Genomic DNA, 72,089 nt, shown 5'->3' on the forward strand with positions numbered 1-72,089 from the left:
AAGACAGGCTCCACTGCTGGGGACACTGATGTAAGAAGGGGCTCCACTGCTGGGGACACTGATGTAAGGAGGAGCTTCGCTAATGGGGAGACTGGTGTAAGGAGCTCCACTGATGGGGACACTGATGTAAGGAGGGGCTCCACTGATGGGGACACTGATGTAAGGAGGGGCTCCACTGCTGGGAACAATGATGTAAGGAGTGGCTCCGCTGCTGGGGACACTGATGTAAGGAGGAGCTACACTGATGGGGACACAGATGTAAGGAGTGGCTCCGCTGATGGGGATACTGATGTAAGGAGGGGCTCCACTGCTAGGGACACTGATGTAAGAAGGAGCTTCGCTGATGGGGACACTGATGTAAGGTGCTCCGCTGATGGGGACACTGATGTAAGAAGCGACTCTGCTGATGTTGACACTGATGTAAAGAGGGGCTCCTCTGATATGGACACTGATGTAAGGAGGAGCTCCGCTGATGGGGACACTGATGTAAGGAGGTGCTTCTCTGATGGGAACACCAGATGTAGGGAGGGGGTCCACTGATGGGGACACCAGATGTAAGGAGGGGCTCCGTTGATGCGGACACTAGATGTAAGGAGTGGCTCCACTGATGGGGACACTGATGTAAGGAGGGGCTTCGCTGATGTAGACACTGTTGTAAGGAGGGGCTTCGCTGATGTAGACGCTGATGTAAGGAGGGGCTTCGCTGATGGGGACATTGATGTAAGGAGGGGCTCTGCTGATGGGGACACTTATGTAAGGAGGGGCTTCGCTGATGGGGACACTGATGTAAGGAGGGGCTCCACTGATGGGGACACTGATGTAAGGACAGGCTCCACTGCTGGGGACACTGATGTAAGAAGGGGCTCCACTGCTGGGGACACTGATGTCAGGAGGAGCTTCGCTAATGGAGAGACTGGTGTAAGGAGCTCCACTGATGGGGACACTGATGTAAGGAGGGGCTCCACTGATGGGGACACTGATGTAAGGAGGGGCTCCACTGCTGGGAACACTGATGTAACGAGGAGCTACGCTGATGGGGACACTGATGTAAAGAGTGGCTCCGCTGATGGGGATACTGATGTAAAGAGGAGCTCCACTGCTAGGGACACTGATGTAAGAAGGATCTTCGCTGATGGGGACACTGATGTAAGGAGCTCCGTTGATGGGGACACTGATGTAAGAAGCGGCTCTGCTGATGGGGACACTGATGTAAAGAGGGGCTTTGCTGATGGGGACACTGATGTAAGGAGGGGCTCCACTGATGGGGACACTGAGGTAAGGAGTGGCTCCACTGATGGGGACACTGATGTAAGAAGGAGCTACACTGATGGGGACACAGATGTAAGGAGTGGCTCCGCTGATGGGGACACTGATGTAAGGAGGGGCTCCACTGCTAGGGACACTGATGTAAGAAGGAGCTTTGCTGATGGGGACACTGATGTAAGGTGCTCCGCTGATGGGGACACTGATGTAAGAAGCGACTCTGCTGATGGGGACACTGATGTAAAGAGGGGCTCCTCTGATATGGACACTGATGTAAGGAGGAGCTCCACTGATGGGGACACTGATGTAAGGAGGTGCTTCTCTGATGGGAACACCAGATGTAGGAAGGGGGTCCACTGATGGGGACACCAGATGTAAGGAGGGGCTCCGTTGATGCGGACACTAGATGTAAGGAGTGGCTCCACTGATGGGGACACTGATGTAAGGAGGGGCTTCGCTGATGTAGACACTGATGTAAGGAGGGGCTTCGCTGATGTAGACGCTGATGTAAGGAGGGGCTTTGCTGATGGGGACATTGATGTAAGGAGGGGCTCTGCTGATGGAGACACTGATGTAAGGAGGGGCTTTGCTGATGGGGACACTGATGTAAGGAGGGGCTCCACTGATGGGGACACTGATGTAAGGACAGGCTCCACTGCTGGGGACACTGATGTAAGAAGGGGCTCCACTGCTGGGGACACTGATGTAAGGAGGAGCTTCGCTAATGAGGAGACTGGTGTAAGGAGCTCCACTGATGGGGACACTGATGTAAGGAGGGGCTCCACTGATGGGGACACTGATGTAAGGAGGGGCTCCACTGCTGGGAACACTGATGTAAGGAGTGGCTCCACTGCTGGGGACACTGATGTAAGGAGGAGCTACGCTGATGGGGACACTGATGTAAAGAGTGGCTCCGCTGATGGGGATACTGATGTAAAGAGGAGCTCCACTGCTAGGGACACTGATGTAAGAAGGATCTTCGCTGATGGGGACACTGATGTAAGGAGCTCCGTTGATGGGGACACTGATGTAAGAAGCGGCTCTGCTGATGGGGACACTGATGTAAAGAGGGGCTCCTCTGATGGGCACACTGATGTATGGAGGAGCTCCGCTGATGGGGACACTGATGTAAGGACGTGCTCCTCTGATGGGAAAACCACATGTAAGGAGGGGGTCCACTGACGAGGACACCAGATGTAAGGAAGGTCTCCATTGATGTGGACACTAGATGTAAGGAGTGGTTTTGCTGATGTAGACACAGATGTAAGGAGGGGCTCCGCTGATGGGGACATTGATGTAAGGAGGGGCTCTGCTGATGGGGACACTGATGAAAGGAGGGGCTTCGCTGATGGGGACACTGATGTAAGGAGGGGCTCCACTGATGGGGACACTGAGGTAAGGAGTGGCTCCGCTGATGGGGACACTGATGTAAGAAGCGACTCTGCTGATGGGGACACTGATGTAAAGAGGGGCTCCTCTGATGGGGACACTGATGTAAGGAGGAGCTCCACTGATGGGGACACTGATGTAAGGAGGTGCTCCTCTGATGGGAACACCAGATGTAAGGAAGGGGTCCACTGATGGGGACAACAGATGTAAGGAGGGGCTCCATTGATGCGGACACTAGATGTAAGGAGTGGCTCCACTGATGGGGACACTGATGTAAGGAGGGGCTTCGCTGATGTAGACACTGATGTAAGGAGGGGCTTCGCTGATGTAGACGCTGATGTAAGGAGGGGCTTCGCTGATGGGGACATTGATGTAAGGAGGGGCTCTGCTGATGGGGACACTGATGTAAGGAGGGGCTTCGCTGATGGGGACACTGATGTAAGGAGGGGCTCCACTGATGGGGACACTGATGTAAGGACAGGCTCCACTGCTGGGGACACTGATGTAAGAAGGGACTCCACTGCTGGGGACACTGATGTAAGGAGGAGCTTCGCTGATGGGGAGACTGGTGTAAGGAGCTCCACTGATGGGGACACTGATGTAAGAAGGGGCTCCACTGATGGGGACACTGATGTAAGGAGGGGCTCCACTGCTGGGAACACTGATGTAAGGAGTGGCTCCACTGCTGGGGACACTGATGTAAGGAGGAGCTACGCTGATGGGGACACTGATGTAAAGAGTGGCTCCGCTGATGGGGATACTGATGTAAAGAGTGGCTCCGCTGATGGGGATACTGATGTAAAGAGGAGCTCCACTGCTAGGGACACTGATGTAAGAAGGATCTTCGCTGATGGGGACACTGATGTAAGGAGCTCCGTTGATAGGGACACTGATGTAAGAAGCGGCTCTGCTGATGGGGACACTGATGTAAAGAGGGGCTCCTCTGATGGGCACACTGATGTATGGAGGAGCTCCGCTGATGGGGACACTGATGTAAGGACGTGCTCCTCTGATGGGAAAACCACATGTAAGGAGGGGGTCCACTGATGGGGACACCAGATGTAAGGAAGGGCTCCATTGATGCGGACACTAGATGTAAGGAGTAGTTTTGCTGATGTAGACACAGATGTAAGGAGGGGCTCCGCTGATGGGGACATTGATGTAAGGAGGGGCTCTGCTGATGGGGACACTGATGAAAGGAGGGGCTTCGCTGATGGGGACACCGATGTAAGGAGGGGCTCCACTGATGGGGACACTGAGGTAAGGAGTGGCTCCGCTGATGGGGACACTAATGTAAGAAGCGACTCTGCTGATGGGGACACTGATGTAAAGAGGGGCTCCTCTGATGGGGACACTGATGTAAGGAGGTGCTCCTCTGATGGGAACACCAGATTTAAGGAGGGGGTCCACTGATGAGGACACCAGATGTAAGGAGGGGCTCGGTTGATGCAGACACTAGATGTAAGGAGTGGCTCCACTGATAGGGACACTGATGTAAGGAGGGGCTTCGCTGATGTAAGGAGGGGCTTCGCTGATTGAGACATTGATGTAAGGAGCGGCTCTGCTGATGGGGACACTGATGTAAGGAGGGGCTTTGCTGATGGGGACACTGATGTAAGGAGGGGCTCCACTGATGGGGACACTGAGGTAAGGAGTGGCTCCACTGATGGGGACACTGATGTAAGGAGGAGCTACACTGATGGGGACACAGATGTAAGGAGTGGCTCCGCTGATGGGGATACTGATGTAAGGAGGGGCTCCACTGCTAGGGACACTGATGTAAGAAGGAGCTTTGCTGATGGGGACACTGATGTAAGGTGCTCCGCTGATGGGGACACTGATGTAAGAAGCGACTCTGCTGATGGGGACACTGATGTAAAGAGGGGCTCCTCTGATATGGACACTGATGTAAGGAGGAGCTCCGCTGATGGGGACACTGATGTAAGGAGGTGCTTCTCTGATGGGAACACCAGATGTAGGTAGGGGGTCCACTGATGGGGACACCAGATGTAAGGAGGGGCTCTGTTGATGCGGACACTAGATGTAAGGAGTGGCTCCACTGATGGGGACACTGATGTAAGGAGGGGCTTCGCTGATGTAGACACTGATGTAAGGAGGGGCTTCGCTGATGTAGACGCTGATGTAAGGAGGGGCTTCGCTGATGGGGACATTGATGTAAGAATGGGCTCTGCTGATGGGGACACTGATGTAAGGAGGAGCTACGCTGATGGGGACACTGATGTAAAGAGTGGCTCCGCTGATGGGGATACTGATGTAAAGAGGAGCTCCACTGCTAGGGACACTGATGTAAGAAGGATCTTCGCTGATGGGGACACTGATGTAAGGAGCTCCGTTGATGGGGACACTGATGTAAGAAGCGGCTCCGTTGATGCGGACACTAGATGTAAGGAGTGGCTCCACTGATGGGGACACTGATGTAAGGAGGGGCTTCGCTGATGTAGACACTGATGTAAGGAGGGGCTTCGCTGATGTAGACGCTGATGTAAGGAGGGGCTTCGCTGATGGGGACATTGATGTAAGGAGGGGCTCTGCTGATGGGGACACTGATGTAAGGAGGGGCTTCGCTGATGGGGACACTGATGTAAGGAGGGGCTCCACTGATGGGGACACTGATGTAAGGACAGGCTCCACTGCTGGGGACACTGATGTAAGAAGGGGCTCCACTGCTGGGGACACTGATGTAAGGAGGAGCTTCGCTGATGGGGAGACTGGTGTAAGGAGCTCCACTGATGGGGACACTGATGTAAGGAGGGGCTCCACTGATGGGGACACTGATGTAAGGAGGGGCTCCACTGCTGGGAACACTGATGTAAGGAGTGGCTCCGCTGCTGGGGACACTGATGTAAGGAGGAGCTACGCTGATGGGGACACTGATGTAAAGAGTGGCTCCGCTGATGGGGATACTGATGTAAAGAGGAGCTCCACTGCTAGGGACACTGATGTAAGAAGGATCTTCGCTGATGGGGACACTGATGTAAGGAGCTCCGTTGATGGGGACACTGATGTAAGAAGCGGCTCTGCTGATGGGGACACTGATGTAAAGAGGGGCTCCTCTGATGGGCACACTGATGTATGGAGGAGCTCCGCTGATGGGGACACTGATGTAAGGACGTGCTCCTCTGATGGGAAAACCACATGTAAGGAGGGGGTCCACTGATGGGGACACCAGATGTAAGGAAGGGCTCCATTGATGCGGACACTAGATGTAAGGAGTGGTTTTGCTGATGTAGACACAGATGTAAGGAGGGGCTCCGCTGATGGGGACATTGATGTAAGGAGGGGCTCTGCTGAAAGGAGGGGCTTCGCTGATGGGGACACCGATGTAAGGAGGGGCTCCACTGATGGGGACACTGAGGTAAGGAGTGGCTCCGCTGATGGGGACACTGATGTAAGAAGCGACTCTGCTGATGGGGACACTGATGTAAAGAGGGGCTCCTCTGATGGGGACACTGATGTAAGGAGGTGCTCCTCTGATGGGAACACCAGATTTAAGGAGGGGGTCCACTGATGGGGACACCAGATGTAAGGAGGGGCTCGGTTGATGCAGACACTAGATGTAAGGAGTGGCTCCACTGATAGGGACACTGATGTAAGGATGGGCTTCGCTGATGTAAGGAGGGGCTTCGCTGATTGGGACATTGATGTAAGGAGGGGCTCTGCTGATGGGGACACTGATGTAAGGAGGGGCTTTGCTGATGGGGACACTGATGTAAGGAGGGGCTCCACTGATGGGGACACTGAGGTAAGGAGTGGCTCCACTGATGGGGACACTGATGTAAGGAGGAGCTACACTGATGTGGACACAGATGTAAGGAGTGGCTCCGCTGATGGGGATACTGATGTAAGGAGGGGCTCCACTGCTAGGGACACTGATGTAAGAAGGAGCTTTGCTGATGGGGACACTGATGTAAGGTGCTCCGCTGATGGGGACACTGATGTAAGAAGCGACTCTGCTGATGGGGACACTGATGTAAAGAGGGGCTCCTCTGATATGGACACTGATGTAAGGAGGAGCTCCGCTGATGGGGACACTGATGTAAGGAGGTGCTTCTCTGATGGGAACACCAGATGTAGGTAGGGGGTCCACTGATGGGGACACCAGATGTAAGGAGGGGCTCTGTTGATGCGGACACTAGATGTAAGGAGTGGCTCCACTGATGGGGACACTGATGTAAGGAGGGGCTTCGCTGATGTAGACACTGATGTAAGGAGGGGCTTCGCTGATGTAGACGCTGATGTAAGGAGGGGCTTCGCTGATGGGGACATTGATGTAAGAATGGGCTCTGCTGATGGGGACACTGATGTAAGGAGGGGCTTTGCTGATGGGGACACTGATGTAAGGAGGGGCTCCACTGATGGGGACACTGATGTAAGGACAGGCTCCACTGCTGGGGACACTGATGTAAGAAGGGGCTCCACTGCTGGCGACACTGATGTAAGGAGGAGCTTCGCTAATGGAGAGACTGGTGTAAGGAGCTCCACTGATGGGGACACTGATGTAAGGAGGGGCTCCACTGATGGGGACACTGATGTAAGGAGGGGCTCCACTGCTGGGAACACTGATGTAACGAGGAGCTACGCTGATGGGGACACTGATGTAAAGATTGGCTCCGCTGATGGGGATACTGATGTAAAGAGGAGCTCCACTGCTAGGGACACTGATGTAAGAAGGATCTTCGCTGATGGGGACACTGATGTAAGGAGCTCCGTTGATGGGGACACTGATGTAAGAAGCGGCTCTGCTGATGGGGACACTGATGTAAAGAAGGGCTTTGCTGATGGGGACACTGATGTAAGGAGGGGCTCCACTGATGGGGACACTGAGGTAAGGAGTGGCTCCACTGATGGGGACACTGATGTAAGGAGGAGCTACACTGATGGGGACACAGATGTAAGGAGTGGCTCCGCTGATGGGGACACTGATGTAAGGAGGGGCTCCACTGCTAGGGACACTGATGTAAGAAGGAGCTTTGCTGATGGGGACACTGATGTAAGGTTCTCCGCTGATGGGGACACTGATGTAAGAAGCGACTCTGCTGATGGGGACACTGATGTAAAGAAGGGCTCCTCTGATATGGACACTGATGTAAGGAGGAGCTCCGCTGATGGGGACACTGATGTAAGGAGGTGCATCTCTGATGGGAACACCAGATGTAGGGAGGGGGTCCACTGATGGGGACACCAGATGTAAGGAGGGGCTCCGTTGATGCGGACACTAGATGTAAGGAGTGGCTCCACTGATGGGGACACTGATGTAAGGAGGGGCTTCGCTGATGTAGACACTGATGTAAGGAGTGGCTTCGCTGATGTAGACGCTGATGTAAGGAGGGGCTTCGCTGATGGGGACATTGATGTAAGGAGGGGCTCTGCTGATGGGGACACTGATGTAAGGAGGGGCTTTGCTGATGGGGACACTGATGTAAGGAGGGGCTCCACTGATGGGGACACTGATGTAAGGACAGGCTCCACTGCTGGGGACACTGATGTAAGAAGGGGCTCCACTGCTGGGGACACTGATGTAAGGAGGAGCTTCGCTAATGGGGAGAATGGTGTAAGGAGCTCCACTGATGGGGACACTGATGTAAGGAGGGGCTCCGCTGATGGGGACACTGATGTAAGGAGGGGCTCCACTGCTGGGAACACTGATGTAAGGAGTGGCTCTGCTGCTGGGGACACTGATGTAAGGAGGAGCTACGCTGATGGGGACACTGATGTAAAGAGTGGCTCCGCTGATGGGGATACTGATGTAAAGAGGAGCTCCACTGCTAGGGACACTGATGTAAGAAGGATCTTCGCTGATGGGGACACTGATGTAAGGAGCTCCGTTGATGGGGACACTGATGTAAGAAGCGGCTCTGCTGATGGGGACACTGATGTAAAGAGGGGCTCCTCTGATTGGCACACTGATGTATGGAGGAGCTCCGCTGATGGGGACACTGATGTAAGGACGTGCTCCTCTGATGGGAAAACCACATGTAAGGAGGGGGTCCACTGATGGGGACACCAGATGTAAGGAAGGGCTCCATTGATGCGGACACTAGATGTAAGGAGTGGTTTTGCTGATGTAGACACAGATGTAAGGAGGGGCTCCGCTGATGGGGACATTGATGTAAGGAGGGGCTCTGCTGATGGGGACACTGATGAAAGGAGGGGCTTCGCTGATGGGGACACTGATGTAAGGAGGGGCTCCACTGATGGGGACACTGAGGTAAGGAGTGGCTCCGCTGATGGGGACACTGATGTAAGAAGCGACTCTGCTGATGGGGACACTGATGTAAAGAGAGGCTCCTCTGATGGTTACACTCATGTAAGGAGGAGCTCCGCTGATGGGGACACTGATGTAAGGAGGTGCTCCTCTGATGGGAACACCAGATGTAAGGAGGGGGTCCACGGATGGGGACACCAGATGTAAGGAGGGGCTCCGTTGATGCGGACACTGATGTAAGGAGAGGCTTCGCTGATGTAAGGAGGGGCTTTGCTGATTGGGACATTGATGTAAGGAGGGGCTCTGCTGATGGGGACACTGATGTAAGGAGGGGCTTCGCTGATGGGGACACTGATGTAAGGAGGGGCTCCACTGATGGGGACACTGAGGTAAGGAGTGGCTCCGCTGATGGGGACACTGATGTAAGGAGGAGCTACACTGATGGGGACACAGATGTAAGGAGTGGCTCCGCTGATGGGGACACTGATGTAAGGAGGGGCTCCACTGCTAGGGACACTGAAGTAAGAAGGAGCTTTGCTGATGGGGACACTGTTGTAAGGTGCTCCGCTGATGGGGACACTGATGTAAGAAGCGACTCTGCTGATGGGGACACTGATGTAAAGAGGGGCTCCTCTGATGGGGACACTGATGTAAGGAGGAGCTCCACTGATGGGGACACTGATGTAAGGAGGTGCTCCTCTGATGGGAACACCAGATGTAAAGAGGGGGTCCACTGATGGGGACACCAGATGTAAGGAGGGGCTCCGTTGATGCGGACACTAGATGTAAGGAGTGGCTACACTGATGGGGACACTGATGTAAGGAGGGGCTTCGCTGATGTAGACACTGATGTAAGGAGGGGTTTGGCTGATGTAGACGCTGATGTAAGGAGGGGCTTCGCTGATGGGGACATTGATGTAAGGAGGGGCTCTGCTGATGGGTACACTGATGTAAGGAGGGGCTTCGCTGATGGGGACACTGATGTAAGGAGGGTCTCCACTGATGGGGACACTGATGTAAGGTGCTCTGCTGATGGGGACACTGATGTAAGAAGCGACTCTGCTGATAGGGACACTGATGTAAAGAGGGGCTCCTCTGATGGGGACACTGATGTAAGGAGGAGCTCCACTGATGGGGACACTGATGTAAGGAGGTGCTCCTCTGATGGGAACACCAGATGTAAGGAAGGGGTCCACTGATGGGGACAACAGATGTAAGGAGGGGCTCCGTTGATGCGGACACTAGATGTAAGGAGTGGCTCCACTGATGGAGACACTGATGTAAGGAGGGGCTTCGCTGATGTAGACACTGATGTAAGGAGGGGCTTCGCTGATGTAGACGCTGATGTAAGGAGGGGCTTCGCTGATGTAGACGCTGATGTAAGGAGGGGCTTCGCTGATGGGGACATTGATGTAAGGAGGGGCTCTGCTGATGGGGACACTGATGTAAGGAGGGGCTTCGCTGATGGGGACACTGATGTAAGGAGGGGCTCCACTGATGGGGACACTGATGTAAGGACAGGCTCCACTGCTGGGGACACTGATGTAAGAAGGGGCTCCACTGCTGGGGACACTGATGTAAGGAGGAGCTTCGCTGATGGGGAGACTGGTGTAAGGAGCTCCACTGATGGGGACACTGATGTAAGGAGGGGCTCCACTGATAGGGACACTGATGTAAGGAGGGGCTCCACTGCTGGGAACACTGATGTAAGGAGTGGCTCCGCTGCTGGGGACACTGATGTAAGGAGGAGCTACGCTGATGGGGACACTGATGTAAAGAGTGGCTCCGCTGATGGGGATACTGATGTAAAGAGGAGCTCCACTGCTAGGGACACTGATGTAAGAAGGATCTTCGCTGATAGGGACACTGATGTAAGGCGCTCCGTTGATGGGGACACTGATGTAAGAAGCGGCTCTGCTGATGGGGACACTGATGTAAAGAGGGGCTCCTCTGATGGGCACACTGATGTATGGAGGAGCTCCGCTGATGGGGACACTGATGTAAGGACGTGCTCCTCTGATGGGAAAACCACATGTAAGGAGGGGGTCCACTGATGGGGACACCAGATGTAAGGAAGGGCTCCATTGATGCGGACACTAGATGTAAGGAATGGTTTTGCTGATGTAGACACAGATGTAAGGAGGGGCTCCGCTGATGGGGACATTGATGTAAGGAGGGGCTCTGCTGATGGGGACACTGATGAAAGGAGGGGCTTCGCTGATGGGGACACCGATGTAAGGCGGGGCTCCACTGATGGGGACACTGAGGTAAGGAGTGGCTCCGCTGATGGGGACACTGATGTAAGAAGCGACTCTGCTGATGGGGACACTGATGTAAAGAGGGGCTCCTCTGATGGTTACACTCATGTAAGGAGGAGCTCCACTGATGGGGACACTGATGTAAGGAGGTGCTCCTCTGATGGGAACACCAGATGTAAGGAGGGGGTCCACTGATGGGGACACCAGATGTAAGGAGGGGCTTTGCTGATGTAGACACTGATGTAAGGAGGGGCTTCGCTGATGGGGACATTGATGTAAGGAGGGGCTCTACTGATGGGGACACTGATGTAAGGAGGGGCTTCGCTGATGTGGACACTGATGTAAGGAGGGGCTTCGCTGATGTGGACACTGATGTAAGGAGGGGCTCCACTGATGGGGACACTGAGGTAAGGAGTGGCTCCGCTGATGGAGACACTGATGTAAGGGGGAGCTACACTGATGGGGTCACAGATGTAAGGAGTGGCTCCGCTGATGGGGACACCGATGTAAGGAGGGGCTCCACTGCTAGGGACACTGAATTAAGAAGGAGCTTTGCTGATGGGGACACTGATGTAAGGTGCTCCGCTGATGGGGACACTGATGTAAGAAGCGACTCTGCTGATGGGGACACTGATGTAAAGAGGGGCTCCTCTGATGGGGACACTCATGTAAGGAGGAGCTCCACTGATGGGGACACTGATGTAAGGAGGTGCTCCTCTGATGGGAACACCAGATGTAAGGAGGGGGTCCACTGATGGGGACACCAGATGTAAGGAGGGGCTCCGTTGATGCGGACACTAGATGTAAGGAGTGGCTACACTGATGGGGACACTGATGTAAGGAGGGGCTTCGCTGATGTAGACACTGATGTAAGGAGGGGTTTCGCTTATGTAGATGCTGATGTAAGGAGGGGCTACGCTGATGGGGACATTGATGTAAGGAGGGGCTCTGCTAATGGGGACACTGATGTAAGGAGCGGCTTCGCTGATGGGGACACTGATGTAAGGAGGGGCTCCACTGATGGGGACACTGATGTAAGAAGGGGCTCCACTGCTGGGGACACTGATGTAAGGAGGAGCTTCGCTGATGGGGAGACTGGTGTAAGGAGCTCCACTGATGGGGACACTGATGTAAGGAGGGGCTCCACTGATGGGGACACTGATGTAAGGAGGGGCTCCACTGCTGGGAACACTGATGTAAGGAGTGGCTCCGCTGCTGGGGACACTGATGTAAGGAGGAGCTACGCTGATGGGGACACTGATGTAAAGAGTGGCTCCGCTGATGGGGATACTGATGTAAAGAGGAGCTCCACTGCTAGGGACACTGATGTAAGAAGGATCTTTGCTGATGGGGACACTGATGTAAGGAGCTCCGTTGTAGATAGAAAGACTCTAGGAATGGGACTTTGAGGGCACAATAGTATTATACTACAAAAAATAAGTTTGATAAGGGTGTTTTATTAGAAAATTATAAAAGACAATGGACACACATGGATTATTTAAAAACAATTCAGGCTAGATGTAAACCCTTGTAATAATACACCGTATGGATCCTATCCTGCAAGTTTGTGTAGCATAAGGAAAGTTATAAATATACACATATATCACTTAGTCCATATATAGGAGAAATACTTCCCCTGAGCATTGAACAGTAGACAAGCACATGATTATAGCAGACAAGATACAGCAGGTTTGGTAATCCACGGTGAAATGTTCTCTAGTTGCTTTACATGTTTCGCGTTAGGCAGAACGCTTCCTCAGGAGCTAGAGATTCTAAAATTAAAATGCATGAAAGAAACAACCACAGAAACAGAAAATCAAAAAACATGAATATACTAAACACAATGTACATATAAGTATCAATATTGAAGATATAACCACTGCCAGGTAGAATGGCTCAGGGGACAGGCCCTATGAAAGATTATGGTCTCCAATCAACGCATGGTAAGGCCTGATGGTTGGAGTCAACAAAGACAGGGGAAGCAGAGAGTGCAATCTGAAATGAAGGATTTTGAAGGGTCTCAATGTGTATAAATTTGGAAAGATTAAAAACAGTAGAACCGAGGACAAGAGGGGAGGAAATGAAAAAGAAAGGGGGAAGGGGGAAGGGAAGAAAAAAAGAAGAGACGAAGGGGGGAAAAAAGAAAAGGAGGAAGGGGAAAGAAGGAGGAAAAGGGGGAGGGGAGGGGGAAATGAAGGGAAAACAAAAACAGGGAGAAAAAGGGGGGGGAAAGGGGAGGAAAAAGGAAAATGGTAAAAAATAAATGGGGAAACGTGGTACACTTACCAATTGGGTATGGTAAGGTTGCATAAACCTGTCAATAGTGATTGTATGCAGATGATCAGGATTTGATCATAGATATAGAGTATCTGAATTGAATTGGAAACAGCAATCGGCCACAGCCTGGAACCTCTCAAAAAAATGTAGCATCAGGTATCCATAAGAGGGAAAGCAGGGGCTTTATCATTGTAGTGCTGATATATGAAAAAAGAGAAAGGTGGGAATAAGCAGTCACATTGATATTACCATATGTTGTAGTCAGAAAAGGAGCTGCAAACATAGAGGTACTTTGCTTGTAGATTAGAAAGAATTAGTGAGACAAAGGTGACCTTACCCTCAGGTAGATGAGAGGAGACACAGGGATGCGCCGTCCGATCTAGCAGGGACCGGTGCTGTGACCGCATAGAAGCAGGCAGGACAGCGTCCTTATATATTATGACTCCGGCCGGAAACGAGCGGCTCCAGGGAGCGTAACGTGTTCCGGCCCCGCTACAGGCTACCGCGCATGCGCCGCATCACGTCATCCTCACGTAGGGACGCAGCGCCGGGACAGTTCCGCGCATGCGCCGAGGGATAGTGTGAGGGGAGACGGGACCAAGCGGATGACGCAAGCAGCAAGGGCGGAGTTGGAGGGGAGGGAAGTCCCCGTGTCTCCGACAATCGCCGCACATCCGGTCGAAAGATCGGACCGGATGTGCGGCGCTGGGCAGCGGGACTCATCAAGGCAGGACCCATGTAATTGGGGAGTAGACCAACACTAAGGGAGAGTCCCTGAACCATCAACCTGGCGTGGATAAAAATAAGATTAGATATGCAATGTACAGAAAATGTGATAACATTAATGTGTAATTATAGAATCCCATATGGGGACATTAAAGACAGATAGGCAATTTGAGTAACCTGTAGTATTTCAAAGAGGGGGAGAACATATGGATACATCGATCTGGGGGCTTAGAAAGAAATAATTAGGATCAAATGTGTCATATCATATCATCAACAATTATTTTCAACTGAGTAAACAGTTATAAGGGCAAAAGATAACACATGCTAAAAGGGGGCTTAGTATGGATCAGAGGAAGGGTTTGTATGAATGGGATTCATTCAAGCCAGGTGCCCTGGTGGCGTTCAAGCGCTCGATCCAGAGGGTCTCTTTTTGTAATATGAGCTTGTCCCATTCACCACCATTGGGGTTTTGGGGAATGACAGCCAAAACAGCAAAGGAAATCAACGAAGTATTAAAACGATGGTATAAGTCGAGATGTCTGCTCACAGGAGTGAGCATCTTCCCATTCCCTGAATAGTAGATATGGTCGTTGATTCTTTGCCTGAGCTGCCTGGCCGTCTTGCCCACATAAAAAACCCGCAGGTACACTTCATCAGGTAAACCACCCCTTGGGTATAGCATGTGGCTGCAAATTTTGGAGCTCCGTTGATGGGGACACTGATGTAAGAAGCGGCTCTGCTGATGGGGACACTGATGTAAAGAGGGGCTCCTCTGATGGGCACACTGATGTATGGAGGAGCTCCGCTGATGGGGACACTGATGGAAGGACGTGCTCCTCTGTTGGGAAAACCACATGTAAGGAGGGGGTCCACTGATGGGGACACCAGATGTAAGGAAGGGCTCCATTGATGTGGACACTAGATGTAAGGAGTGGTTTTGCTGATGTAGACACTGATGTAAGGAGGGGCTCCGCTGATAGGGACATTGATGTAAGGAGGGGCTCTGCTGATGGGGACACTGATGAAAGGAGGGGCTTCGCTGATGGGGACACTGATGTAAGGAGGGGCTCCACTGATGGGGACACTGATGTAAGGATGGGCTCCACTGCTGGGGACACTGATGTAAGGAGGGGCTCCACTGCTGGGGACACTGATCTAAGGAGGAGCTTCGCTGATGGGGACACTGATGTAAGGAGCTCCGCTGATGGAGACACTGATGTAAGGAGGGGCTCCACTGATGGGGACACAGATGTAAGGAGGGGCACCACTGCTGGGAACACTGATGTAAGGAGTGGCTCCGCTGCTGGGGACACTGATGTAAGGAAGAGCTATTCTGATGGGGACACTGATGTAAGGAGTGGCTCTGCTGATGGGGACGCTGATGTAAGAAGGAGCTCCACTGCTAGGGACAATGATGTAAGAAGGAGCTTCGCTGATGGGGACACTGATGTAGGAGCTCCGCTGATGGGGACACTGATGTAAGAAGTGGCTCTGCTGATGGGGACACTGATGTAAAGAGGGGCTCCTCTGATGGGCACACTGATGTATGGAGGAGCTCTGCTTATGGGGACACTGATGTAAGGACATGCTCCTCTGATGGGAACACCACATGTAAGGAGGGGGTCCACTGATGGAGACTCCAGATGTAAGGAAGGGCTCCGTTGATGCGGACACTAGATGTAAGGAGTGGCTCCGCTGATGGGGACAATTATGTAAGGAGGGGCTCCGCTGATGTAGACACCGATGTAAGGAGGGGCTTCTCTGATGGAAACATTGATGTAAGGAGGGGCTCTGCTGATGGGGACACTGATGTAAGGAGGGGCTCCAGAAGTAGGGAGGGGCTCCACTGATGGAGACACTGATGTAAGGAGGGACTTCGCTGATCGGGACACTGATGTAAGGAGGGGCTCCACTGATGGGGACACTGATGTGAGGACGTGCTCCGCTGCTGGGGACACTGATGTAAGGAGGGCCTCCACTGCTGGGGACACTGATGTAAGGAGGAGCTTCCCTGATGGGGACACTGATGTAAGGAGCTCCACTGATGGGGACTCTGATGTAAGGAGGGGCTCCTCTGATGGGGACACTGTTGTAAGGAGGAGCTCTGCTAATGGGGACACTGATGTAAGGATCTCCACTGATGGGGACACTGATGTAAGGAGGGGCTCCACTGCTGGGGACACTATTGTAAGGAGGGGCCCTGCTGTGGACACCTGATGTAAGCAGGGACTCTGCTGGGGCCACCTGATGTAAGGAGGAGCTCCGCTCATGGGGACATTGATGTAAGGAGCTTCGCTGATGGGGACACTGATGTAGGAGCTCCGCTGATGGGACACTGATGTAAGAAGCGGCTCTGCTGATGGGGACACTGATGTAAAGAGGGGCTCCTCTGATGGGCACACTGATGTATGGAGGAGCTCTGCTGATGGGGACACTGATGTAAGGACGTGCTCCTCTGATGGGAACACCACATGTAAGGAGGGGGTCCACTGATGGGGACACCAGATGTAAGGAAGGGCTCCGTTGATGCGGACACTAGATGTAAGGAGTGGCTCCGCTGATGGGGACAATTATGTAAGGAGGGGCTCCGCTGATGTAGACACAGATGTAAGGAGGGGCTTCTCTGATGGAAACATTGATGTAAGGAGGGGCTCTGCTGATGGGGACACTGATGTAAGGAGGGGCTCCAGATGTAGGGAGGGGCTCCACTGATGGGGACACTGATGTAAGGAGGGACTTCGCTGATCGGGACACTGATGTAAGGAGGGGCTCCACTGATGGGGACACTGATGTGAGGACGTGCTCCGCTGCTGGGGACACTGATGTAAGGAGGGGCTCCACTGCTGGGGACACTGATGTAAGGAGGAGCTTCCCTGATGGGGACACTGATGTAAGGAGCTCCACTGATGGGGACACTGATGTAAGAAGGGGCTCCTCTGATGGGGACACTGTTGTAAGGAGGAGCTATGCTGATGGGGACACTGAAGTTAGAAGGTTGCTCCACTGATGTAAGGAGGGGTTCCACTGCTGGGGACACTGATGTAAGGAAGAGCTTCGCTGAAGGGGACACTGATGTAAGGAGCTCCGCTCATGGGGACACTGATGTAACCAGGGGCTCCACTGCTGGGGACACTATTGTAAGGAGGGGCCCTGCTGTGGACACCTGATGTAAGCAGGGACTCTGCTGGGGGCACCTGATGTAAGAATGGACTCTGCTGGGCTGGTGGCACTTGATGTCAGTACAGACTCTGCCGGTGGCACCTGATGTAAGGAGGAGCTCCGCTCATGGGGACATTGATGTAAGGAGCTCCGCTGATGGGGACACTGATGTAAGGAGGGTCTCCACTGATGTAGACACTGATGTAAGGAGGGGCTGGGCTGATGTGGACATTGATGTAAGGAGGGGCTCTGCTAATGGGGACACTGATGTAAGGAGGGGCTCCAGATGTAAGGAGGGGCTCCTCTGATGGGGACAATGATGTAAGGAGGGGCTTCGCTGATGGGGACACTGATGTAAGGAGGGGCTCCACTGATGGGGACACTGATGTAAGGAGGGGCTCCACTGCTGGGAAAACTGATGTAAGGAGTGGCTCCGCTGCTGGGGACACTGATGTAAGGAAGAGCTCCGCTGATGGGGACACTGATATAAGGAGGGGCTCCACTGCTGGGGACACTGATGTAAGAAGGAGCTTCGCTGATGGGGACACTGATGTAAGGAGCTCCTCTGATGGGGACACTAATGTAAGAAGTGGCTCTGCTGATGGGGACACTGATGTAAAGAGGGGCTCCTCTGATGGGAACACTGACGTAAGGAGGAGCTCCGCTGATGGGGACACTGATGTAAGAAGGTGCTCTTCTGATGGGAACACCAGATGTAAGGTGGGGCTCTGCTGCTGGAGTCACCAGAGGTCAGGAGGAAGTCCACTGATGGGGATACCAGATGTAAGGAGGGGCTCCGTTGATGTGGACACTAGATGTAAGGAGTGGCTCCGCTGATGAGGACACTGATGTAAGGAGGGGTTCCGCTGATGTAGACACTGATGTAAGGAGGGGCTCCGCTGATGGGGACATTGATGTAAGGGGGGGCTCCAGATGTAAGGAGGGGCTCCACTGCTGGGGACACTATTGTAAGGAGGGTCCCAGCCGTGGACACCTGATGTAAGGAGAGACTCTCCATGGGGTACCTTATGTAAGGATGGACTCTGCTGGGCTGGGGGCACCTGATGTAAGTACGGACTCTTCCGGTGGCACCTGATGTCAGGAGGAGCTCCGCTCATGGGGACATTGATGTAAGGAGCTCCGCTGATGGGGACACTGATATAAGGAGGGTCTCCACTGATGTAGACACTGATGTAAGGAGGGGCTCCACTGATGTGGACATTGATGTAAGGAGGGGCTCTGCTAATGGGGACACTGATGTAAGGAGGGGCTCCAGATGTAAGGAGGGGCTACACTGATGGGGACACTGATGTAAGGAGGTGTTCGCTGATGGGGACACTGATGTAAGGACCCCTTATGTACCACTCATGGGGACACTGATGTTATGAGGAGCTCCGCTGCTGGGAACACTGATGTAAGGAGTGACTGTGCTGCTGGGGACACTGATGTAAGGAAGAGCTCCGCTGATGGGGACACTGATGTAAGAAGGAGCTTCACTGATGGGGACACTGATGTAAGGAGCTCCACTGATTGGGACACTGATGTAAGAAACGGCTCTGCTGATGGGGACACTGATGTGAAGAGGGGCTCCTCTGATGGGAACACTGATGTAAGGAGGAGCTCCGCTGATGGGGACACTGATGTAAGGAGGTGCTCCTCTGATGGGAACACCAGATGTAAGGAGGGGCTCTGCTGCTGGAGACACCAGAGGTAAGGAGGGAGTCCACTGATGGGGACACCAGATGCAAGGAGGGGCTCTGTTGATGTGGACACTAGATGTAAGTAGTGGCTCTGCTGATGGGGACACTGATGTAAGGAGGGGCTCCACTGATGGGGACATTGACGTAAGGATGGGCTCTGCTGATGGAAACACTGATGTAAGGAGGGGTTCCACTGATGGGGACACTGATGTAAGGATGGGCTTCGCTGATGGGGACACTGATGTAAGGAGGGGCTCCACTGATGGGGACACTGATGTAAGGACGGGCTCCGCTGCTGGGGACACTGATGTAAGGAGTGGCTCCGCTGATTGGGACACTTATGTAAGGAGTGGCTCTGCTGATGGGGACACTTATGTAAGGAGGGGCTCCACTGCTGGGGACACTGATGTAAGGAGGAGCTTCACTGATGGGGTCACTGATGTAAAGAGCTCCACTGATGGGGATACTGATGTAAGGAGGGACTCTGCTGATGGGGACACTGATGTAAGGAGGGGCTCCTTTGATGGGGACACTGATGTAAGGAGGAGCTCCACTGCTGGGGACACTGAAGTTAGATGGTGCTTCTCTGATGGGAACACCAGATGTAAGGAGGGGGTTCACTGATGAGGGAAACCAGATGTAAGGGGGGCTCCGTTGATGTGGACACCAGATGAAAGAAGTTGCTCTGCTGATGGGGACACTGTTGTAAGGGGGAGTTCTGCTGCTGGGGACACTGATGTAAGGAGGGGCTCCGCTGCTGTGGACACTAGATGTAAGGAGTGGCTCCACTGATGGGGACACTGATGTAAGGAGGGGCATCGCTGATGTAGACACTGATGTAGGGAGTGGCTCAGCTGATGGGGACACTGATGTAAGGAGGGGCTCCACTGCTTGGGACACTGATGTAAGGAGAGGCTACGCTGCTGGGGACACTGATGTAAGGAGGAGCTCCGCTGATGGGGACACTGATGTAAGGAGCTCCGCTGATGGATCCACTGATGGGGACACCGGATGTAAGGAGGGGCTTCGTTCATGTGGACCCCAGATGTAAGGAGGGGCTCTGCTGATGAGGACACTGATGTAAGGAGGTGCTCCGCTGCTGGGAACACTAATGTATGGAGGGGCTCCGCTGGGGACACCTGATGTAAGGAGGGACTCTGCTGGGGGCACCTGATGTAAGGATAGACTCTGCTGGTGTTAGGTACCTGGTAGTAGAGCCTGACTTGTAGGAGAAGACCTCTCATACAAAGCTGGTTCAGGAGCCACTGGAGTGGGGACAGTGGTCTCCTGAGCACAGTGGGGTAGGAGTGCCTGTTGAGCAGAGTCTCTGATGCTGAAGTGATGAGAGATCCCACAGGGATGGCTGGACTGCAGATCAGATGGAGACTGGAGGCAGCAAGCTGAAACACTGGAGGTGCAGAGATCACTGGAGCTGAAGCTGAAGGTGCAACAGTAAGAACAACAGCAGGCACAAGCAGGGTCAGACAGTCCGGGTCAGCAGGGGTATGAGACAGGCAATAACAGCAGGCAGAGGCAGAGTCGGTAGGCAGGCAGAGGTCAGCAACGGTATCAGGCAGCAGCAGTAGAGTAGTCAGGCAAGCCGGGTTGGATGGGAGCGGGACGGATGGTCAGACAAGCGGGGTCAGATAGGTAACGATCAATCGGGTGCAGATTTACAGGAATCACAGAGCTGAGACGAAGCAGCAATGTGCCAGAGGCACAGGGGAACTTTTATGTGCACTTTGGTGCCAAACCGGCGCTAACGCGCGCACGTCCGTACGCGCGCACGTGCATGCGCGTGCGCACAAGCGCCGCGTACCCGCGCGCGCCCGAGCGCCACGCTAATGCCTGGAAACAACAGGAACTTGCTGCAAGGTTCGTACCGGAGCGCGCCGGCGCATAGGCACATGCAAACGCCCAGGTCTGGCGCCAGTGGTACCCTGACAGCTGGGTTGGGGACACCTGATGTAGGTATTGACTCTGCCGGTGGCACCTGATGTAAGGGGAAGCTGCGCTAATGGGGACATTGACGTGAGGAGCTCCGCTGATGGGGACACTCTTGTAAGGAGGGTCCCCGCTGATGAAGACACTGATTTAAGGAGGGGCTCCGCTGATAGGGAAATTGATGTAAGGAGGGGCTCTGCTGATGGGGACACTGATGTAAGGAGGGGATTCGCTGATGGGGACACTGATGTAAGGAGGGCTGTCGCTGATGGGGACACCAGATGTAAGGAGGGGCTCCGCTGCTGCAGACACCAGATGTAATGACGGCCTCCGCTGCTGAGGACACTAGATGTAAGGAGGGGCTCTGCTGCTGGGGACAATGATGTAAGGAGGGGCTCTGCTGCTGGGGCCATCTGCTGTAAGGAGGGGCTCTGCTGGGGACACCTGATGTAAGGAGGAGCTTCGCTGATGGGAACACTGATTTAAGGAGGTGCTCTGCTGATGCGGACACTGATGTATGGAGGGGCTACTCTGATGGAGACACATATGTAAGAAGTTGCTCCGCTGATGGGAACACTGATGTAAAGAGGTGCTCCTCTGATGGGGACACAGATGTAAGGAGGGGCTCCATTGATGTGGACACCAGATGTAAGTAGTGGCTCCGCTGATGGGGACACTGATGTGTTGTGGAAAATTTTATGTTAATGTATTGTCATAAGAGTCTCCCAGTGTCTGCTCTCTCGCAGCCCGCTCTGAAGAGCTGACTGGGGCAGACTGACACTGGTTGAGACCTGTTAGGTAGTGGAAAACTTCCTGGTGTTTGGAGAGGTGTTTGCGGAGAGAGGACATGTCCGCCAGCAAAGGGCCCCTGTGGAATGCACAGAACGATCTTCTGGTGGGGGTGTGTTCGCTCTGCAAAGACATTATTGGTTTAGCGGTTGTTTGCTCTTGTCACCCCTGGTATGCCTGATCAACATGTTTGGGGTGCCATGACGTACACCTGCAGATAATCTCCCATCCATGAGGAACTCTAGTCATTGTCATTTGGTTGTTTGTATTTTGTTGTGTTGTTAAATCCTTATATGGTCATTTACATCCTGTGTTCATTTCTTGTGAGGTCACAAGCTTTGTAAGAGGTGTTTGGCTGTTGGAAGCCCAACCCTCGAGCTTTTGGACTTCCTGTTGATATGCTAATAAAGTGGCTCACTCGCAGCTGAGAGGAGGCTGGCTGGCAGAGCAATGTTGGAGCTGATAACGTGAGCATGTGTGGTGTCTGTTTGTGAGGATGGGGCACACACCAGATGATGGGCTACACCAGAGGATGGCATACGATCAAAAGGTGAGATGCATTTATATCATTAGACTAAATTGTTATTATTATTAGAAACAAGAGATTTGGTTGTGTGCTCTGCGTATAGCCAAATTTCTATGACAGCTTGGCGAGTCAGAACGTAGGAGTGAACAGAACCTCCTTCAGAATCGGATCATTAAGATGTGCTGGGGAGGGTCTGCTTCGCGAAAAGAACACATTTTTCGTCTTTTGAAATAATGCTGGAAGTTTGATTGTATGTCTGGTGTGTGCCTGCGTGTGTGTGTGTGTGTGTGCGTGTGATTTGTATCTCGAATGTTTGTGCAAGGAGGCTGTATGTGTAAGTAATTGTATGCTGTGTAACAAGTTTGTAATAAGTATATGAGAAATAGAAATGTATGAATTGGGATTATTTGCAACATGGGATGTGTGTGTGTTCTGTGCAGTTTTGTAAGTAGCTGAATCTTTTCATGAAGATGCCATGAGTTTTACCGGAGGAGGGGGGCCAAGCATTTTACAATGGTGAAAGTTTGCTGCTCCCTGTCGACAATAGAAAGGTTTTGTTTTGAGATGAAAAGAACAGGGAAGCATCACTGTTTGTACCTCTTAATGTCTTGTTCCTGTGAAAGCTGATTAGTTTGAGAGGAGAGGGTATGTTGCAGCTGTGTGTTTGTGTTTTTAGGTGGTCTTTTTATTATCGGCCATCTTGCTGTGGTCCAGATTTCATCTACCATGTGTTCCTAAGTTGTGTTTTTGTTCGTAACTTTAACACTTTTAAATGTTTGTCTAAGTGTTCATTTAGTATCTCAAATGTGTAATTTTTGGGGGAGAAATTTTTGGTTTTGGCAGGAAAATGTTTTTTGTCTGCTATTTCCTTTTGTTCTTTTGTTGTTGTCTGCCATGTGACTACGGTCGGCCATTTTCTATTCCTTTGTGTGTGAACTTTGAAATGTTTATCCATCTTGGTATTGAATTTCAGTTTTGGCGGAAAAATGCGCCATTTTGTTAGGGTCTGGTTTTTGTTGGAGTCACCATGTGGATCGGTGGCCATTTTGAAGACCTGTGGGCCATCCTACAGGGGAAGCTGCTCCATTGTGTATTCCTTTGTGTGTGCAAAGCCATGTGCTATAAGCTACAATCTGGCTTCTTCTAGGCACCATTTTGTGAATTCTATTTTTGTACTGTTTACATACTTTTCAAGGAAACTATTGCGTTTTCTGTATTGAATATTGGTTTTAAGTTGAAATGCCTGTTGCATATCCAAGTGCCCATGCATTGTTGGGACATCACAATAGGAGCTGTTTACACCCGGGGGGGGGGGGTCTCAGGTTTCTAGGTAATAGCATGGGGGAAGTTCTAACTCTCAGAGTCAAATATTGTGTTGTATTTGCGACAAGAGTGTATTGTTTAAGACGTTTTATTTCATGTTTTATGTAACTTTAGCGTTTTGGATATATTACATAATTGCATGGTTGGTGGGGTTGGGTGGAGACACCAGTCCATCCAGTTCGGCCTGAGTGAGTGTGGGTGTGTGTCTGCTGTTGTCCCTGTGCATTGTGTCTCATTGAGATGCTCATATTTGTTTAAAGGTACCCATATAGCACCATCAGTTTGTGCAGGGCTCCACACATGCATTGCATGCTCACGTCGGTCCCTGCCCTCAGGGAGCCCGCAGTCCGGGGTCCCCGGTTTGCATTCATGTACTAGGGCCAATTTTGGAAGGAGGCCAATTGGCCTGCCAGCATGTCTTTGGAGTGTGGGAGGAAACCGGAGTGCCCGGAGGAGACCCACGCAGGCGCAGGGAGGACATGCAGAGACCGGGCGGGTGGTGTCATGTTTGGAAATCAAGCCAGCTGCCCTTTTGCTGCTGGGCGGGGGTGCTAACCACTACACCACTGTGCCACCCAATATTGTTTAGTTAAATATGCCTATATTTCAGTATAGGCCATTATTGACATAGCCTAAAGTGTTTGTCTAGGGATAAGTGTTAAAATTGGTGTCTCAATTGTATAGTCAGTTTTAGTAGGAAGAAATCCTGGTTTGTCTTGTCATTTGTTAATGTCGGCCATTTTTCTGTAGTCCGGGTTTCATTCACCATTTTGCCGTGGACCGATTTTTGATTGCTGCAACTGCCTTTTTGTTTCTGCTGATTTTAGTCTTGAGCGAAATATCTCTGGTTTTGTACTGAATTCCATTTCCAGTAGAATCATTTATGTTTCTAGTGAAGAAATCTCGATTTTGGCGGGATCAACAACTAAATTTCATGTGTTAATGGCGCCATTTTGTTTGTGGCTTGCAGTGGAAGGGAAAAGACTTTGGTTGAACTCCTTCAGCCGTCTTTTTGCAGGAGTTTCAGTTTTTGGCTTTTGTTACACTGTTGTGTGGTATTTCGGTCTCAAACTTGTGGTTTGACTTCCCAGGGGATATGTGAGTCAAGGGGGATTCCCTCCCATTTGCAATATGGGGGCTTATTCCACCCACTCCTGGACTAAAGTTTTTATTTTTTTGTTGATGTTAGCCATAGATTTTTCTAAATGTCTTGATAGACAAAATATGAAGCTATTCAAGGCTTCCCCTCCCCCTCCCTCTTCCTACTCAGGTGTGCAACAGGAAGTTGGTGGAAGGGGCTTGGGGTCTTTTGACTTGTGTTTGGAAGGAGAGAGCAAACAGGAGGCATCCAAGTTATTGTTGTAATATCTAGGTACAGATAGAAGCCATAATATTGTTTTTGTTTTGAATAGTGGAGATTTCATGGTGCTTTGTAGTTTGTCTGACAACACATTTATAGGGCTGCCGATAGCCGGTTGTAGAGCATGTAAATGTGAGGATTAGTACGCTAGCACACCGGGAGGCCGTGCAAAATAATCGGAGAACGTCTGGTGCCAGTACTGTAAAAATAGTCACTAAGCAGTACTGATCCGAAAACTATTGCAAGGGTGCCCTGGACGCAGGGACTGTCAAAAGCGATTCGAATCGTCATGGGTAATGATGGTCCATGCCTTGGAGGAAAAAAATGAGGCTCCACACCAGTCAGACAGCTGCACTTCACATGAGATCTGGTTTAGGGCTCCGAACATGAGACCCCTTAAAGATTGGCAGATATGGTCAGAGGGTACAGTAAGGTGTAATCCTTTGGAAGGTACTTTTGATGTCTGGAGGTACAAGACCCCAGAATAAAAATACCTTGGAAGTAGTTCAGCTGTGGCTTCAGAAATCTGTAATGTTCAGTGAGTTGATAGATGCGTAGTACACGTTTGTGTGATTAAAAATACACAGGCCTGTTTCTGAACTTTGTGTGGCTGGTCCATGCAAAGATTTTGAAATGCTCTCGTGCTTTTCAAATTGTATTCTTTTTCTATCACTAAAAGAGTGAAGGCAGCATTCCATTTGGTCGTTTTTATTTTTTTCATTTTCGTTTTTGGGAACTATGAAATATCTCCCCCACATTTGTATCTAAATGTTTGTCTTTGTCTCATTGTTTGTATGTGGTAACAAGATGTTTGAACCTACCGCGACAGCCCTCTTGCGTGTCGTGGCTGTTGTATTTTAGTAAAAAAATGTGAAAGTAAGATTTACAGAGGGTTTAGTTATTATCGGTTTTGTGGAATGTCAAGTGACAATTTGCCAATTTACACGAATGTTGTATTGTTTAACATTCTTTGAAGGATAGAGTTAATAACTTTTGTTTATAAGTATCTTTTCAGGTCCAAAGAGTTTCTGAAAGTGTGTGTACAGGTGTATAAGAAGGTAAAAGTATCATAGGCTATTTCACTGTTTTATTCTGCACCATTCTAAACCCTGCATGTCTTCTTCCAGTTTGTAAAGAGGAGGGAAGAAAAGGGGGGATGAGAGTGGTGAGAATGACAATTTTTCAAACCAATAATACTAACCTTTGTAATTCTAACCAAGTTTGTGCCAAGACTGTCTTTCTTTGATAGAATTTGAATCAGCAAGCAGCAGTCTGGTGAAAGAGGCTCCCATCCCAGATGCTAAGAACCTTTTTGTCACTGGTTCCAGGTATTACACCCCAGATGGTAAGCCACGCACAGGTTATGCAGTGACCACAGTCCCGATGTCTGGGTTATTGTCATATGAGGTTTGTTTGGAGGTCAACCAAAAACAGAGTTGTACTTTCCTCATTAGCTGTCACCTACATTCTTAGCTGATGGGGTGGGTGCAATCACTGTAACATGAATTTCAAAAGGTCCACCACAGGGTTCACGAGTCCATCCTGGACCCTGACAGAATAATCAGTTTACATTCTTTCCAACCAGGTGACTGGGTCATTGTAAAGAAGCTTGAGGGATAAGACCACGCCAGCCACTGCAAGAAGCGGATCAACCACAAAGAGTAGAGAAGTATCTTCGTTAATTTATATTTTTTGTTTAATACATTTTGGCAAGGGTAACGATGAAAAGCATCCCAACTAGCTAAGAAAGAGAACAGGACACATGGTCGGGTACTAGTGCCCCAGCGATGACAGTGTTACATGCTATATGTGACGTTCATATTGGTGTGAGGAGTTTTGACAGACTAGTAAAATCCAAACAGACACCTGTCAAAGGAACTTAAAACATTTCTAGAGCGTAAAATTAATTATACTGTAATTTTAACAATAGCTCTGGATCTTGCCAGCTTTGGTATCGGGATAACTAGGTAGCCCACAAGTGTGCTTCAATTGTAGTTTGGTATTAATGCGGATCTACAGCTTATAAGGTAATTCCCCTAAGGCAAGAGGTTCATGTGTGCTGGTGAAACTCGTCCCAGCATCTTATGTCACGCCCGATCGTGAGGATCTCATGGCGCGAGAAAAGGTAAGAATGGCAGGGACAGCTGGAAGGGAATTGCTTGTACACGGTGGGGGCTTGAGCTTATGAAACACTTGCATGTAACTGTTGAAGCTGCAAGGAAGTTCCCATAGTCCAATGGTTTCTGGGAATTCATAAGTAAAGATTGTTATATCTGGATCAGGGATAGTAGTGATGAAGTTCAGGCCCATATGGATAAGGTTTAGATCCCTACAAGGCAAAGCCAGAGCTATAGCTAGTGAAGGTTGGAATCCTTTTTAAGGGTCTGGGAATCATTGGGGATTTAATTTTTATTTTACAGCGGATCATAGTGAAGGAAGTAGGGGTATATATACTCATGTTGTTTTGGTTTCTATTCCTTCTATATGCCGTGATGAGGTGCTCCTGTTGCCTGATTGGACGCGTGACCAGAGCCTGAGCAGATGACCACATCTTCCCTGATGAGATGCCCCGAAGCCCGACCCACGTACAAGACACAGAGGATCCCAGAACGACCGGCGACTAACTACAGCTCACCATGCCATCTCCAACAGAGTCTACATGTCAAGCCGTGTTTTACTTTTTATGGACTAAGAAGAAGATCAGGATTTATCGAGGGACACAAGGGATCATATGACAAGAGGAGGGACTATTGTGGAAAATTTTATGTTAATGTATTGTCATGATAGTCTCCGTGTCTGCTCTCTCGCAGCCCGCTCTGAAGAGCTGACTGGGGCAGACTGATGCTGGTTGAGACCTGTTAGATAGTGGAAAACTTCCTGGTGTTTGGAGAGAGGTGTTTGCGGAGAGAGAGGACATGTCCACCAGCAAAGGGCCCCTGTGGAATGCAGAGAACGATCTTCTGGTGGGGGAGTGTTCGCACTGCAAGACATTATCGGTTTAGCGGTTGTTTGCTCTTGTCACCTCTGGTATGCCTGATCAACATGTTTGGGGTGCCATGACATACACCTGCAGATAATCTACCATCCATGAGGAACTCTAGTCATCGTCATTTGGTTGTATGTATTTTGTTGTGTTGTTAAATCCTTATATGGTCATTCACATCCTGTGTTCATTTCTTGTGAGGTCACAAGCTTTATAAGAGGTGTTTGGCTGTTGGAAGCCCAACCCTCAAGCTTTGGGACTTCCTGATGATATGCTAAAAAAGTTGCTCACTGGCAGCTGAGAGGAGGCTGGCTGGCAGAGCTTGTTTGGAGCTGATAACGTGAGCATGTGTTGTGTCTGTTTCTGAGGATGGGGCACACACCAAAGGATGGGCTACACCAGAGGATGGCATACGATCAAAAGGTGAGATGCATTTATATCAATAGACAAAATTGTTATTATTATTAGACTCAAGAGATTTGGCTGTGTGCTCTGCTTATAGCCAAATTTCTATGACAGATATAAGGAGGGTCTCCGCTGCTGGCGACACTGATGTAAGGAGGGGCCCCGCTGCTGGGGACACCAATGTAAGGAAGGGCTCCACTGCTGGGGACACTGATGTAAAAAGGGGCTCAGCTGCTGGAGACACTGATGTAAGGAGGGGCTCCACTGCTGAGAACACTGATGTAAGGGGTGGCTCCGCTGCTGGGGACACTGATGTAAGGAGGAGCTACACTGATGGGGACACTGATGTAAGGAGTGGCTCCGCTGATGTGGACACTGATGTAAGGAGGGGCTCCACTGCTAGGGACACTGATGTAAGAAGGAGCTTCCCTGATGGGGACACTGATGTAAGCAGCTCCGCTGATGGGGACACTGATGTAAGAAGCGGCTCTGCTGTTGGGGACACTGATGTAAAGAGGGGCTCCTCTGATGAGGACACTGATGTAAGGAGGAGCTCCACTGATGGGGACACTGATGTAAGCAGATGCTCCTCTGATGGGAACACCAGATGTAAGGAGGGGGTCCACTGATGGGGACAACAGATGTAAGGAGGGGATCCGTTGAGGCGGACACTAGATGTAAGGAGTGGCTCCGCTGATGGGGACACTGATGTAAGGAGGAGCTCCGCTGATGGGGACATTGATGTAAGAAGGTGCTCCTCTGATGGGAACACCAGATGTAAGGAGAGGGTCCACTGATGGGGACACCAGATGTAAGGAGGGGCTCCGTTGATGCGGACATTAGATGTAAGGAGTGGCTCCGCTGATGGGGACACTGATGTAAGGAGGGGCTCCGCTGATGTAGACACTGATGTAAGGAGGGGCTCCGCTGATGGGTACATTGATGTAAGGAGGGGATCTTTTGATGGGGACACTGATGTAAGGAGGGGCTTCGCTGATGGGGACACTGATGTAAGGAGGGGCTCCACTGATGGGGACACTGATGTAAGGACGGGCTCCACTGCTGGGGACACTGATGTAAGGAGGAGCTCCACTGATGGAGACACTGACGTAAGGAGCTCCGCTGATGGGGACACTTATGTAAGGAGAGGCTATGCTGATGGGGCCACCGATATAAGGAGGAGCTCCGCTGAGGGGGCCAATGATGTAGGGAGGGGCTCCGCTACTGGGGACTCAAGATGTAAGGAGGGGGTCCACTGATGGGGACACCGGATGTAAGGAGGCGCTCCGGTGGTGTGGACACCTGATGTAAGGAGGGGCTCTGCTGATGGGGACACTGTTGTAAGGAGGGGCTCTGCTGCTGGAGACACTAATGTAAGGAGGGACCCTGCTGCTGGGGACAATGGATGTAAGGAGGGGGTCCACTGATGGGGACACCAGATTTAGGAAGGGGCTTCGTTGGTGTGGACACCAGATGTAAGAAAGAGCTCCGCTGATGGAGACCCTGGTGTAAGGAGGAGCTCCACTGCTGGGGACACCATATGTAAGGAGGGGGTCAACTGATGGGGACACCAGATGTAAGGAGTGGCTCCATTGGTGTGGACTCCAGATGTAAGGAGGGGCTCTGCTGATGGGGACACTGTTGTAAGTAGGGGCTCTGCTGCAGGTGACACTGAAGTAAGGAGGGGCTCCGCTAATTGGGACACTGATGTAAGAAGGGCTCCACTGCTGGGGACACTTATGTAAGGAGGGGCTCCGCTGCTGGGGACACTAACGTAAGGAGGAGCTCCGCTGTAGACACCTGATGTAAGGAGGGTCTCTGCTGGGGGCACCTGATGTAAGTACGGACTCTGCCGGTGGCACCTGATGTAAGGAGGAGCTCCGCTGATGGGGACATTGATGTCAGGAGCTCTGCTGATGGGGACACTGATGTAAGGAGGGTCTCCACTGATGTAAGGAGGGGCTCCACTGATGGCGAAACTGAGGTAAGGAGGGGCTCAGCTGATGGGGACACTGATGTAAGGAGGGGCTCCGCTGATGGGGACACTTATGAATGGAGGAGCTCTGCTGCTGGGGACACCAGATGTAAGGAGGGGCTCCGTTGATGGGGATACTGATGTAAAGAGTGGCTCCACTGATGGGTACACCGATGTAAGGAGGGGCTCCGCTGTTGGAGACTCTTATTTAAGGAGGGGCTCCACTGCTCTAGACACTGATATAAGGAGGGGCTCCGCTGTTGGGGACACTGATGTAAGAAGGAGATCTGCTGATGGGGACAATGATGTAAGGAGGGGCTCCAATGATGGGGACACTGTTGTAAGGAGGGCCTCCGCTGATGTGGACACTGAAGTAAGGAGGGGCTACGCTGATGGGGACACTGATGTAAGGAGGGGCTCCGCTGATGGGGACACTGATGTAAGGAGGGGCTCTGTTGTTGGGGACACTGATGTAAGGAGGGGCTCCGCTGCTGGGGATACTGATGTAAGGAAGGTCTCCGCTGATGTTTACACTGATGTAAGAAGTAGCTCCGCTGCTGGGGACACTGATGTAAGGAGCTCCGCTGATGGGGACACTGATGCAAGGAAGGTCTCCGCTGATGTTTACACTGATGTAAGAAGTAGCTCCGCTGCTGGGGACACTGATGTAAGAAGTGGCTCCGCTGATGGGGATACTGATGTAAGGAGGGGCTCCGCTGATGGGGACACTGATGTAAGGAGGGGCCCCACTGTTGGGGACACTGATGAAAGTAGGTGCTCTGCTGCTGTGGACTCCAGATGTAAGGAGGGGCTCCGCTGCTGCGGACATCAGATGTAAGTAGGGGCTCCACTGCTGGGGGCATAAAGATGGAGGGGCTCTGTTGATGTGGACACCAGATGTAATAGAGGATAGGGGGCTCCGCTGATTGGGACACCAGATGTAAGGAGGGGGTCAGCTGCTGGGGACACTGATGTAAATAGGGGCTCCGCTGCTAGGGACACTGATCTAAGGAGGAGCTCCGCTGATGGAGACACTGATGTAAGGAGCTCCGCTGTTGGGGACACTGATGTAAGGAGGAGCTCTGCTGATGGGGACACTGATGTAAGGAGGAGCTCCAATGCTGTGGACACTAATGTAAGGAGGGGCCCTGCTGTGGACACCTGATGTAAGGAGGGACTCTGCTGGGGCACCTGATGTAAGGATGGACTCTGCTGGGCTGGGGGCACCTGATGTAAGTACGGACTCTGCCGGTGGCACCTGATGTAAGGAGGAGCTCCGTTGATGTGTACATTGAAGTAAGGAGCTCCGCTGATGTAGACACTGATGTGAGGAGGGGCTCCGCTGATGTGGACATTGATGTAAGGAGGGGCTCTGCTAATAGGGACACTGATGTAAGGAGGGGCTCCAGCTGTAAGGAGGGGCTCCACTGATGGGGACACTGATGTAAGGAGGGGCTTCGCTGATGGGGACACTGTTGTAAGGAGGGCCTCCGCTGATGTGGACACTGAAGTAAGGAGGGGCTACGCTAATGGGGACACTGATGTAAGGAGGGGCTCCGCTGATGGGGACACTGATGTAAGGAGGGGCTCCATTGTTGGGGACACTGATGTAAGAAGGGGCTCCGCTGCTGGGGATACTGATGTAAGGAGGGGCTCCGCTGATGTGGACACTGATGTAAGGAGCTCCGCTGATGGGGACACTGATGCAAGGAAGGTCTCCGCTGATGTTTACACTGATGTAAGAAGTAGCTCGACTGCTGGGGACACTGCTGTAAGAAGTGGCTCTGCTGAGGGGGATACTGATGTAAGGAGGGGCTCCACTGTTGGGGACACTGATGAAAGGAGGTGCTCTGCTGCTGTGGACTCCAGATGTAAGGAGGGGCTCCGCTGCTGCGGACACCAGATGTAAGTAGGGGCTCCACTGCTGAAGGCATAAAGATGGAGGGGCTCCTTTGTTGGGGACACTGATGTAAGGAAGGGCTCCGCTGCTGGGGATACTGATGTAAGGAGGGGCTCCGCTGATGTGGACACTGATGTAAGGAGCTCCGCTGATGGGGACACTGATGCAAGGAAGGTCTCCGCTGATGTTTACACTGATGTAAGAAGTAGCTCCGCTGCTGGGGACACTGATGTAAGAAGTGGCTCCGCTGATGGGGATACTGATGTAAGGAAGGTCTCCGCTGATGTTTACACTGATGTAAGAAGTAGCTCCACTGCTGGGGACACTGCTGTAAGAAGTGGCTCTGCTGAGGGGGATACTGATGTAAGGAGGGGCTCCACTGTTGGGGACACTGATGAAAGGAGGTGCTCTGCTGCTGTGGACTCCAGATGTAAGGAGGGGCTCCGCTGCTGCGGACACCAGATGTAAGTAGGGGCTCCACTGCTGAGGGCATAAAGATGGAGGGGCTCCTTTGTTGGGGACACTGATGTAAGGAGGGGCTCCGCTGCTGGGGATACTGATTAAGGAGGGGCTCCGCTGATGTGGACACTGATGTAAGGAGCTCCGCTGATGGGGACACTGATGCAAGGAAGGTCTCCGCTGATGTTTACACTGATGTAAGAAGTAGCTACGCTGCTGGGGACACTGATGTAAGAAGTGGCTCCGCTGATGGGGATACTGATGTAAGGAGGGGCTCCGCTGATGGGGACACTGATGTAAGGAGGGGCCCCACTGTTGGGGACACTGATGAAAGGAGGTGTTTTGCTGCTGTGGACTCCAGATGTAAGGAGGGGCTCCGCTGCTGCGGACACCAGATGTAAGGAGGGGGTCAGCTGCTGGGGACACTGATGTAAATAGGGGCTCCGCTGCTAGGGACACTGATGTAAGGAGGAGCTCCGTTGATGAGGACACTAATGTAAGGAGGGGCCCTGCTGTGGACACCTGATGTAAGGAGGGACTCTGCTGGGGCACCTGATGTAAGGATGGACTCTGCTGGGCTGGGGGCACCTGATGTAAGTATGCACTCTGCCGGTGGCACCTGATGTAAGGAGGAGCTCCGTTGATGGGGACATTGATGTAAGGAGCTCCGCTGATGTAGACACTAATGTGAGGAGGGGCTCCGCTGATGTGGACATGGATGTAAGGAGGGGCTCTGCTAATGGGAACACTGATGTAAGGAGGGGCTCCAGCTGTAAGGTGGGGCACCACTGATGGGGACACTGATGTAAGGAGGGGCTTCGCTGATGGGGACACTGATGTAGGGAGGGGCTCCACTGAAGGGGACACTGATGTAAGGAGTGGCTCCACTGCTGGGGACACTGATGTAAGGAGGAGCTACGCTGATGGGGACACTGATGTAAGGAGTTGCTCCGCTGATGGGGACACTAATGTAAGGAGGGTCTCCACTGCTAGGGACACTGATGTAAGAAGAAGCTTCCCTAATGGGGACACTGATGTAAGGTGCTCCGCTGATGGAGACACTGATGTAAGAATTGGCTCTGCTGGTGGGGACACTGATGTAAAGAGGGGCTCCTCTGATGGGGACACTGATGTAAGGAGGAGCTCCGCTGATGGGGACACTGATGTAAGGAGGTGCTCATCTGATGGGAACACCAGATGTAAGGAGGGGGTCCACTGATGGGGACACCAGATGTAAGGAGGGGCTCCTTTGATGCGGACACTAGATGTAAGGAGTGGCTCCGCTGATGGGGACACTGATGTAAGGAGGGGGTCAGCTGATGTAGACACTGATGTAAGGAGGGGCTCCGCTGATGGGGACATTGATGTAAGGTGGGGCTCTGCTAATGGGGACACTGATGTAAGAAGGGGCTTCGCTGATGGGGACACTGATGTAAGGAGGGGCTCCACTGATGGGGACACTATTGTAAGGAGGGGCCCTTCTGTGGACACCTGATGTAAGGAGGGACTCTGCTGGGGGCACCTGATGTAAGGATGGACTCTGCTGGGCTGGTGGCACCTGATGTAAGTACGGACTCTGCCGGTGGCACCTGATGTAAGGAGAAGCTCGGCTCATGGGGACATTGATGTAAGAAGTGGCTCTGCTGAGGGGGATACTGATGTAAGGAAGGGCTCCACTGTTGGGGACACTGATGAAAGGAGGTGCTCTGCTGCTGTGGACTCCAGATGTAAGGAGGGGCTCCGCTGCTGCAGACACCAGATGTAAGTAGGGGCTCCACTGCTGGAGGCATAAAGATGGAGGGGCTCCTTTGTTGGGGACACTGATGTAAGGAGGGGCTCCGCTGCTGGGGATACTGATGTAAGGAGGGGCTCCGCTGATGTGGACACTGATGTAAGGAGCTCCGCTGATGGGGACACTGATGCAAGGAAGGTCTCCGCTGATGTTTACACTGATGTAAGAAGTAGCTCCGCTGCTGGGGACACTGATGTAAGAAGTGGCTCCGCTGATGGGGATACTGATGTAAGGAGGGGCTCCGCTGATGGGGACACTGATGTAAGGAGGGGCCCCACTGTTGGGGACACTGATGAAAGGAGGTGCTCTGCTGCTGTGGACTCCAGATGTAAGGAGGGGCTCCACTGCTGCAGACACCAGATGTAAGGAGGGGGTCAGCTGCTGGGGACACTGATGTAAATAGGGGCTCCGCTGCTAGGGACACTGATGTAAGGAGGAGCTCCGTTGATGAGGACACTAATGTAAGGAGGGGCCCTGCTGTGGACACCTGATGTAAGGAGGGACTCTGCTGGGGCACCTGATGTAAGGATGGACTCTGCTGGGCTGGGGGCACCTGATGTAAGTACGGACTCTGCCGGTGGCACCTGATGTAAGGAGGAGCTCCGTTGATGGGGACATTGATGTAAGGAGCTCCGCTGATGTAGACACTAATGTGAGGAGGGGCTCCGCTGATGTGGACATGGATGTAAGGAGGGACTCTGCTAATGGGGACACTGATGTAAGGATGGGCTCCAGCTGTAAGGTGGGGCACCACTGATGGGGACACTGATGTAAGGAGGGGCTTCGCTGATGAGGACACTGATGTAAGGAGGGGCTCCACTGATGGGGACACTGATGTAAGGAGTGGCTCCACTGCTGGGGACACTGATGTAAGGAGGAGCTACGCTGATGGGGACACTGATGTAAGGAGTTGCTCCGCTGATGGGGACACTAATGTAAGGAGGGTCTCCACTGCTAGGGACACTAATGTAAGAAGGAGCTTCCCTAATGGGGATACTGATGTAAGGTGCTCCGCTGATGGAGACACTGATGTAAGAATCGGCTCTGCTGGTGGGGACACTGATGTAAAGAGGGGCTCCTCTGATGGGGACACTGATGTAAGGAGGAGCTCCGCTGATGGGGACACTGATGTAAGGAGGTGCTCATCTGATGGGAACGCCAGATGTAAGGAGGGGGTCCACTGATGGGGACACCAGATGTAAGGAGGGGCTCCTTTGATGCGGACACTAGATGTAAGGAGTGGCTCTGCTGATGGGGACACTGATGTAAGGAGGGGGTCAGCTGATGTAGACACTGATGTAAGGAGGGGCTCCACTGATGGGGACATTGATGTAAGGTGGGGCTCTGCTAATGGGGACACTGATGTAAGGAGGAGCTTCGCTGATGGGGACACTGATGTAAGGAGGGGCTCCACTGATGGGGACACTATTGTAAGGAGGGGCCCTGCTGTGGACACCTGATGTAAGGAGGGACTCTGCTGGGGGCACCTGATGTAAGGATGGACTCTGCTGGGCTGGTGGCACCTGATGTAAGTATGGACTCTGCCGGTGGCACCTGATGTAAGGAGAAGCTCGGCTCATGGGGACATTGATGTAAGGAGCTCCACTGATGGGGACACTGATGTATGGAGGGTCTCTACTGATGTAGACACTGATGTAAGGAGGGGCTCCGCTGATGTGGACTTTGATGTAAGGAGGTGCTCTGCTAATGGGGACACTGATGTAAGGATGGGCTTCAGATGTAAGGAGGGGCTCCTCTGATGGGGACACTGATGTAAGGAGGGGCTTCGCTGATGGGGACACTGATGTAAGGAGGGGCTCCACTGATAGGGACACTGATGTAAGGAGGGGCTCCATTGCTGGGAAAACTGATGTAAGGAGTGACTCCGCTACTGGGGACACTGATGTAAGTAAGAGCTCCGCTGATGGGGACACTGATGTAAGGAGGGGCTCCACTGCTGGGGGCACTGAGGTAAGAAGGAGCTTCACTGATGGGGACACTTATGTAAGAAGCGGCTCTGCTGATGGGGACACTGATGTAAAGAGGGGCTCCTCTGATGGGAACACTGATGTAAGGAGGAGCTCCGCTGATGGGGACACTGATGTAAGAAGGTGCTCCTCTGATGGGAACACCAGATGTATGGTGGGGCTCTGCTGCTGGAGACACCAGGGGTAAGGAGGAAGTCCACTGATGGGAACACCAGATGTAAGGAGGGGCTCCGTTGATGTGGACACTAGATGTAAGGAGTGGCTCCGCTGATGGGGACACTGATGTAAGGAAGGGCTACGCTGATGTAGACACTGATGTAGGGAGTGGCTCCGCTGATGGGGACATTGATGTAAGGATGGGCTCTGCTGATGGGGACACTGATGTAAGGAGGGGCTCCACTGCTGGGGACACTATTGTAAGGAGGAGCTCCGCTGTGGACACCTGATGTAAGGAGGGACTCTGCTGGGGGCACCTGATGTAAGGATGGACTCTGCTGGGCTGGTGGCACCTGATGTAAGTACAGACTCTGCCGGTTGCACCTGATTTAAGGAGGAGCTCGGCTCATGGGGACATTGATGTAATGAGCTCTGCTGATGGGGACACTGATGTAAGGAGGGTCTCTACTGATGTAGACACTGATGTAAGGAGGGGCTCCGCTGATGTGGACTTTGATGTAAGGAGGGGCTCTGCTAATGGAGACACTGATGTAAGGATGGGCTCCAGATGTAAGGAGGGGCTCCACTGATGGGGACACTGATGTAAGGAGGGGCTCCACTGCTGGGAACACTGATGTAAGGAGTGGCTCGGCTACTGGGGACACTGATGTAAGGAAGAGCTCCGCTGATGGGGACACTGATGTAAGGAGGGGCTCCACTGCTGGGGACACTGATGTAAGAAGGAGCTTCGCTGATGGGGACACTAATGTAAGGAGCTCCGCTGATGGGGACACTAATGTAAGAAGTGGCTCTGCTGATGGGGACACTGATGTAAAGAGGGGCTCCTCTGATGGGAACACTGATGTAAGGAGGAGCTCCACTGATGGGGACACTGATGTAAGGAGGAGCTCCGCTGATGGGGACACTGATGTAAGGAGGTGCTCATCTGATGGGAACGCCAGATGTAAGGAGGTGGTCCACTGATGGGGACACCAGATGTAAGGAGGGGCTCCTTTGATGCGGACACTAGATGTAAGGAGTGGCTCCGCTGATGGGGACACTGATGTAAGGAGGGGGTCAGCTGATGTAGACACTGATGTAAGGAGGGGCTCCGCTGATGGGGACATTGATGTAAGGTGGGGCTCTGCTAATGGGGACACTGATGTAAGGAGGAGCTTCGCTGATGGGGACACTGATGTAAGGAGGGGCTCCACTGATGGGGACACTATTGTAAGGAGGGGCCCTGCTGTGGACACCTGATGTAAGGAGGGACTCTGCTGGGGGCACCTGATGTAAGGATGGACTCTGCTGGGCTGGTGGCACCTGATGTAAGTATGGACTCTGCCGGTGGCACCTGATGTAAGGAGAAGCTCGGCTCATGGGGACATTGATGTAAGGAGCTCCACTGATGGGGACACTGATGTATGGAGGGTCTCTACTGATGTAGACACTGATGTAAGGAGGGGCTCCGCTGATGTGGACTTTGATGTAAGGAGGTGCTCTGCTAATGGGGACACTGATGTAAGGATGGGCTTCAGATGTAAGGAGGGGCTCCTCTGATGGGGACACTGATGTAAGGAGGGGCTTCGCTGATGGGGACACTGATGTAAGGAGGGGCTCCACTGATAGGGACACTGATGTAAGGAGGGGCTCCATTGCTGGGAAAACCGATGTAAGGAGTGACTCCGCTGCTGGGGACACTGATGTAAGTAAGAGCTCCGCTGATGGGGACACTGATGTAAGGAGGGGCTCCACTGCTGGGGGCACTGAGGTAAGAAGGAGCTTCACTGATGGGGACACTGATGTAAGGTGCTCCGCTGATGGGGACACTAATGTAAGAAGCGGCTCTGCTGATGGGGACACTGATGTAAAGAGGGGCTCCTCTGATGGGAACACTGATGTAAGGAGGAGCTCCGCTGATGGGGACACTGATGTAAGAAGGTGCTCCTCTGATGGGAACACCAGATGTATGGTGGGGCTCTGCTGCTGGAGACACCAGGGGTAAGGAGGAAGTCCACTGATGGGGACACCAGATGTAAGGAGGGGCTCCGTTGATGTGGACACTAGATGTAAGGAGTGGCTCCGCTGATGGGGACACTGATGTAAGGAAGGGCTACGCTGATGTAGACACTGATGTAGGGAGTGGCTCCGCTGATGGGGACATTGATGTAAGGATGGGCTCTGCTGATGGGGACACTGATGTAAGGAGGGGCTCCACTGCTGGGGACACTATTGTAAGGAGGGGCCCTGCTGTGGACACCTGATGTAAGGAGGGACTCTGCTGGGGGCACCTGATGTAAGGATGGACTCTGCTGGGCTGGTGGCACCTGATGTAAGTACAGACTCTGCCGGTTGCACCTGATTTAAGGAGGAGCTCGGCTCATGGGAACATTGATGTAATGAGCTCTGCTGATGGGGACACTGATGTAAGGAGGGTCTCTACTGATGTAGACACTGATGTAAGGAGGGGCTCCGCTGATGTGGACTTTGATGTAAGGAGGGGCTCTGCTAATGGAGACACTGATGTAAGGATGGGCTCCAGATGTAAGGAGGGGCTCCTCTGATGGGGACACTGATGTAAGGTGGGGCTTCGCTGATGGGAACACTGATGTAAGGAGGGGCTCCACTGATGGGGACACTGATGTAAGGAGGGGCTCCACTGCTGGGAACACTGATGTAAGGAGTGGCTCGGCTACTGGGGACACTGATGTAAGGAAGAGCTCCGCTGATGGGGACACTGATGTAAGGAGGGGCTCCACTGCTGGGGACACTGATGTAAGAAGGAGCTTCGCTGATGGGGACACTAATGTAAGGAGCTCCGCTGATGGGGACACTAATGTAAGAAGTGGCTCTGCTGATGGGGACACTGATGTAAAGAGGGGCTCCTCTGATGGGAACACTGATGTAAGGAGGAGCTCCGCTGATGGGGACACTGATGTAAGAAGGTACTCCTCTGATGGGAACACCAGATGTAAGGTGGGGCTCTGCTGCTGGAGACACCAGAGGTAAGAAGGAAGTCCACTGATGGGGACACCAGATGTAAGGAGGGGCTCAGTTGATGTGGACACTAGATGTAAGGAGTGGCTCCGCTGATGGGGACACTGATGTAAGGAGGGGCTCCGCTGATGTAGACACTGATGTAAAGAGTGGCTCCGCTGATGGGGACATTGATGTAAGGATGGGCTCTGCTGATGGGGACACTGATGTAAGGAGGGGCTCCAGATGTAAGGAGGGGCTCCACTGATGGGGACACTGATGTAAGGAGGGGCTTCGCTGATGGGGACACTGATGTAAGGAGGGGTTCCACTGATGGGGACACTGATGTAAGGACGGGCTCTGCTGCTGGGGACACTGATATCAGGAGTGGCTCTGCTGATTGGGACACTGATGTAAGGAGTGGCTCCGCTGATGGGGACACTGATGTAAGGAGCTCCACTGATGGGGACACTGATGTAAGGAGGGGCTCTGCTGATGGGGACACTGATGATAGGAAGGGCTCCTCTGAAGGGGACACTGATGTAAGGAGGAGCTCCGCTAATGGGGACACTGAAGTTAGAAGGTGCTCCACTGATGTAAGGAGGGGTTCCACTGCTGGGGACACTGATGTAAGGAGGAGCTTTGCTGATGGGGACACTGATGTAAGGAGCTCCGCTGATGGGGACACTGATGTAAGGAGGGGCTCCACTGCTGGGGACACTATTGTAAGGAGGGGCCCTGCTGTGCACACCTGATTAGGGATGAGCCGAACACCCCCCGGTTTGGTTCGCACCAGAACCTGTGAACGGACCGAAAATTCGCACGAACTTTAGAACCCCATTGACGTCTATGGGACTCGAACGTTCGAAATCAAAAGTGCTCATTTTAAAGGCTAATTTTCATGGTATTGTCCTAAAAAGGGTTTGGGGACTCGGGTCCTGCCCCAGGGGACATGTATCAATGCAAAAAAAACTTTTAAAAACAGCCGTTTTTTCGGGAGCAATGATTTTAATGATGCTTAAAGTAAAAAAAAAAAAAAAAAAGCGAAATATTCCTTTAAATATCGTACCAGGGGGGTGGCTATAGTATGCCTGTAAAGTAGCGTGTGTCTCCCATGCTTAGAACAGTCCCTGCACAAAATGACATTTTTAAAGGAAAAAAAGTCATTTAAAACTGCTTGCGGCTTTAATGTGATGTCGTGTCCTGGCAATATGGATGAAAATCAGTGAGACAAATGGCATGGGTACCCCCAAGTCCATTACCAGGCCCTTTGGGTCTTGTATGGATATTACAAAAAGGAGGGGACACTAGAGAGAGAAAAAAGATTGCTGCTCACCCCTTGAAGACTGAAAACAAAAGAAAGAGTTTCCCCAGGGTGGGGTTTTTAGGCAGCACAATGACAAAGTGGAGTCAATAATATGTAAAAAAGTATAACAAATTTATTAAGTATGTACCATGAAAGCTAAAACAATGAGCTCCAGTGGGGGGCACTTAAAATACAATTAAATTAGATGAGCTGAATATACATTGGCAGACATATATTCATAACAACGCTTGGTAACATGAATATTAAACTGACGCGTTTCGACCCCTATGCTTTGGGTCTTCTTCAGAGGGTCAGCCTGCTGGAAACATATACATAGATAGAATTGGTATACATATATAGGTTCCATTGATATAATAGTAATTACATCCACCGTATAGTGCATAAATCCAGTATAGTTACCCAATAATGTGTGTCCAGCAGAAAAAGAAAAAAAGGCCTCCCACATGGAGATCCCCTAAAAAGACTGTCCTCCCCTCTTTCCCCGAGGGAGAATCCCAGGCGTCTCTATCGCCAACACGACTTAGACCAGGGCAGTGAAAACAACGACGTGACTTACGAGAGGTCACACTCTTGAAGCACCGCCCGCCAGGCCAGACGACCAACCAGGGGACACAAAAACACACCTGCGATGAGAATCAGAGAAGGCGTCCATAATGTATTTCATTACCATACTATATCTATTATGTGGCCAGAACAGGCCACTAGGGGACAAAAGTCTCCAATATGTATCATGAGCATAAATATAAATATATATAGTATAATATAATTCATAAACCATATAGGGTATTGGCAACCATTCAGTCAGTGCTCTATATAAATAAATATTCGTGTTAGGGATAATACCGTGAAGGGGTGAGGATGTGGTAGGGAAATAACAAACGTGAACGGTGAAGAAACAACAATGTAATGTGAGGATGTGGTGAGCAAAGAAAAACATGTGAATCAAACAAGGTGAACAGTGAAAAAGGAGGGGGGAGGGGGGGGAGGCAGGGCGGGAGCGGGAGGAGGGGGAAAAAGGGGGGGGGGGGAAAGAAGGGGGAAAGGGGGGGAGGGGTGGAGGTGAAAAAGGGGGGGGGGGAAGGGGGGGGGAAGGAGTGGATGGAGAATGCAAGAGTGATCAAAGGAGAAAATAGGTTCTCAGGTGTGAATATAAAATATTACCTCCAACAGGTGCTAGATAGCGTATGTGTTTGCACAATATTGCCCCATATAACTAGACTGTTGCTTGTCAGCCAACCCGGGACTGGCCACAAACTGTATCAGGCTCAGTGGATTTGTATCCAACTCTGAGTCCAACAGTCTAGAAATAAACAAAAGGAGATCAAATAAATTAAAAAATGTAAAAAAGAACATAGTAATTGTACCATTGTGAATAAATGAGGGTCAGTGTGGAATAGGTTAATTTCCACATGAACCCCCATTGTGGGGCAGAGAATGGTGCAAAACAAAGAATGACACATCGCTGAGTGAGTACTCCTGAGTGAGAAGCGGCAAGTGCTTGTTGTTCACCAAACAGGGGAAGACTGAGAGTGTGTTGCCAATACTACCTTTATATTGTATATTGGGGGTGTGTACCTCATAGTGATTCGTCCAGGTCTGTGCATTCCCCTGATCGTCGGCTACTTTTGAAGAGCCTCCATGCAAAAACTGACACCAACATGGATATGACTGAGTGGGACACCTTCAGTATGAAGGAATTTAAAGCCCTGCGCGATCTGACTCTTTTGTTCCAAGAAAATAATACCATAGACCTTATAGATCAGATCGATTTGGAAACCCTACTTGAAAGTGCCAATGAACCCACTCAGAACCCCAGAACAAGTTTTAAAAAACCCTCTGGAAAGTTCCCGTCACTCAATCTGAACCCCAGCATAGAGATTTTTGTTAAACAAACACTTAGAGATATCTCCAAACTTTCACACAAAAAAACACGACCTCAAAACCTAACAGCTGAGGAATCGATAGCTATCGACTCTTTGTGTAAAAATGTCGAAATTACAATAAAACCATCCGATAAGGGGGGCAACGTGGTCCTGATGGACAATCAGGACTACGTATGTATGTGCCAAGACATCTTAGATAACGATGAATGGTACAAGACCATTTCAATCAAAGCCATACAAAAGTCTTATGCTAAATTCTATGACCTAATCCAGCTCGCCCTTGACAAAGAAGTTATCACCAGAGATCAATACGAATTCATCCAAATCAAACATCCACGTATGCCTACGTTTTACAGCTTGCCCAAAATTCATAAAAGTCAAATGAAACCTCCCGGACGGCCAATTGTCTCCGGTAATGGAGGAATATCTGAAAATCTAAGCAAAGTGATTGACTCCTTTTTACAACCATTTGTCACCTGCATGCCCTCGTTTCTAAAGGACACAATGCATTTACTCCAACTGATTCAGGGAGCATCACTCCCATCAAATTCATTTTTTGTGGCCATTGATGTCGAGGCCCTGTATAGCTCGATCCCTCACAACAAAGGGATCGAGGCTATACGGGCACTCCTATTGAGAAATCAGAAATACGATGGAGCATTAAATGAGTTTATCATCAACGGACTCGAATACATTCTGAATCATAATTTCTTTGTCTTCGATAACTCCCACTACCTCCAGGTGCAGGGCGTGGCTATGGGCACATGCTGTGCCCCGGCCTACGCCAACCTGTACCTGGGGGAGTGGGAGAGGGCGCTCGGAGACGAGGAGGGCCTTGCCATGTATAGGAGCCACATACGTATGTGGCGACGATACATTGATGATGTCCTCCTTGTCTGGGATGGTCCTGAAGAACTGTTATTGGAATTTTTCGATCACATTAACCAAAATGTATATAATCTAAAATTTACCATGACCTATGATCGTGATCAGGTAACCTTTTTGGATGTACAGCTGAGACGTACTCCTGAGGATACAATCTCTAGTACCCTTTTTCGGAAAAGTACCGCAGGAAATACCATCCTCCATGTGGACAGTTTTCACCCCACAGGCTTGAAGAACTCCATCCCATATGGACAGTACCTGCGGTTACGCAGGAATTGTTCCGATGAGGTCTTCTTCAAGCAAGAAGCACAGAAATTACAAATTAGACTTCTAGCACGAGGCTACAGCCGCTCATGTCTACGTAGGGCATACAATCGAGCGGTTGCACAACCGAGACATGCGTTGCTGTTTAAAGAGAAAGTGAGAGTCGACCCTGGTATGGATTCCACCAGGGTGATTTTGCGTTTCTCTAGACAGCACAATGAGATCAGAAGCATTATTTGTAAGCACTGGCCTATACTTTTGGATGATCCGAAAGTCAGTAGGTTCATCTCAGATACCCCCTCTATTACCTACAGACGAGCTACTTCGTTAAGGGACAAATTAGTTCAGAGCGAGTTCAAAAGTGCACAAAAAAGACGAAAACATTGTTCTGTCCTGGGATCTTTTCCCTGTGGACACTGCTCGTATTGTCAATATATAAGACGTGAAAAGATCTTTCAGCTCCCAAATGGGTCGATCTTCAAACCAACGCACTTCACCAACTGCCAGACACGAGGAGTGGTGTACCTCATGTCTTGTGAATGTGGAGCACACTATGTTGGCAAGACCAAACAAGAATTCCACCAGCGGATATCAAAACATATTTATCACATGCAAATCAGCAACCCATATTTGCCACTTGGGCGGCATGTAATGGAAATTCACAATTACAGAATGCCAAAAGTATCCTTCGCCGCACTCGATCGAATCCATATACCAGCGCGAGGCGGCGACTGGAACAAAATCTTGTTACAGCACGAACAGAGGTGGATCTTTAAATTGAACTCCACCTCGTTCCCTGGATTGAATGAGGCCATTTTGTTTGCTCCATTTTTAAAGGGCTTTGTTTCTGGAAAAACGCAATAGTTAGGTTTAAACCAAATAAAATACTATCAGGTCCTCCAACCATGTCCCCTTTTTTCCTATATTCCCCACTCTCCCGTTTCCAACGCACCCTTTCTTTTTTTTTTTTTTTGTTATAATTATTATTATTATTTTTATTCCCATTTTATTTTCTTATTTTCTATTTTTTATTTTTATTTTTTTTTTTTTTTATTATTATTATTATTTTATTTTTTATTATTTTTTATTATTATTATTATTTTATTTTATTTTATTTTATTTATTTTATTTTATTTTTCCCTTCTATTATTCTACTGTTTAATCTGATGCTGTACAATTACCAACACATGTGATTGAAATTTCCTTCCTGTACTGATGCTCCTCACACACATATACATGCTAGATAGGCAATGTTTAGTAAGAACGGCACTATCTCTGTATTGTGAATCAGTATACATGTATTATGTTTATAATTTTTTATTTTGTGTCTTTCTCCCCCCCCCCTCTAGGATTGCCTCTCCTCTGAGTGGGGGACCTCTGGTACTGTCTTCGCTTTCACCTCTGGATCGGGGGTGATGCACGATATGGCTTCCCGGCAAGGGGGGGGGTGGGCCGGCCTATAAGGTGGCTCCTCCCCCCCCCTGTTTCCCCATTGGGCGCTCGGATGGCCACCGGGCGCTGTGTTGGGGATCTTTTCCTCCTTGCCGGCGGCGTTCCGGAACACTCTCGGATGTTCCTCGTCGCTGCGCATGCGCGGGGCCCCGCGTATGCGACGTGACGTCATGGACATCGCGAGATTTCGACGGGAGTGACGATCAGTCGGAGCCTCAGGCTCTTCCTGAACGCCGGGGAGGCCACGCTCGGCTGCCTCAATGGCTGCCATGCAGCCCGCCATGGGGCGATCAGGGGAATGCACAGACCTGGACAAATCACTATGAGGTACACACCCCCAATATACAATATAAAGGTAGTATTGGCAACACACTCTCAGTCTTTCCCTGTTTGGTGAACAACAAGCACTTGCCGCTTCTCACTCAGTAAGTACTCACTCAGCGATGTGTCATTCTTTGTTTTGCACCATTCTCTGCCCCACAATGGGGGTTCATGTGGAAATTAACCTATTCCACACTGACCCTCATTTATTCACAATGGTACAATTACTATGTTCTTTTTTACATTTTTTAATTTATTTGATCTCCTTTTGTTTATTTCTAGACTGTTGGACTCAGAGTTGGATACAAATCCACTGAGCCTGATACAGTTTGTGGCCAGTCCCGGGTTGGCTGACAAGCAACAGTCTAGTTATATGGGGCAATATTGTGCAAACACATACGCTATCTAGCACCTGTTGGAGGTAATATTTTATATTCACACCTGAGAACCTATTTTCTCCTTTGATCACTCTTGCATTCTCCATCCACTCCTTCCCCCCCCCCTTTCCCCCCCCCCTTTTTCACCTCCACCCCTCCCCCCCCTTTCCCCCTTCTTTCCCTCCCCCCCCCTTTTTCCCCTCCTCCCGCTCCCGCCCTGCCTCCCCCCCCTCCCCCCTCCTTTTTCACTGTTCACCTTGTTTGATTCACATGTTTTTCTTTGCTCACCACATCCTCACATTACATTGTTGTTTCTTCACCGTTCACGTTTGTTATTTCCCTACCACATCCTCACCCCTTCACGGTATTATCCCTAACACGAATATTTATTTATATAGAGCACTGACTGAATGGTTGCCAATACCCTATATGGTTTATGAATTATATTATACTATATATATTTATATTTATGCTCATGATACATATTGGAGACTTTTGTCCCCTAGTGGCCTGTTCTGGCCACATAATAGATATAGTATGGTAATGAAATACATTATGGACGCCTTCTCTGATTCTCATCGCAGGTGTGTTTTTGTGTCCCCTGGTTGGTCGTCTGGCCTGGCGGGCGGTGCTTCAAGAGTGTGACCTCTCGTAAGTCACGTCGTTGTTTTCACTGCCCTGGTCTAAGTCGTGTTGGCGATAGAGACACCTGGGATTCTCCCTCGGGGAAAGAGGGGAGGACAGTCTTTTTAGGGGATCTCCATGTGGGAGGCCTTTTTTTCTTTTTCTGCTGGACACACATTATTGGGTAACTATACTGGATTTATGCACTATACGGTGGATGTAATTACTATTATATCAATGGAACCTATATATGTATACCAATTCTATCTATGTATATGTTTCCAGCAGGCTGACCCTCTGAAGAAGACCCAAAGCATAGGGGTCGAAACGCGTCAGTTTTAATATTCATGTTACCAAGCGTTGTTATGAATATATGTCTGCCAATGTATGTTCAGCTCATCTAATTTAATTGTATTTTAAGTGCCCCCCACTGGAGCTCATTGTTTTAGCTTTCATGGTACATACTTAATAAATTTGTTATACTTTTTTACATATTATTGACTCCACTTCGTCATTGTGCTGCCTAAAAACCCCACCCTGGGGAAACTCTTTCTTTTGTTGTATGGATATTAAGGGGAACCCCACACCCAAATTAAAAAAGGAAAGGTGTGGGGCCCCTGTCTTGCCAAGAAAGTTCCCTTGGCGGATAAGGACCCCCCCAGTCCTGCGCAGGAGCAGCGCCTGCGCAGTACGAACTACTATCAGCTGCCAGAGATAGCCGAAGCTCAAAATGTTCAATCAGCTGTACACAGCGCCTGCGCCCTAGGTCCAGGTTCCTTCCCCACCATCCAAGTGGACCTAGAGGGGGAATAAAAAAGAGCCGAGCAAAGCGAGGCCGTGCCCGAAGCATGGCGAAGCGAGCCCGCGAGGGGACCTCTTACATGTGCCGTGTACAGCTGATTTTCACCTATTCACCTTCGGCTATTTCCGCCGGATCCTACTGCGCAGGAGAGGGGGGTCCTTATCCGCCGAGCGGAACTCTCTCGGCAGAACACCCCCAGGCCCTATATACTCTGAACAGCAGTATACAGGCAGTGCAAACAAGACAGGGACTGAAGGGTTGTTGTTAAGTAGAATCTGTTTGTAATTTTGAACTGGTACATGTTCAAAGTGTAGCTCCAGCCAAAAAATCTGTTTTTAAGCTTTTTGGAAAACATAGGGAAGGGTTATCACCCCTGTGACATTTGATTTGCTGTCTGTGCTCCTCTTCAGAAGATTTCACCTCACTTTTTGTCCCAATGACAAATGTTTTTTGAAAATTTGGGGTTTTTAGTGAAACAAGGATTGGTGATAAAGCATCAGTGTAAAGGAGAAAAGTTTTCCCATATTAACTCTTACAGGAGAGAATTTCCCTTCCTATGGGGTAGATTTCATCTCACTTCCTGTTGTCTCCTTCCGTTTGCAAGTAGGAGTCGTTTGTAAGTTGGATGTTTGAAAGTAGGGGCCTGCCCTATATACTCAGCAGAAATTTGGGCTTTAGGTGTTGTTGTGGCCACAACACTGTAAGCCCTCACAGGGCCCTGCTGTGAAAATATTAGATCAAGAATTGTAATTACATGCCCCTGTTGAAGAGGATCAGAAAAATTGGGCCTTTGGTGATGGTGGTGGTGGTGCTGGTGCAACAACACTGTAAATCCTCACAATTACACTTGGTGGGTGCAGAAACAGGCCCTGCTGTGAAATATTAGATCAAGAATTGTAATTACGTGCCCCTGTTGAACAGGGCCAGAAAAATTTGGCCTTTGGTGGTGGTGCTGGTGGCATAACACTGTAAGTCCTCACAGTTACTCTTGGTGGGTGCAGAAACGGACCCTGCTCTGAAATATTAGATCAAGAATTGTAATTACATGCCCCTGTTGAACAGGGCCAGAAAAATTGGGCCTTTGGTGGTGGTGGTGGTGCTGGTGGCACAACACTGTAAGTCCTCACAGTTACTCTTTGTGGGCGCAGAAATGGGCCCTGCTGTGAAATATTAGATCAAGAATTGTAATTACATGCCCTGTTGAACAGGGCCAGAAAAATTGGGCCTTTGGTAGTGGTGGTGGTGCTGGTGGCACAACACTGTAAGTCCTCACAGTTACTCTTGGTGGGCGCAGAAACGGCCCTGCTGTGAAATATTAGATCAAGAATTGTAATTACATGTCCCTGTTGAACATGGCCAGAAAAATTGGGCCTTTGGTGGTGGTGGTGGTGCTGGTGGCACAACACTGTAAGTAATCACAGTTACTCTTGGTGGGCACAGAAACGGGCCCTGCTGTGAAATATTTGATGAAGAATTATAATTACATGTCCCTGTTGAACAGGGGCTGAAAAATTGGGCCTTAGGCAATGGTGCTGTTGCCACAACACTGCAACCCCTCAAAGATACTCTAGTTGGAACGCAGGAACGAGCCCTGCTGCAAAGTATTGCATCAAAAATTGTAATTACACGCCCCTGTTAAACAGGGGCTGAAAAATTGGGCCTTAGGCACTGGTGCTGTTGCCACAACACTGCAACCCCTCACAGATACTCTAGTTGGAACGCAGGAACAAGCCCTGCTGCAAAGTATTGCATCAAAAATTGTAATTACATGCCCCTGTTAAACAGGGGCTGTAAAATTGGGCCTTAGGCACTGGTGCTGTTGCCACAACACTGCAACCCCTCACAGATACTCTAGTTGGAACGCAGGAATGAGCCCTGCTGCAAAGTATTGCATCAAAAATTGTAATTACACGCCCCTGTTAAACAGGGGCTGAAAAATTGGGCCTTATGCACTGGTGCTGTTGCCACAACACTGCAACCCCTCACAGATACTCTAGTTGGATTGCAGAAACAAGCCCTGCTGCAAAGTATTGCATCAAAAATTGTAATTACACGCCCCTGTTAAACAAGGGCTGAAAAATTGGGCATTAGGCACTGGTGCTGGTGCCACAACACTGCAACTCCTCACAGATACTCTAGTTGGAGTGCAGGAACTAGCCCTGCTGCAAAGAATTGCATCAAAAATTGTAATTACATGCCCCTGTTAAACAGGGGCTTAAAAATTGGGCCTTTGGCACTGGTGGCGGCGCCCAGAACCAAAATTGTCCTTACAAGCTATCAGCATGATCATTGAGGAGGAAGAGGGTAATTACTCAGCATAACAGGATAGTCACTCAGCATCAGCATAGGCAGTCTTTGAAGGGATCTGACATTTCCAAATAAAATGTTTCGTTACATCAGCATCAGGTGCTTAGTATCTGGTGGTGATCCAAGACTAATTCATTTTTATGAAGGTCAGTCGATCGACCGAGTCGGTGGACAGACGCACCCTGTGATCGGTTACAAAGCCTCCAGCAGCACTGAATGTGCGTTCCGAAAGAACATTGTATGCAGGACAGGCCAGTAGCTCACTTGCATACTGTGCAAGCTCTGGCCAGTGATCCATCCTCATGACCCAGTAATCCAGAGGATTTTCGGTGGGAAAGGTGTCCAAGTCAGATCTTGCCCCTAGGTATATCTGCAGCATGTAAAACAGACGCTGGCGATGGTTGCTGGAACTGATCATACCTTGGGGCTGCAGACTAAAAAATTGTCTGAACGCATCAAACGGCCACCTTCTCCATCGCTCCTTCTTTGACTGAACGAAGCCTCAGCAACACGTTGTCCAGAAACAGGAGTTTGTAACCTCCCAGTCTCTGGGAACGCGTTGCACAGACCTTTCTGCAAGGCCTCCCGAAGATGTTTCATCCTCTGCTCCCCCTGCGATGGCAAGATAAGGTCCGCAACCCTACCCTTGTAACTTGGATCAAGGAGGGTTGCCAGCCAGTATTGGTCCTTCTCCTTGATACCACAAATATGAGGATCCTTCCGCAGGCTTTGCAGGATCAGGGAGGCCATGCAGCGTAGGTTTTCTGAGGCATTCAGTCCGGAGTCCTCTGGGCCACTAAGGACGACACGATCCACAGCCACCTCCTCCCAGCCACGTACAAGTCCATGTGTTTCTTGGGACTCTAAATGATCCCTTAAAGACTGCTGCTGATGCTGAGTGCCAGGTTCCACCTCCATACTGACACAATCTTCCTCTTCCTCCTCCTCCTCTTCCTGTGTGATCGGCGGGCACGCAGGAAAACTGTCTGGATAAAGGGGGCCTTGAGAGCTAAGGAAGTCCTCCTATTCCTGCCTCTGTTCTGCCTCAAGTGCCCTGTCCATTATTCCACGCAGCGTGTGCTCCAACAGGTGGACAAGGGGGACAGTGTCACTGATTCATGCACTGTCACTGCTCACCATCCTTGTGGCCTCCTCAAATGGTGACAGGACAGTGCATGCATCCCTGATCATGGCCCACTGGCATGGGGAAAAAAACAAGCTCCCCTGACCCTGTCCTGGTGCCATAGTCACACAGGTACTCAGTGATGGCCCTCTGCTGCGTGTGCAGCCGCTGCAGCATGGCCAACGTTGAGTTCCACCTGGTGGGCATGTCACAGATTAAGCGGTTCTTGGGCAGGTTAAATTCCTTTTGGAGGTCTGCCAGCTGAGCACTGGCATTATATGACCAGCGGAAATGCACACAGACTTTCCTGGCCTGCCTCAGGACATCCTGTAAGCCCGGGTATCTCCCCAAGAACCGCCGCACCACCAAGTTAAGGACGCGAGCCAAACAGGGCACATGGGTCAGTCGTCCCTGTCGGAGGGCGGAGAGGAGGTTGGTGCCATTGTCGCAAACCACCATTCCTGCCTTAAGTTGGCTTGGCGTCAACCACCTCTGAACCTGCCCTTGCAGAGCTGACAGAACCTCTGCCCCAGTGTGGCTCCTGTCCCCCAAGCACACCAGCCTGTGTACTTGTGTAGCCCCTTGAATGGCTACGGAGCACTGCTGGTTCCGAGGACAAAGCACAGGAAGAGGCCATGGAGGAAGAAGAAGAGGAGGGGTGGAGGAGAGAGGTGTGTCACAATCTTTAGTAGTGGCATTTTGGAGGCGTGGTGGCGGTACAACCTCCAACACTACTGAACCTTGTCCTGCATCCTTCCCAGCTGCCAGCAGAGTGACCCAATGCGCCGTGAAACTTAGGTAACGTCCCTGTCCATGCCTGCTGGACCATGAGTCAGCAGTAATATGCACCTTACCGCTGACCGCCCTGTCCAGCGAGGCCAAGACATTGCCTTCCACATGCCGGTAGAGAGCCGGAATTGCCTTCTGTGAGAAAAAGTGTTGTTTGGGTACCTGCCACTGAGGAACCGCACATTCCACAAACTCACGGAAGGGGGCCCTGTCCAGCGAGGTCAAGACATTGCCTTCCACATGCCGGTAGAGAGCCAGAATCGCCTTCCGTGAGAAAAAGTAGCGTTTGGGTACCTGCCACTGAGGAACCGCACATTCCACAAACTCACGGAAGGGGCAGAGTCTACCAACTGAAAAGGTAGCAGTTGAAGTGCTAGCAATTTTACCAAGCTAGCATTCAACCGCTGGGAATGTGGATGGCTGGGAGTGAACTTCTTTCGGCGGTGCAGCAGCTGGGGCAGGGAAATTTGCCTGGTACAATCTGACGTCGGTGTACCGAAAGCAGATTGCCCACAAGTACTTGACTGTGACACACCTAATTCTATACCTTCATTCCTCTCAGTGTAGGTCTCAGAGAGGACAGAAGGTATAGTGGGGTTGGAGATCTCAGCTGATGAGGAGCAAGGAGAGGTCCTCTTTGTTCTTTGGTATGGGTCTTTTAGTTACGCTTGCCAACGAACTGCATGGCAGGTCAACATATGTCTGGTCAAGCATGTGGTGTTCAAGCAGGAGATGTTTTGGCCACGTGAGATACGCTTGAGACATATGTTGCAAATAGCAGCGGTGCGATCTGATGCACTCGTCTCAAAAAAAGACCCACACCAAAAAATTTTTGGAATAACGCGCAGACACATCAGCGCCCTGCACATGCAGAGCTTTGTGGTTTGATGCAGTCAGTGTGCTGCCCTTAGGCTGGCCCTTGGAGGGCATCTTGCCTCGTTGGTGATGTGCCTCCACCTCCTCCTCCTCTCTCCTATCAGGCACCCATGTTGAGTCAGTGACTTCATCATCCCCTTCCTCCTCATCACTGGAGCAAACCTGGCAGTATGCTGGAGCAGGGGGAGCATGACTGCCAGATTGCTGTCCTTCTTGGGCACCCCCTCTGTCCGTGCTCACATTACTGCCTTCATCTAGCTCAGTATCATCATCAGAGCCTTCTAAACGCTGGGCATCCTCCTGGAGCATGTACCCAACACTGTGGTCAAACAGTTCGAGGGACTCCTCAGGAGGACATGGTGGGGCTAAGGAAGGAGTCACTGATGCCATTGAGCCAAGGGAAGAGGCCACGTTGGCAGCTGCTTTGCCAGACAAAGTACCCTGAGCATGGGTGAGGGAGGATGAGGAGGATGAGGACGGCTTAGTCATCCACTCGACCAAGTCTTCCGCATGTTGCAGCTCAACATGGCCAGCTGCCGAAAAAAAGGCCAAGCATGTCCCATGGTCATGTGCTGATGAGGATGCACCGTCTCCACGACCAGCACCGTTGCCTCTAGACACAGAGCCTGCTTGCCCTCTTTTATTGGCTTGTGACTGTCTGCCTCTCTTTGTTGGCCTTCCAGACATACTAATGGCCTGTAGCTGCACTAAGCTGGGATATATATATATATATATATATATATATATATATATATATATATACTGATACTGCAGCTAGCAAAATCAACTGCCTGCCTACAGTATGAGAACACCACCAACCTTCTACAGGTAGCTTTAGCTGAACTTTGTGCAGAGGTCGCACTACACTAACGTGTAAATACTTTAGCTGCCTGCGGTAGTGATAGGATCAGGAAAACACCACCAACCTTCTACAGGTAGCTTTAGATGAACACTGTGCAGAGGTCGCGCTACACTAACGTGTAAATAGTTTAGCTGCCTGCGGTAGTGATAGGATCAGGAAAACACCACCAACCTTCTACAGGTAGCTGTAGCCGAACACTGTGCAGAGGTCGCACTACACTAACGTGTAAATACTGTAGCTGCCTGCGGTAGTGATAGGATCAGGAAAACACCACCAACCTTCTACAGGTAGCTTTAGCTGAACATTGTGCAGAGGTCGCACTACACTAACGTGTAAATAGTTTAGCTGCCTGCGGTAGTGATAGGATCAGGAAAACACCACCAACCTTCTACAGGTAGCTTTAGCTGAACACTGTGCAGAGGTCGCACTACACTAACGTGTAAATACTTTAGCTGCCTGCGGTAGTGGTAGGATCAGGAAAACACCACCAACCTTCTACAGGTAGCTTTAGCTGAACACTGCGCAGAGGTCGCAACTACACTAACTTGTAGCTTTAGCTGAACACTGCTCAGAGGATGCACTAAACTAACTTGTAGCTTTAGCTGAACACTGTGCAGAGGTCGCACTACACTAACTTGTAGCTTTAGCTGAACACTGCTCAGAGGATGCACTACACTAACTTGTAGCTTTAGCTGAACACTGTGCAGAGGTCGCACTAAACTAACTTGTAGCTTTAGCTGAACACTGTGCAGAGGTCGCACTACACTAACTTGTAGTTTTATCTGAACACTGTGAGGCGGACGCACTACACTAACTTGTAGCTTTAGCTGAATACTGTTCAGAGCACGCACTACACTAACTTGTAGCTTTAGCTGAACACTTTGCAGAGGTCACACTAAACTAACTTATAGCTTTCGCTGAACACTGTGAGGAGAACGCACTTCACTAACTTGTAGCTTTAGCTGAACACTGTGCAGAGGTCACACTAAACTAACCTGTAGCTTTAGCTGAACACTGTGAGGAGGATGCACTACACTAACTTGTAGCTTTAGCTAAACACTGTGCAGAGGTCACACTAAACTAACCTGTAGCTTTAGCTGAACACTGTGAGGAGGATGCACTACACTAACTGTAAATAGTCTAGCTGCCTGACTGTGGTACTAATAGGATCAAAAGAACACCAGCAATTTTCTTCAGGTAGCTGTAAATACTGTAACAAGGCAAGCCTGCCTGTTAGTAGGAAGATAACTGATCTAGCTAAACTGAATACAGTGTGTATATATATATATATATATATATATATATATATATATATATATATATATATATACAACACCTGGGATGCATATATACACAGTACACTGTAAGTGCAGCTAACTGACTGACTGTCCTGCCTAATCTAGCTAACTTAAATGAAATGACACTGTCTCTCTCTCCCTCTATCTCTCACCACGCCGGAACACACTACACAGGGCCGCCGTGTAGGCGGCCTTATATAGTGTGGGGCGTGTTCTAAACCCCCTGAGCCATAATTGGCCAAAGCCACCCTGGCTTTGGCCAATTACAGCTCTCTCTACTGATGGCGCTCTCATTGGTCAAGCATGTGGGTCATAGTGCATGCTTGGCCAATCATCAGCCAGCAATGCACTGCGATGCCGCAGTGAATTATGGGCCGTGACGCGCCACACGAATTTGGCATGAACGGCCCATATCATTCGCAATTCGACGAACGGTCGAACAGACGATGTTCGAGTCGAACATGGGTTCGACTCGAACACGATGCTCATTCCTACACCTGATGTAAGGAGGGACTCTCCTAGGGGCAACTGATGTAAGGATGGACTCTGCTGGGCTGGGGGCACCTGATGTAAGTACGGACTCTTCCGGTGGCACCGGATGTCAGGAGGAGCTCCGCTCATGGGGACATTGATGTAAGGAGCTCTGCTGCTGGGGACACTGATATAAGGAGGGTCTCCAATAGGGATGAGCTTCGTGTTCGAGTCGAACCCATGTTCGACTCGAACATCGGCTGTTCGCCCGTTCGCCGAATTGCGAACGATATGGGCCGTTCGCGCTAAATTCGTGTGGCGCGTCACGGCCCATAATTCACTGCGGCATCGCAGTGCATTGCTGGCTGATGATTGGCAAAGCATGCACTATGACCCGCATGCTTGGCCAATCACAGCGCCGTCAGTAGAGAGAGCTGTAATTGGCCAAAGCCAGGGTGGCTTTGGCCAATTATGGCTCAGGGGATTTAGTACACACCCCACACTATATAAGGCCGCCTGCACGGCGGCCCTGTGTAGTGTGTGTTCCGGTGTGCTGAGAGATAGAGAGAGAGAGAGAGACAGTGTCATTTGATTTGAGTTAGATAGATTAGGCAGAACAGTCAGTCAGTTAGCTGCACTTACAGTGTATTGTGTATATATATGCATCCCAGGTGTTGCATATATATATATATATACACTGTATTCAGTTTAGCTAGATCCGTTCCTGTTATCTTCTATCTAGACTATTTACATTTAATGCAGTGCGTCCTGCTCACAGTGTTCAGCTAGATCCGTTCCTGCTATTTACATTTAGTGCAGTGCGTCCTGCTCACAGTGTTCAGCTAGATCCGTTCCTGTTATCTTCTAGACTATTTACATTTAGTGCAGTGCGTCCTGCTCACAGTGTTCAGCTAGATCCGTTCCTGCAATTTACATTTAGTGCAGTGCGTCCTGCTCACAGTGTTCAGCTAGATCCGTTCCTGCTATTTACATTTAGTGCAGTGCGTCCTGCTCACAGTGTTCAGCTAGATCCGTTCCTGCTATTTACATTTAGTGCAGTGCGTCCTGCTCACAGTGTTCAGCTAGATCCGTTCCTGTTATTTACATTTAGTGCAGTGCGTCCTGCTCACAGTGTTCAGCTAGATCCGTTCCTGCTATTTACATTTAGTGCAGTGCGTCCTGCTCACAGTGTTCAGCTAGATCCGTTCCTGCTATTTACATTTAGTGCAGTGCGTCCTGCTCACAGTGTTCAGCTAGATCCGTTCCTGCTATTTACATTTAGTGCAGTGCGTCCTGCTCACAGTGTTCAGCTAGATCCGTTCCTGTTATCTTCTAGACTATTTACATTTAGTGCAGTGCGTCCTGCTCACAGTGTTCAGCTAGATCCGTTCCTGTTATTTACATTTAGTGCAGTGCGTCCTGCTCACAGTGTTCAGCTAGATCCGTTCCTGCTATTTACATTTAGTGCAGTGCGTCCTGCTCACAGTGTTCAGCTAGAGCCGTTCCTGCTATTTACATTTAGTGCAGTGCGTCCTGCTCACAGTGTTCAGCTAGATCCGTTCCTGTTATCTTCTAGACTATTTACATTTAGTGCAGTGCGTCCTGCTCACAGTGTTCAGCTAGATCCGTTCCTGCTATTTACATTTAGTGCAGTGCGTCCTGCTCACAGTGTTCAGCTAGATCCGTTCCTGTTATCTTCTAGACTATTTACATTTAGTGCAGTGCGTCCTGCTCACAGTGTTCAGCTAGATCCGTTCCTGTTATCTTCTAGACTATTTACATTTAGTGCAGTGCGTCCTGCTCACAGTGTTCAGCTAGATCCGTTCCTGTTATCTTCTAGACTATTTACATTTAGTGCAGTGCGTCCTGCTCACAGTGTTCAGCTAGATCCGTTCCTGTTATCTTCTAGACTATTTACATTTAGTGCAGTGCGTCCTGCTCACAGTGTTCAGCTAGATCCGTTCCTGTTATCTTCCTACTGACAGGCAGGCTTGTCTGGTTACAGTATATAAAGCTACCTGAAGAAAATTACAGGTGTTCTATTTGATCCTATTAGTACCACGGTCAGGCAGCTAGACTATTTACATTTAGTACAGTGCGTCCTGCTCACAGTGTTCAGCTAGATCCGTTCCTGTTATCTTCCTACTGACAGGCAGGCTTGTCTGGTTACAGTATATAAAGCTACCTGAAGAAAATTACAGGTGTTCTATTTGATCCTATTAGTACCACGGTCAGGCAGCTAGACTATTTACATTTAGTACAGTGCGTCCTGCTCACAGTGTACAGCTAGATCCGTTCCTGTTATCTTCCTACTGACAGGCAGGCTTGTCTGGTTACAGTATATAAAGCTACCTGAAGAAAATTACAGGTGTTCTATTTGATCCTATTAGTACCACGGTCAGGCAGCTAGACTATTTACATTTAGTACAGTGCGTCCTGCTCACAGTGTTCAGCTAGATCCGTTCCTGTTATCTTCCTACTGACAGGCAGGCTTGTCTGGTTACAGTATATAAAGCTACCTGAAGAAAATTACAGGTGTTCTATCCCAGCTTAGTGCAGCTACAGGCCATTAGTATGTCTGGAAGGCCAAGAAGGAGAGGCAGACAGTCACAAGCCAATAAGAGAGGGCAAGCAGGCTCTGTGTCTAGTGCTGGTTGTGGAGACGGTGCATCCTCATCAGCACGTGGCCATGGGACATGCTTGGCCTTTTTTTCGGCAGCTGGCCGTGTTGAGCCGCAACATGCGGAAGACTTGGTCGAGTGGATGACCAAGCCGTCCTCATCCTCCTCATCCTCTCTCACCCATGCCCAGGGTGCTTTGTCTGGCAAAGCAGCGGCCTCTTCCCTCAGCTCAATGTCATCAGTGACTCCTTCCCTAGCTCCACCATGTCCTCATGAGGATTCCCTCGAACTGTTTGACCACAGTGTTGGGTACATGCTCCAGGAGGATGCCCAGCGTTTGGAAGGCTCTGATGACGATACTGAGCTCGATGAAGGCAGTAACATGAGCACGGACAGAGGGGGTGCCCAAGAAGGACAGCAATCTGGCAGTCATGCTCCCCCTGCTGCAGCATACTGCCAGGTTTGCTCCAGTGATGAGGAGGGAGGGGATGATGAGGTCACTGACTCAACGTGGGTGCCTGATAGGAGAGAGGAGGAGGAGGAGGAGGAGGAGGAGGAGGAGGCGGCGGCACATCACCAACGAGGCAGGATGCCCTCCAGGGGCCAGCCTAAGGGCAGCACATTGACTGCATCACACCCCAAAGCTCCACATGTGCAGGGCGCTGCAGTCTCTGCGCGTTATTCAAAAAGTTCTTTGGTGTGGGCCTTTTTTGAGACGAGTGCATCAGATCGCACCGCTGCTATTTGCAACATATGTCTCAAGCGTATCTCGCGTGGCCAAAACATCTCCCGCTTGGGTACCACATGCTTGACCAGACATATGTTGACCTGCCATGCAGTTCGTTGGCAAGCGTATCTAAAAGACCCACACCAAAGAACAAAGAGGATCTCTCCTTGCTCCTCATCAGCTGAGATTTCCAACCCCACTAGACCTTCAGTCCTCTCTGAGACCTGCAGTGAGAGGAATGAAGGTGTAGAATTAGGTGTGTCACAGCCAAGTACTTGTGGGCAATCTGCTTTTGGTACACCGACGTCAGATTGTACCAGGCAAATTTCCCTGCCCCAGCTGCTGCACCGCCGAAAGAAGTTTGCTCCCAGCCATCCACATGCCCAGCGGTTGAATGCTAGCTTGGCAAAATTGCTAGCACTTCAACTGCTGCCTTTTCAGTTGGTAGACTCTGCCCCCTTCCGTGAGTTTGTGGAATGTGCGGTTCCTCAGTGGCAGGTACCCAAACGCCACTTTTTCTCACGGAAGGCGATTCAGGCTCTCTACCGGCATGTGGAAGGCAATGTCCATGCCTCGCTGGACAGGGCGGTCAGCGGTAAGGTGCATATTACCGCTGACTCATGGTCCAGCAGGCATGGACAGGGACGTTACCTAAGTTTCACGGCGCATTGGGTGACTCTGCTGGCAGCTGGGAAGGATGCAGGACAAGGTGCAGTAGTGTTGGAGGTTGTTCCGCCACCACGCCTCCAAAATGCTGATTGTGACACACCTCTCTCCTCCACCCCCTCCTCTTCTTCTTCCTCCATGGCCTCTTCCTCGGAACCAGCGGTGCTCCGTAGGCGTTCAAGGGGCTACGCAAGTACGCAGGCCAAAAGATGCCATGCGGTGCTTGAGCTGGTGTGCTTGGGGAACAGGAGCCACACTGGGGCAGAGGTTCTGTCAGCTCTGCAGGGGCAGGTTCAGAGGTGGTTGACGCCACGCCAACTTAAGGCAGGAATGGTGGTTTGCGACAATGGCACCAACCTCCTCTCTGCCTTCCGACAGGGACAAATGACCCATGTGCCCTGTTTGGCTCACGTCCTTAACTTGGTGGTGCAGCGGTTCTTGGGCAGGTACCCGGGCTTACAGGATGTCCTGAGGCAGGCCAGGAAAGTCTGTGTGCATTTCCGCCGGTCATATAATGCCAGTGCTCGGCTGACGGACCTCCAAAAGGAGTTTAACCTGCCCAAGAACCGCCTAATCTGTGACATGCCCACCAGGTGGAACTCAACGTTGGCCATGCTGCAGCGGCTGCACACGCAGCAGAGGGCCATCAATGAGTACCTGTGCGACTATGGCACCAGGACAGGGTCAGGGGAGCTTGGTTTTTTTTCCCCACGCCAGTGGGCCATGATCAGGGATGCATGCACTGTCCTGTCACCATTCGAGGAGGCCACGAGGATGGTGAGCAGTGACAGTGCATGCATCAGTGACACTGTCCCCCTTGTCCACCTGTTGGAGCACACGCTGCATGGAATAATGGACAGGGCACTTGAGGCAGAACAGAGGCAGGAAGAGGAGGACTTCCTTAGCTCTCAAGGCCCCCTTTATCCAGACAGTGTTCCTGCGTGCCCGCCGATCACACAGGAAGAGGACGAGGAGGAAGAGGAGGAGGAGGAAGATTGTGTCAGTATGGAGGTGGAGCCTGGCACTCAGCATCAGCAGCAGTCTTTAAGGGATCAGTCCCAAGAAACACATGGACTTGTACGTGGCTGGGAGGAGGTGGCTGCGGACCATGTCGTTCTTAGTGACCCAGAGGACTCCGGACCGAATGCCTCAGCAAACCTACGCTGCATGGCCTCCCTGATCCTGCAAAGCCTGCGTAAGGATCCTCGTATTCGTGGTATCAAGGAGAAGGACCAATACTGGCTGGCAACCCTCCTTGATCCACGTTACAAGGGTAAGGTTGCGGACCTTATCTTGCCATCGCAGAGGGAGCAGAGGATGAAACATCTTCGGGAGGCCTTGCAGAAAGGTCTGTGCAACGCGTTCCCAGAGACTGGGAGGTTACAAACTCCTGTTTCTGGACAACGTGTTGCTGAGGCTTCGGTCAGTCAAAGAAGGAGCGGTGGAGAAGGTGGCCGTCTGACCGATGCGTTCAGACAATTTTTTGGTCCGCAGCCCCAAGGTATGATCGGTTCCAGCAACCATCGCCAGCGTCTGTTTTACGTGGTGCAGGAATACCTAGGGGCAAGATCAGACTTGGACACCTTTCCCACCGAAAATCCTCTGGGTTACTGGGTCTTGAGGATGGATCACTGGCCAGAGCTTGCACAGTATGCAATTGAGCTACTGGCCTGTCCTGCATCCAGCGTTCTTTCGGAACGCACATTCAGTGCTGCTGGAGGCGTGGTAACCGATCACAGGGTGCGTCTGTCCACCGACTCGGTCGATCGGCTGACCTTCATAAAAATGAATGAGTCTTGGATCACCACCAGCTACCAAGCACCTGATGCTGATGTAACCGAATAATTTTTTTTGAAATCTCAGATCCCTTCAAAGACTGCCTATGCTGATGCTGAGTGACTATCCCTGAGTAATTATCCTCTTCCTCCTCAATCATCACGCTGATAGCTTGTAAGAACATTTTTGGTTCTGGGCGCCACCACCAGTGCCTAAGGCACAATTTTTCAGCCCCTGTTTAACAGGGGCGTGTAATTACAATTTTTGATGCAATACTTTGCAGCAGGGCTCGTTCCTGCGTTCCAACTAGAGTGTCTGTGAGGGGTTGCAGTGTTGTGGCACCAGCACCAGTGCCTAAGGCCCAATTTTTCTGCCCCTGTCTAACAGGGGCGTGTAATTACAATTTTTGATGCAATACTTTGCAGCAGGGCTCGTTCCTGCGTTCCAACTAGAGTGTCTGTGAGGGGTTGCAGTGTTGTGGCACCAGCACCAGTGCCTAAGGCCCAATTTTTCTGCCCCTGTCTAACAGGGGCGTGTAATTACAATTTTTGAAGCAATACTTTGCAGCAGGGCTCGTTCCTGCGTTCCAACTAGAGTGTCTGTGAGGGGTTGCAGTGTTGTGGCACCAGCACCAGTGCCTAAGGCCTAATTTTTCAGCTCCTGTTCAACAGGGGCATGTAATTACAATTCTTGATCTAATATTTCACAGCAGGGCCCTGTGAGGGCTTACAGTGTTGTGGCCACAGCAACACCTAAGGCCCAAATTTCTGCTGAGTATATAGGGCAGGACCCTACTTTCAAACATCTAACTTACAAACGACTCCTACTTGCAAACGGAAGGAGACAACAGGAAGTGAGATGAAATCTACCCCTAGGAAGGGAAATTCTCTCCTGTAAGAGTTAATATGGGAAAACAATTTCTCCTTTCCACTGATGCTTTCCAATCCTTGTTCCACAAAAAAACCCAAATTTTCAAAAAACATTTTTCATTGGGACAAAAAAGTGAGGTGAAATCTTCTGAAGAGGAGGAAAGACAGCAAAACAAATGTCACAGGGGTGATAACCCTTCCCTATGTTTTCCAAAAAGCTTAGAAAAGATTTTTTGGCTGGAGCTAAACACGTTAAAAATGTTCAAAATTACAAACAGATTCTACTTAACAACAAACCTACAGTCCCTGTCTTGTTTGCACCGCCTGTATACTGCTGTTCAGAGTATATAGGGCCTGGTGGCCCCACACCTTTCCTTATTTTAATTTGGGTGCGGGGTTCCCCTTAATATCCATACAAGACCCAAAGGGCCTGGTAATGGACTGGGGGGTACCCATGCCATTTGTCTCACTGATTTTCATCCATATTGCCATGACCCGACATGACATTAAACCCGCAAGCAGTTTTAAATGAGATTTTTTCCTTTAAAAATGACATTTGGTGCAGGGACTGTTCTAAACATGGGAAACACGCGTCACTTTACAGGCATACTATAGACACCCCCCAGGTACGATATTTAAAGGAATATTTCACTTTTTTTTTTTTACTTTAAGCATCATTAAAATCACTGCTCCCGAAAAAACGGCCGTTTTTAAAAGTTTTTTTTGCATTGATACATGTCCCCTGGGGTAGGACCCGGGTCCCCAAACCCTTTTTAGGACAATACCATGCAAATTAGCCTTTAAAATGAGCACTTTTGATTTCGAACGTTCGAGTCCCATAGACGTCAATGGGGTTCTAACGTTCGTGCGAACTTTCGGTCCGTTCGCGGGTTCTGGTGCGAACCGAACCGGGGGGTGTTCGGCTCATCCCTAGTCTCCAATGATGTACACACTGAGGTAAGGAGGGGCTCCGCTGATGTGGACATTGATGTAAGGAGGGGCTCTGCTAATGGGGACACTCATGTAAGGAGGGGCTCCAGATGTAAGGAGGGGCTCCACTGATGAGGACACTGATGTAAGGAGGGGTTCGCTGATGGGGACACTGATGTAAGGAGGGGCTCCACTGATGGGGACACTGATGTTATGAGGGTCCCCGCTGATGTGGACACTCATTTAAGGAGGGGCTCCGCTGATAGGGACATTGATGTAAGGAGGGGCTCCAGATGTAAGGAGGGACTCCACTGATGAGGACACTGATGTAAGGAGGGGTTCGCTGATGGGGACACTGATGTAAAGAGGGGCTCCACTGATGGGGACACTGATGTTATGAGGGGCTCCGCTGCTGGGAACACTGTTGTAAGGAGTGGCTCCGCTGCTGGGGACACTCATGTATGGAGGGTCCCCGCTGATGTGGACACTCATTTAAGGAGGGGCTCTGTTGATAGGGACATTGATGTAAGGAGGGGCTCTGCTGATGGGGACACTGATGTAAGGAAGGGCTCCGCTGATGGGGACACTGATGTAAGGAGTGGCTCCACTGATGGAGACACTAATGTAGGGAGGACCTCCACTGCCGGGGACACTGATGTAAGGAGGGGCTCCGTTGCTGGGGACACTGATGTAAGGAGGAGCTCCGGTGATAGGGACACTGATGTAAGGATTGGCTCCGCTGATGGGGAGATTGATGTAAGGAGTGGCTCCGTTGATGAGGACACTGATGCAGAGAGGGCCTCCACTGCTGGTGACACTGATGTAAGGAGGGGCTCCGCTGATGGGGACACTGATGTAAGGAGCTCCGCTGATGGATACACTGATGTAAGGAGGGGCTCCGTTGATGGGGACACTGATGTAAGGAGAAGCTTCGCTGATGGGGACAATGATGTAAGGAGGGGCTCCTCTTCTGGGGACAACAGATGTAAGGAGGGGATCCACTGATGGGAACACTGATGTAAGGAGGGGCTCTCCTGATGGGGACACTGATGTAAGGAGGGGCTCCTCTGATGGGGACACTGATATAAGAAGTTGCTCCGCTGATGGAACACTGATGTAAAGAGGTGCTCCTCTGATGGGGACACAGATGTAAGGAGGGGCTCCGTTGATGTGGACACCAGATGTAAGTAGTGGCTCTGCTGATGGGGACACTGATGTAAGGAGGGTCTCCGCAACTGGCGACACTGATGTAAGGAGGGGCCCCGCTGCTGGGGACACCGATGTAAGGAGGGGCTCCACTGCTGGGGACACTGATGTAAAAAGGGGCTCCGCTGCTGGAGAAACTAATGTGAGGAGGAGCTCCGCTGATGGGGACACTGATGTAAGGAGGAGCTCCGTTGATGGGGACACTGATGTAAAGGGAGCTCCACTGATGGGGACACTGATGTAAGAAGGGCCTCCGCTGCTGTTGACACTGACGTTAGGAGGGTCTCCACTGCTGGGGACACTGATGTAAGAAAGGGCTCCGCTGATGGGGACACTGATGTAAGGAGTGGCTCCTCTGATGGGGACACTAATGTAGGGAGGGCCTCCACTGATGGGGACATTAATGTAAGGAGGGGCTACGCTGCTGGGGACCATAATGTAAGGAGGGGCTACGCTGCTGGGGACAATAATGTAAGGAGGGGCTCCGCTGCTGGGGCCACCATCTGTAAGGAGGGGCTCCGCTGGGGACACCTGATGTACGGAGCACCGCTGATGGGAACACTGATGTAAGGAGGGGCTCTGCTGATGGGGACACTGATTTTAGGAGGGGCTCCTCTGATGGGGACACTGATGTAAAAAGGGGCTCCGCTGCTGGAGAAACTAATGTGAGGAGGAGCTCCGCTGATGGGGACACTGATGTAAGGAGGAGCGCCGTTGATGGGGACCCTGATGTAAGGAGGAGCTCCGCTGATGGAGACACTGATGTAAGAAGGGCCTCCGCTGCTGTTGACACTGACGTAAGGAGGGTCTCCACTGCTGGGGACACTGATGTAAGAAAGGGCTCCGCTGATGGGGACACTGATGTAAGGAGTGGCATCTCCGATGGGGACACTAATGTAGGGAGGGCCTCCACTGATGGGGACATTAATGTAAGGAGGGGCTCGGCTGCTGGGGACAATGATGTAAGGAGGGGCAACGCTGCTGGGGCCACCTGCTGTAAGGAGGGGCTCCGCTGGGGACACCTCATGTAAGGAGCTCCGCTTATGGGAACGCTGATGTAAGGAGGGGCTCTGCTGATGGGGACACTGATTTCTTGAGGGGCTCCTCTGATGGGGACACTGATGTAAGAAGTTGCTCTGCTGATGGTAACACTGATGTAAAGTGGTGCTCATCTGATGGGGACACAGATGTAAAGTGGGGCTCCGTTGATGTGGACACCAGATGTAAGTAGTGGCTCCGCTGATGGGGACACTGATGTAAGGAGGGGCCCTGCTGCTGGGGACACTGATGTAAGGAGGGGCTTCACTGCTGGGGACACTGATGTAAAAAGGGGCTCCGCTGCTGGAGACACTGATGTAAGGAGGAGCTCCGTTGATGGGGACACTGATGTAAGGAGGAGCTCCGCTGGTGGGGACACTGATTTAAGAATGGCCTCCGCTGCTGTGGACACTGACGTAAGGAGGGTCTCCACTGCTGGGGAGATTGATGTAAGGAGTGGCTCCGTTGATGGGGACACTGATATAAGGAGCTCCGCTGCTGGGGACACTGATGTAAGGAGGAGCTCCGCTGATGGGGACACTGATGTAAGGATTGGCTCCTCTGCTAGGGACACCATATGTAAGGAGGGGCTCCACTGATGGGAACACTGATGTAAGGAGGGGCTCTGCTGATGGGGACACTGATGTAAGAAGGGGCTCCTCTGATGGGGACACTGATGTAAGAAGTTGCTCTGCTGATGGAACACTGATGTAAAGAGGTGCTCCTCTGATGGGGACACAGATGTAAGGAGGGGCTCCATTTATGTGGACACCAGATGTAAGTAGTGGCTCTGTTGATGGGGACACTGATGTAAAGAGGGTCTCCGCTGCTGGCGACACTGATGTAAGGAGGGGCCCTGCTGCTGGGGACACCGATGTAAGGAGGGGCTCCACTGCTGGGGACACTGATGTAAAAAGGGGCTCCGCTGCAGGAGAAACTAATGTGAGGAGGAGCTCCGCTTAAGGGGGACACTGATGTAAGGATGAGCTCCGTTGATGGGGACACTGATGTAAGGAGGAGCTCCACTGATGGGGACACTGATGTAAAAAGGGTCTCTGCTGCTGGAGAAACTAATGTGAGGAGGAGCTCCGCTGATGGGGACACTGATGTAAGGAGGAGCTCCGTTGATGGGGACACTGATGTAAGGAGGAGCTCCGCTGATGGGGACACTGATGTAAGAAGGGCCTCCGCTGCTGTTGACACTGACGTAAGGAGGGTCTCCACTGCTGGGGACACTGATGTAAGAAAGGGCTCCGCTGATGGGGACACTGATGTAAGAAGTGGCTCCTCTGATGGGGACACTAATGTGGGGAGGGCCTCCACTGATGGGGACATTAATGTAAGGAGGGGCTCCGCTGCTGGGGACAATGATGTAAGGAGGGGCTCCGCTGCTGGGGCCACCTGCTGTAAGGAGGGGCTCCGCTGGGGACACCTGATGTAAAGAGCTCCGCTGATGGGAACACTGATGTAAGGAGGGGCTCTGCTGATGGGGACACTGATTTCTTGAGGGGCTCCGTTGATGTGGACACCAGATGTAAGTAGTGGCCCCGCTGATGGGGACACTGATGTAAGGAGGGGCCCTGCTGCTGGGGACACCGATGTAAGGAGGGGCTCCACTGCTGGGGACACTGATGTAAAAAGGGGCTCCGCTGCTGGAGACACTGATGTAAGGAGGAGCTCCGTTGATGGGGACACAGATGTAAGGAGGAGCTCCGCTGATGGGGACACTGATTTAAGAAGGGCCTCCGCTGCTGTGGACACTGACGTAAGGACGGGCTCCGCTGCTGGGGACACTGATGTAAGGAGGAGCTCCGCTGATGGGGACACTGATGTAAGGATTGGCTCCGCTCATAGGGAGATTGATGTAAGGAGTGGCTCCGTTGATGGGGACACTGATGCAGGGAGGGCCTCCACTGCTGGTGACACTGATGTAAGGAGGGGCTCCGCTGATGGGGACACTGATGTAAGGAGCTCCGCTGTTGGGTACACTGATGTAAGGAGGGCCTCCATTGATGGGGACACTGATGTAAGGAGGGGCTCCTCTGCTGGGGACATCAGATGTAAGGAGGGGATCCACTGATGGGAACACTGATGTAAGGAGGGGCTCCTCTGATGGGGACACTGATGTAAGAAGTTGCTCCGCTGATGGAACACTGATGTAAAGAGGTGCTCCTCTGATGGGGATACAGATGTAAGGAGAGGCTCCGTTGATGTGGACACCAGATGTAAGTAGTGGCTCTGCTGATGGAGACACTGATGTAAGGAGGGTCTCTGCTGCTGGTGACACTGATGTAAGGAGGGGCCCTGCTGCTGGGGACACCGATGTAAGGAGGGGCTCCACTGCTGGGGACACTGATGTAAAAAGGGGCTCCGCTGCAGGAGAAACTAATGTGAGGAGGAGCTCCGCTGAAGGGGGACACTGATGTAAGGAGGAGCTCTGTTGATGGGGACACTGATGTAAGGAGGAGCTCCACTGATGGGGACACTGATGTAAGAAGGGCCCCTGCTGCTGGAGACACTGATGTAAGGAGGAGCTCCGTTGATGGGGACACTGATGTAAGGAGGAGCTCCGCTGATGGGGACACTGATTTAAGAAGGGCCTCCACTGCTGTGGACACTGACGTAAGGAGGGTCTCCACTGCTGGGGACACTGATGTAAGGAAGGGATCCATTGATGGGGACACTGATGTAAGGAGTAGCTCCACTGATGGAGACACTAATGTAGGGAGGGCCTTCACTGCTGGGGACACTGATGTAAGGAGGGGCTCCACTGCTGGAGACACTGATATAAGGAGGAGCTCCGCTGATGGGGACACTGATGTAAGGATTGGCTCCGCTGATGGGGAGATTAATGTAAGGAGTGGCTTCGTTGATGGGGACACTGATGCAGGGAGGGCCTCCACTGCTGGTGACACTGATGTAAGGAGGGGCTCTGCTGATGGGGACACTGATGTAAGGAGCTCCGCTGATGGGTACACTGATGTAAGGAGGGGCTCCGTTGATGGGGACACTGATGTAAGAAGGGGCTCCTCTGCTGGGGACACCAGATGTAAGGAGGGGATCCACTGATGGGAACACTGATGTAAGGAGGGGCTCTGCTGATGGGGACACTGATGTAAGGAGGGGTTCCTCTGATGGGGACACTGATGTAAGAAGTTGCTCCGCTGATGGAACACTGATGTAAAGAGGTGCTCCTCTGATGGGGACACAGATGTAAGGAGGGGCTCCGTTGATGTGGACACCAGATGTAAGTAGTGGCACTGCTGATGGGGACACTGATGTAAGGAGGGTGTCCGCTGCTGGCGACGCTGATGTAAGGAGGGGCCCTGCTGCTGGGGACACCGATGAAAGGAGGGGCTCCACTGCTGGGGACACTGATGTAAAAAGGGGCTCTGCTGCAGGAGAAACTAATGTGAGGAGGAGCTCCGCTGAAGGGGGACACTGATGTAAGGAGGAGCTCCGTTGATGGGGACACTGATGTAAGGAGGAGCTCCACTGATGGGGACACTGATGTAAGAAGGGCCTCCGCTGCTGGAGACACTGATGTAAGGAGGAGCTCCGTTGATGGGGACACTGATGCAAGGAGGAGCTCCGCTGATGGGGACACTGATTTAAGAAGGGCCTCCACTGCTGTGGACACTGACGTAAGGAGGGTCTCCACTGCTGGGGACACTGATGTAAGGAAGGGCTCCGCTGATGGGTACACTGATGTAAGGAATAGCTCCACTGATGGAGACACTAATGTAGGGAGGGCCTTCACTGCTGGGGACACTGATGTAAGGAGGGGCTCCGCTGCTGGAGACGCTGATGTAAGGAGGAGCTCCGCTGATGGGGACACTGATGTAAGGATTGGCTCCGCTGATGGGGAGATTGATGTAAGGAGTGGCTTCTTTGATGGGGACACTGATGCAGGGAGGGCCTCCACTGCTGGTGACACTGATGTAAGGAGGGGCTCCGCTGATGGGGACACTGATGTAAGGAGCTCCGCTGATGGGTACACTGATGTAAGGAGGGGCTCCGCTGATGGGTACACTGATGTAAGGAGGGGCTCCGTTGATGGGGACACTGATGTAAGGAGGGGCTCCTCTGCTGGGGACACCAGATGTAAGGAGGGGATCCACTGATGGGAACACTGATGTAAGGAGGGGTTCTGCTGATGGGGACACTGATGTAAGAAGTTACTCCGCTGATGGAACACTGATGTAAAGAGGTGCTCCTCTGATGGGGACACAGATGTAAGGAGGGGCTCCGTTGATGTCGACACCAGATGTAAGTAGTGGCTCTGCTGATGGGGACACTGATGTAAGGAGGGTCTCTGCTGCTGGTGACACTGATGTAAGGAGGGGCCCTGCTGCTGGGGACACTGATGAAAGGAGGGGCTCCATTGCTGGGGACACTGATGTAAAAAGGGGCTCCGCTGCTATAGAAACTAATGTGAGGAGGAGCTCCGCTGAAGGGGAACACTGATGTAAGGAGGAGCTCCGTTGATGGGGACACTGATGTAAGGAGGAGCTCCACTGATGGGGACACTGATGTAAGAAGGGCCTCCGCTGCTGTTGACACTGACGTAAGGAGGGTCTCCACTGCTGGGGACACTAATGTAAGAAAGGGCTCCGCTGATGGGGACACTGAGGTAAGGAGTGGCTCCTCTGATGGGGACACTAAAGTAGGGAGGGCCTCCACTGATGGGGACATTAATGTAAGGAGTGGCTCCGCTGCTGGGGACAATGATGTAAGGAGGGGCTCCGCTGCTGGGGCCACCTGCTGTAAGTAGGGGCTCCGCTGTGGACACCTGATGTAAGGCGCTCCGCTGATGGGAACACTGATGTAAGGAGGGGCTCTGCTGATGGGGACACAGATGTAAGGAGGGGCTCCGTTGATGTGGACACCAGATGTAAGTAGTGGCACTGCTGATGGAGACACTGATGTAAGGAGGGTGTCCGCTGCTGGCGACGCTGATGTAAGGAGGGGCCCTGCTGCTGGGGACACCGATTTAAGGAGGGGCTCCACTGCTGGGGACACTGATGTAAAAAGGGGCTCCGCTGCAGGAGAAACTAATGTGAGGAGGAGCTCCGCTGAAGGGGGACACTGATGTAAGGAGGAGCTCCGTTGATGGGGACACTGATGTAAGGAGGAGCTCCACTGATGGGGACACTGATGTAAGAAGGGCCTCCGCTGCTGGAGACACTGATGTAAGGAGGAGCTCCGTTGATGGGGACACTGATGCAAGGAGGAGCTCCGCTGATGGGGACACTGATTTAAGAAGGGCCTCCACTGCTGTGGACACTGACGTAAGGAGGGTCTCCACTGCTGGGGACACTGATGTAAGGAAGGGCTCCGCTGATGGGTACACTGATGTAAGGAATAGCTCCACTGATGGAGACACTAATGTAGGGAGGGCCTTCACTGCTGGGGACACTGATGTAAGGAGGGGCTCCGCTGCTGGAGACGCTGATGTAAGGAGGAGCTCCGCTGATGGGGACAATGATGTAAGGATTGGCTCCGCTGATGGGGAGATTGATGTAAGGAGTGGCTTCGTTGATGGGGACACTGATGCAGGGAGGGCCTCCACTGCTGGTGACACTGATGTAAGGAGGGGCTCCGCTGATGGGGACACTGATGTAAGGAGCTCCGCTGATGGGTACACTGATGTAAGGAGGGGCTCCGTTGATGGGGACACTGATGTAAGGAGGGGCTCCTCTGCTGGGGACACCAGATGTAAGGAGGGGATCCACTGATGGGAACACTGATGTAAGGAGGGGTTCTGCTGATGGGGACACTGATGTAAGAAGTTACTCCGCTGATGGAACACTGATGTAAAGAGGTGCTCCTCTGATGGGGACACAGATGTAAGGAGGGGCTCCGTTGATGTCGACACCAGATGTAAGTAGTGGCTCTGCTGATGGGGACACTGATGTAAGGAGGGGCCCTGCTGCTGGGGACACTGATGAAAGGAGGGGCTCCATTGCTGGGGACACTGATGTAAAAAGGGGCTCCGCTGCTATAGAAACTAATGTGAGGAGGAGCTCCGCTGAAGGGGAACACTGATGTAAGGAGGAGCTCCGTTGATGGGGACACTGATGTAAGGAGGAGCTCCACTGATGGGGACACTGATGTAAGAAGGGCCTCCGCTGCTGTTGACACTGACGTAAGGAGGGTCTCCACTGCTGGGGACACTAATGTAAGAAAGGGCTACGCTGATGGGGACACTGAGGTAAGGAGTGGCTCCTCTGATGGGGACACTAAAGTAGGGAGGGCCTCCACTGATGGGGACATTAATGTAAGGAGTGGCTCCGCTGCTGGGGACAATGATGTAAGGAGGGGCTCCGCTGCTGGGGCCACCTGCTGTAAGTAGGGGCTCCGCTGTGGACACCTGATGTAAGGCACTCCGCTGATGGGAACACTGATGTAAGGAGGGGCTCTGCTGATGGGGACACTGATTTCAGGAGAGGCTCCTCTGATGGAGACACTGATGTAAAAAGGGGCTCCGCTGCTGGAGAAACTAATGTGAGGAGGAGCTCCGCTGTTGGGGACACTGATGTAAGGAGGAGCTCCGTTGATGGGGACACTGATGTAAGGAGGAGCTCCGCTGATGGGGACACTGATGTAAGAAGGGACTCCGCTGCTGTTGACACTGACGTAAGGAGGGTCTCCACTGCTGGGGACACTGATGTAAGAAAGAGCTCCGCTGATGGGGACACTGATGTAAGGAGTGGCTCCTCTGATGGGGACACTAATGTAGGGCGGGCCCCCACTGATGGGGACTGTGACAGACCTAGCCGGGACAGAGGCTGTTGGAGAGGACTGGGTGCGAGCCTCTTGCCTTTTGATTATGGGCCCTGGATTTTCAATGGAACGGTGCTCTTTGTGGGGTGAATTGGAGGTCCGGTCTGAACTGTACTGATCGGACTCAGTCGTGCATATATGTATATATTGTATGTTGTTTAATTCTGTTGGGGACTCCTTACTGTGGATTTGTGTCCCTGAAGAGGGAGGGGGGGATTCCTCCAGCAGCCCCCTG

The sequence above is a fragment of the Aquarana catesbeiana genome, linkage group LG06 (genome assembly GCF_042186555.1).
Source record: "Aquarana catesbeiana isolate 2022-GZ linkage group LG06, ASM4218655v1, whole genome shotgun sequence".
NCBI classification, from domain to species: Eukaryota; Metazoa; Chordata; class Amphibia; order Anura; family Ranidae; genus Aquarana; species Aquarana catesbeiana.